Below are 69,594 nucleotides of genomic sequence, written 5' to 3'. Positions count from 1 at the left end.
TACCTTGATTAGCTTGTCACCCATTTTTATCTGCTCTGACAATAACATCCTCCTCAGTAAGTCAGCTCCATGTATTTTCTCTGTTTTCTCGTGTCATGACATGTTGGACTTTGCCCAGTTTTCCCTGTGTGTGTGTGTGTGTGTGCGTGTGGGGGTGTGTGTGTGTGTGTGTGTATGTGTGTCTGTGTGTGTGTGTGGTTTCCAAACTTTCTTACACACTCCCTTTCTTGCACCACATTTAGTCCTGGGTTGGCTCATCGCTGAAATGAATAGCAGTTTTACTGGAATTTATTTATTTTTAAATAACTGCATTTGCAAGAGAACATTTAGACATATTTTATTACCAAAATGAAATTTTTGCAGGTCATCTTCCAGGCACATCTTGTTCCTCCTTCCAATCTGGTTAACTGTTAAAATTAGGAGTTTATTTGAAGACTGAAAACACATTTTTTTTGTGTAAGTCATTTTAATTGTACTATAAATTGTTCCTAACCTGCTTTGTGTACTTACAAAAGTTGTTTTTGAATTGTGTCATGCTACAAACACATTGTCGTGTAATAAATCAACACAACATAGGTCATAGCTGCAACGTGGAAGAAAGGAAGAAAGGAGAAACGTGGTTTTGACAAATGTGTAAACATGATTTTAAAAAAGTCTGGCTTGTGAACACATTCAGCCTCCGCTACTTTGATACCAAATGGAAAATCCAGGACAACATCTCAACGTAACGTTTGACCTAAACCTACAGGTGAAGAAAAGCAGGGAAAAGGCCTGTGGTAATTCTGGAGGAGCTGCAAATATCCACAGCTCAGGTGGGAGAACCTTTGATAGGACAGTGGTCAAATTTAACCTTCAGGAAAAGTGGTAAGAAGAGAGTCATTGTAGAAAAACAGCTGCTGAATCTGTCTTTTGATTGTGAACTTTAGGCTTTGGTTGATAAGTTTTAGTTTTCTTTTAATTTTGCACTAATTTCATAAAGCACTGTAGGTAAATAACAAGGAACTTGATGAAACTTTACTTTCCTAAAAATTTTCCTCCAAAGTAAAAATCTACTGACTAACTGAGAAAAACTAAATAAATTCTAATTCTCTGTGCCGATAAAAATGACTTAAGCCTCAATCCAGTGAACATGCAAGATCCCACTTATTTTGCTGCTGTAACTCCTGAATTTTTCCAGTTAGACCTATTCTATTCTATTCTATTCTATTCTATTCTATTCTATTCTATTCTATTCTTCCAGTCTTCCCCCATGCCATGTCCCACCTACTGCAAACCAGATTTTCTCCGTTTGTATTACAGCATGTTGGGTGGATAGAATGTAACTCTGCCAGATGGTGGGACTCTCTCAGCAGCAGCAGCAGACTCAGATCCACACAGGGGCCACTGTGACATCGAGCACCGGTGTATCTGTGCAGTTTTGGCGACGCCTCTAAACAGATCACTGGGTGGCGGATCACGACAAACCAGAACGCTGCTCATTCAAAATGATAGAAAACTTGTGTTTCATTTACGTTGAGCCAAGACGACATTGTGTATTTGAAAATGAAGTAATGTAATTACTTTGTGGCATCAAAAAGTTTAAATATTTAGAAGCATGTGAATCACTCATCGGGCATTATGTCATGTTGTAATGATGCTCAGAGTGTTTGAGAACCAAAGGAAGCTGCTGCTCGCTTTTTGAAAGTGAAATAGTTTCCAATTCTAAGATTTCAGCCACTGGCAGTTTACCCAGCAGGACCTCGTTTATCATATTGTTTCATAATTCACTGCATGTCTTTCCCAATCAATGCATGGTCTCCACTGAGCCGTGTTTCTGTGCTGTGTTGTCCATGCTTCTGCTGAAATGATAACGATTTCAAAAAGATATGTTGACCACAAGCATGATGACCAATTGAATTTTTAACAGTTCAATCAGATTATTAACCAAATGAGAACATTAATTCAAAAGGCAGCCAGAACTGGGACTCTTGGGGAGCTGCAATGATCCACGACTCAGGTGGGACAATGTGTTGACAGGATTTTTAGTTGTATACTTGAAAACTAACACTGTATAACAATATGAACACACTCAGACATAGGTGTGGCTGCATCATGCAGTGGGCTACTTTCTTCATCAGAGACATGGCAGTTTAGAGGTTAAATAAAAATGTGGACCAACATTTTTAGAATCATTTCCCTGCCACTTCACAATTGTTCACAGCTTTGTTCTGGTTTATCCAGTAAAATCCCAATGAGTGAACATTGTCCTCTGGGTGTTCCTGGTACGCAGGAGCTCTGCAGCAGAGTTTGTGCGCTCTCCAGTATTCAGAGCCAAAGGAAACACGGCTGTTGACGGCTCTCTGCAACACAAAGTTGGACATTTCTGCCACAGACAAAGTGTGTCACATTTGTTTGTCCTCCTGTCTCTCTGTGGGTCATCCTCTAACCTTTGACCCTGTGGGACGGAGCCTTGCTGTTGAGGAGCAAGGCTAAAGCCTCGTAGTGCACACAGACACGTTTTGGTGAAGGGGAGGGCAGGAGGTTTCGGAGGTGGGCAGGAAATGGTGTGTGCCCCCTCGCCGAGGCCGCATCCTGTCCTTGGGTAAAGCTGCTCTATGGTGCGCAGAGATCTGAGTTCACCGTGTGGATCTGTCGCAGAGCGGCACGCACGCCAAATGTTTTTGATGATAAAGACGAATTCCTCCTTATTTTGACTCTCGGATAAGCCAGATGTTGATGTGTTTTACATGCTGATCGCCTGTTACAGCGGCGGCGGCTAAAGTCAGCATATCTCTCTGCCCTCACAGCACATGTCATTGATCAAGTCTGCATTGCAACATGTGGCATTCCTCAGTAAATTCAACTCCCCACTGATTTGATTAATGGCCTGCAAACAGATACACCCATTCTTCTTCAGACACCCACCTCCTCCCCCCTCCAACGTCCAGTCTCTCCTCTCCTGTTGCTTACCTCCTCCTATTATCCTTACATCACCCTTTTATTCCCAACCTAATGCCATTTATTTTCCCCATACGTGTTGCTTAATTTTCTACTTGGAGGCAGATGAGGCTTAGGTAAATTTGAGACTTTTTAATATCTTTTGAAAGGACAAAGGGCTGGGGGAGAGTCTTCTGAGATTGCTCCAGCGGAGAATGTTGGCGCTGAGGCTTTGGGCAGTTGTGTAAGAGCTCTGCAGCTTGTAAGAGGGTTGGAAACTTTAGCCCAGTGACTTAACCCTCTTGGCTTCAACCTGATCCTCCAGTGAATCAGCTCTGCAAAGCCTGACGTTCTGATTTCAGCAACACACTCTCGCTCTCTCCCACTCAGCATGGGCCACTGTAAACCCCGGCAACCTTAATAGAAAATCAACAGACACTCATCCAATCATGCCCTGTAAATACCGTAAGACAGATGCTTTGAACCAAATACTTTAGGAAAGGACCTGTTTTTGCTGTGCTGGCAGAATAATTTCTGTCCTAAGCAATGCCTTAATGCAGAGCAGTGCAAACACATTCACTCATCTTCAGTTTTATGACTATTTCTTCCACTGAAGCCGTAGACGTCGGTGTATTTTATTTGGATATGAGGAATGTTCATTTGATTGTTTACAAATAAACTAATGGACTGACAACCACCGACAGTCGAACAGATGGACAAATACGATCTTACAAGTGCTCTATGGATTCACATTCAGCTGAACCAATTTCATATTTATGCAATATGTCTCCCACATAAAATCCTACGGCTGCGCAGGAGTTTATAGTTTGTAACAGAACCAAATGTGAGACAGTTCAGGTTATGAATATTCTTGGAGAGCGCTGCACGGGCATTTGCATCAGCAGGGAGAGAAAACCATTGGACTCGGTTCACAAATATGTTGGGGGAAGAAAAGAGACATCTGTTGATAAAAGAGTTAAGATCTAAAATATTTCATCTTGTCGGGTTTAAAAGTCTGTAAATCTAACAAAATCCATTGAGTCATGCCAGAGAGGGGATGAAAATTTCACATCACAAATACTACTACATTAATGTGTATCAAACAAAGACGGAAACAGAGTTCACCTTTAAAATCTGACTCACATAAGAGAGGATTTTCAGAGGATAAATTGGACACAAGTTAAATGAAGTAACTTAGAACTTTACAAATAACATCACATCATCAACAACAGCACAACAAATACACTGGAGTTTAATTTCACCATTTGATCCCAGCAAAGCCCTGCTCTACAAAGTGATGCATATTTTTGATTCAAAACCATAAGATCTTTTGTTTCTTAGTTCTCAAAGTAATACACTCTGAGTGTGAGATAAGAGAAAACACAAATCGCAACTCCTCATGGCTCTGGGACAAGCTATGATGCAGTTAACTTAACCTGTCCAATGAGTTGTTTAAAAAAACATAAAGAACAGTTAAGTCACACAAAATGACAAACACAAGTCAAATATTCTCTTTACAATTATCTTTTTCAAGAATAAAACAGAATTAAGTGAAACTAATAAGACATTTGGCTCTTTAATGCATCATTGGGCTGAAGTTAAAGATGTTGCTCGCCTGAGACAAGCATGTATGAAGTTTGTCCTTTCGTTATTGTCAAAAAATAATAATTTTCCATTATCTTTTTTTTTTTTTTTTTCTTTTAGCCAGGAAGCACATTGAGATTGAAAATGTCTTTTATAAAAAACCCTGGCCAGGAAAGCTGCGTAAAAACCATTTTAGACACAAGGACTTACACGTTAAAAGCAGTAGGCGCAAAATCCTAAACACATTTACAGTACGACGTTCTTTTATCCAAGTTCTTTAAAAGTGTTCAGCAAGACCAGCTCCTAGAGACTCAAAGCATTTTGCAGGTAAATCTAGGCAGATGGAGCCACATATTTCTTGTCAGGGGGAAAATCTAAGTGAAAAGACAGCAGAAAGAGAAGCCATCGCTCTGCAAGGCGGTGGTATTATATGTCTGTCGCTAATGGTTCAGGAATGCCAAATTAGTCAGGGGACACACGCGTGAGGCTGTGAACATCAAAAATACTTTAAGGGGGCCAATATGATACCAAGCATCATTTAAAAGGAAAGATGACAGCTCCAGTGATCTCATCGCCTCGCAGCTAAAGAGTCAGACTGCCTCCTACACACCACAAACCAAAAAAATGTCCCCTTAGCAAGATGTCCATTTAATTTCAAAAGCATATAGGGGAATCAAGTGTAGAGTTTGTGGAGGCAGAATGAAGAAATCGCGAGGAGAAATTGAAATTACACACGTCTTTTAAATTCTGCGCATCTTTCTCCAAAGTGCTCGCCCACCGCTCGTGTCACGGTCGGCCCTTCAAGTGGGGCTCAGGTCCTCTTTGATTCGCTGCGACTGCGTAGGTGTGCAGCTGTTAAAATGACTCTCACATTCACATGAGCTCAGAGAGAGAGAGAGAGAGAGAGAGAGAGAGAGAGAGAGAGAGAGAGAGAAAAGGTAGACAAATGAAAAATCCCCCCTGATCAAAGTAAGCTTCTGTATTCAGGGGTTGTGTTTGCATCCGCACAGCCTTTAGGGTGCTGTTTACATTGAGCAAGCCAAGTCATGCAATCTGATCTTAAGGTTTGAACGGCGTCCTCAGACACACTGGCGCACGCATGCACCTTTCTGCACCAAGACCAATCGGGAGTAAATTCTGTTTCTGTGTTTAGATTCCTGTCATATGCTGCACCCCGGACCCTTAGCTTCAGACGGACCCATTCCCCTACGACCCCGCGTCAGCGTCTTTCTACACACTCTGCCCGCCAACCCTGCTTGCACTGTGTGTGTCCCCCAGTGTTTCCCGACCGACGGGCAGGTGTGTGCAGGTGTTCTACCCATCACTCAACATCATATAAACCTCTCCCCGCTCCCCGTAGCACACACCAACCCATACAACTGTGTGCAGCTCTATCATCCCATTCACAAACTGTCATGCATGTCCTAATGAACTCTTGTGTCAATACAAAGTCATCTGAAACACTATTACATTATTAAAAAGAAGGGACACACAGAAAACCAGCTGAGTTTGTTAGAAATCATTTTATTTACAAAAACCATAGATCATGTGCCGCATGTCACCACTTTGCAAATACACAAGTTTGCAAAATACATCTATTGAAAGTCATCTTCAATCAAATGTTTAAAAAAAAAGAAAAAAAAAAAAAAAAAAAGCCGCACATCCAAATAGTTTTAAAAACAGTTTTTGGTCAGGCTCAAGTGAGCTTTTATATCCTGGTGTGGTTGTGCAGCGAGGAGGGGGCAAATGTTGTCTTGCTTGTGTCACCTGTCGTTGAGGTTGCAGTTAGCGCGTCTCTCAGCGCCCTGCCTCCACGGTGCACCATGCACAGACAGCTGTCTCAACACCCACACATAATGCATGTATAGCATGGTGAGGAATGACATCCTCGCGTACGCACAAACACACCCCAAGGCAGCTGCAACATGGCCGCGGTCCCGGACCGGCCGGCACCAGCGAAGTTTCCTGGGAATTAACTACGCCTTCAGCTGCCACAGAGTTCCAAAAGCACGCAGCAAACAATAGTGTGGTTTCATATTTGGCAATCATGAAGTTAAGGCACTTATTAAAAAAAAAAAAAAAAAAAAAAAAAACAGGAATCGATGTGGGCGCTGGCTCCTAGCACGACCCAAAAGGGAGCTCCAGCTGTGTCTTCTTCAAGGCGGTCTACGATGAGGGACAACACCCAGAGGAGTTGTGTTTATGCAGCAGGGACATGCGGCTGAAGGTCCGGGAGCAGGAGCCGCACTGGTACTTCTTCACCTCAGAGTGGGTCTGCAGGTGGGCGCGCAGGTTGGAGCGGTCGGCGAAGGCCCGGCTGCAGTGTTGACAAGCGAAGGGGCGCTCACCTGGAACAGAGGAACAGAGAACACGGTCAGCACCAGAGCAACGCAATGCACTCGTTAAAGTCATCGTTTTTAAACGATCCTCCGCAGAAAAGAACACCCCGGCTGAGTTAATGCTGTTGTTTCTCATGCAGACCAACTGGTGGGCTGAGATTAGATTGTGTCCTGCTAAACAACTACATTTGCTCATCGGTCAATAAATATCAATGAGCACAAGGTGCAGCCAATTGCATCAACAAAGTCAAAACAGTGTGAATCAATTGGAGGGGCGGAGGGGGTGACTTAAAATCTTTACCTGTGTGCGTGCGGATGTGTCCTCTGAGCAGCCAGGGCCTGGAGAAGGCTTTGCCGCAAGTGGGGCACACGCAGGGAAGAGTGTGTGAGCGGATGTGCATCTTCAGGGCCCCCAGGCTGGTGTACTCCTTGGAGCAGTGTTTGCAGTGGAAAGCTGGGCGCGGGGATTCCTCTGAGGGAACGGAAGCAGTCTGCAGTAACGGGCCGCTTGGAGGGAGCTGGTGGCTGGACAGCTGATGATGCGAGAGTGCAGAGAGGCTGCCGTAGCTCTTGCTGCAGTGTAGACAGTGGAAGATGTTTTGGATGACCTCCGGGCTGGGGGGATCCGAGGTGCGGCCGCCGTCCTCTTCTTCCTCTCCGCCGAAAGAAGAGGACGGAGAGGGAGGCAGGGACGCCGGGGTGATTGGGGAGAGGGGAGCAGGCAGGGCATCAGAGCTGGTGAAGAAGGGGCTGCTGGGATGGCAAGTGAGCGCAGACGCGTTGTTTTGTGTTGGAAGTTCGGCCAGTGGAAAGCCTTCTGGGACAAAAGCTGAAAACAAAAGAGGAAGTTCAGTCAGGTGGGGTTAAACCGATGATCTAAGCTTGTTATCATTCTCGCTCTCGGGTTGCACTCTACAGAGCATCAACCTTTCTCAGCAACACATTTTCGAGGCGAATAGATCAGCCTTTTCGCCTGCAGGCTACATTCACAACTCTTTCCTGGCTGCAGGAAAGTGGATTTTATTGTAATATTTCCTTTGAAAACTTACCTCTTTGACTTTCCAGCTGGCTTTCTCTGTAGTAAGGCTTCTTGTTGGAGAAATACTTCTTGACGAGAAAAGATCGGGGCATTTTGACCTCGGGTTTTGTCCTCAGCCGGAACAAATAAGACTATCTCTCCACAACCAAACGCCGACTGTGTCCCCCCCGTGCTCCGGGCTTGATGGCTATTTCCAGACGGACGGAGTTGAAAACTCACAGACAACCTGCGATGTTGCGTGTATCTCTCCGTTAAAGTTTGCCTCCTCTTATAAAGGGGGAGAAAACCGCGGGGTGGGAACGTCCCCGCCCAAAGACACGCCCCCTGCACGCCAGGGCGCCACCGTCCCCTCAGATCACAGGTATCCAAGGTGCCCAAAATCTGCGCTGAGAGTTTCGGTGACTGCGCATATCACCACGGCTCTACACCGTAGGCTTTTACTGAAATATGAATTTTTGAATAAGGTAAAGAATAAAATAAAATAAAATAAAATAAAATAAAATAAAATAAAATAAATGACCAGATTGGAATATTGGGTGTTCAGGAGTTAAATATATGAGCTTAAATGTTCTTTTTACTTCATGACACAGTGCGACCTGCTGCAGTACGGGTTCTCATAGGTTCTCAAATTACCAGACAAATCACACATTCAAACGATAGCAAATTCATCCTGCACTGTTTTTTTCTGAAAATGATTAACAATGAATGTCAAAATTAAAGTTATTGATTTAAAAAAAAAATGTATTCATTTGAAACTTATGTATTTTTCTCCCGATACATAAATTTGGTGTCACTCGAAATATAATCTACTCATATAATAAATACAAAACAAGATGCAAAAAGTACAGTCAAGGAAAACAAGTTAGCGGTAATTTGAAAATATATGTTTTCCATAAAAGTATTCATGCAAAGTACGAATTATTTTATACAGTAGCACGATTCACTGTGGTCACATGATGGAAAACCTTAAATACCTCATTAGCCACGAATTAATTCAAATTAGCTCGCAATGTTCAGTGAGAGCTACAAGAAATTACTTATATCCTATTTCTAAAACTAAATTAAGCATGCACTCCAGACAAGCCACTTCCATCACAGCGCAAACTGTTGATTTAAAAGAAGAAGAAAAAAAGTTTCTTGCGTTATATAGTCAATAATTTGTTGATCTCTTAGAGAGTCTCTGTGGGTTCTTAGCAAGTGAAGGGAGCAAGTCTAAGTACTGTCTCCGGACCAGGACGGAGTGAAAAAAGGAAATAAAGACACCATTAAAACAAGAGTTGATATCTGTTTAGTTTACAGTTGAGTTTATTTGGGTTAAAAATCAGGTGGGGCGTCCCCGTGCCGGCTGAGATGTCCACATTTATTTCTCATATTTCCAGAAAAAAAAAATGTTTTAATAGGCTGAAAACCGCATACATGTCTCCAACGGTCCCGCAGAGACAATCGAGCCTCTATCACTCTACACGAACACAGAGATGAGGAAAAAGGCATTTTGCTCATTAAAAAAAAAAGGAGAGACAAACGACCTGTCCTCTTTAGCCACAAAAAGCTCAGTTCATCCTGATCTGTTCTCCTCTCCGCTCTCAGTAGGAGATCGTTCAGTGTGAATAGGAGAGGCACTGTTCTCCTGCTTCCTCGCTGCGGGAATCGAGCTCCAAAAAAATAAAAATAAATAAGCGAGCAGACAGGAACCAAATGATGATGTAAAGTTGGAGCTATTTGAGCGCCTGCCTCGGGGTGGTGTGAAATTCTGGGAGGAAATGAGCAGTAAATTCAATCTGCACGGTCCGTTAAAAAAATAAGTTTTAATTGGGCCAGAACTGAATATTTCCCCTCCTTTTAGTTGTTTTTAAACTTACGTTTCATTTTAAATTGTTGCATATTTCGCTTGCGTTGAGATTGTTGGTGCGCAAAGTGTTTGAAAACGCGCACCGGGTGCCAGTCATCAGACAGGAATGTCTCAGCCTTTAACTGGAGCTATTTAGCATCGCAAAGGGAGTCAGATGCCGGCTGATGGGGCGGGTTGGTGCACCTGTCCAAAAGGCCCTTTTGTCACCGAATGCCCAAAAGTTCACACGTCGTTACGGCGCTTGTTGAGCCTGACGCCACGTAGGCGGGTCAGCAGGGCAGGGCTGCAGTCAAAACAAAACGGCGAAAAGCCGAGAGACACGTGAAAGCAATCTTCCTTCACGCTGATGATTCTTTGAGCTTGAAGCGACACTTGATACCAGTTCTTCTGCCCGTATCACTTTGGGCGTTTCTCGGCTCCATCGCTGTGCGAGTGAAAGCAGGTGATTAAACTGTGGTGACGATTCAATTCGTGGAGCGGGGGGAGGCAGGGCAATTTGTATGTAGGGAAGACTGGGGACAATTTGTGTTAGAGTGACCCTACGACATGGACAGTTTTCTGCAGGGAACAGATGTTCCACTCATCTGTGGCTGCAGGCATGAGCCAGACACAGAAGCTTTCACAGATTGCGCGGTTCTTCTCTGAAATCACCAAATCACCGCAGCAGAAAGGAATGCAGTTTTCAAGAAGGAGAAAAGTTGGCCTCATGATTTCCCCCTTTTCAATATAATAAGTCGCAATAATTTGCAAAGATGCAAAATATTCTGCTGATAAATTAGTTCCTTACTTTCCTGCGCAGGTTGCATAAAAATTGATTTAGACAGATTTGGAATCCTGGCCTTAAAACTAACAATAAACATCTCTCTAGGCGTGCTGTGAAATATGGTGGTGGCAGCATTATGTTGTAGGATTTTTGTTCTGGTAAGAGTTAAATGACCCAGAAAACGTATAGGTCTACATCCATATGGGAATTAGTGACGAGGCTTGAAAATTTTCTGTTCTGCAGTCGCTTTCAGTCTAATTTGATTGAACTTCAGTTGTTTTGCAAAAAAAAAAAAAAGTGACATAAATGTTCTCTAGATGTGCAAGCTTAGCAAAGCCCCACCCCAAAAGTCTTGCAGCTGGACTTGTGTTCAAACCTGGTTCAAACTTTCTTATTTTGCTTGTAAAGAATTTTTAAGTGTATAATTTCCTATTTCTTCGCCTTCAGTGTTACTCAGCATGAAATACATTGAGGTTTTTGGTTATAAGGTGACAAGCAGTTGGTGTGAATACTTTTGCAAGATGCTGAATTTGCTGTTTTTAATCAATAGTTCAAACTCAAGCACAACAACAACAAAACATAGTTCCCACATGCAGATGCTACATCAAACTTTAGGTGAAACAGAAAAAAAAAATAATACAAACTAAAATCTCAAGGATTTTCTTTCACAACAAAGTCAGCCCTGGTTTTTGATCATTCCAGTTCTAAATTTTCTGCTCTAACTGCTTTTCAGAGCCTAACGGTTCCGACTTCATCATGTATTTGAATAGAAGCAACACCCAAGCATCTATTGTCACTGTATGCATGCATCAAGTGCACGTTTACATTTCAAAACCCCCTCCCATCTACTATCTCAGATCAATCAGGTGCATTGTAACCATTCAGTCAGTTGAAGAGACAGGTAACGACCACTTGATTACATTTACATTGAGTCAATGGAGGTTGTTCAGTGGAGACAGAGGAATCGGCTCTCCTTTGATTGAATCTGTAGTACGCCTCTTAAAGTCCATCAGATTTATTCTGAAAGCCATTGGATAAATCTGTGATGAACGATCAATTGTTCCTGACGTATTCTAAATGCTCCATTCGTTTTCACGGCTGCATCTTTGTTTGCTTGCAACACGCAAATCAGGGCGCATGTTTAAGTGTTGCCCTGCAGTTCAGAGGTCCACAAGGAGGAAGATAAGATTATCCCACAGGAATGCACAGCAGTTCATGTGGACACCAACTCCTACATGTGATCTGTAGAAGTTCACACAAAACATTGTGCGTTTAGCTCTTTGAGCAAGACGTGCTCTGTACGTCTGAGCATGACGTGATGAGAAATTTACAACGTGATCACTGAGAGTCTCGTCTATTATTTCTACTCAGCATGATCTATTTTGACATATTTTCATTGTGTAAGCATAAAGCAGGTCACTTTTAAAAATGAGACCTTATTTCTCAGTGAGATTTACCTACATATATATATTTATACACTTCTATAATACGTCTACTACTATTATCAAGTCTGACTCTTTCATTCAGACTTCAACGGCTTAATAACGGGGCAGATTTATATTCACGTTTTCATTTCTTTGTCCTCACGCCGCTTGTTTGCACAGCGCGCCAATTTACAGACCAAGTGAGGTTTTACACATCCATCGGCAAATGGTAATCATGCCAGTCATTATTAGATTTGTCCACAGTTGTATTGTTGCATGCGAGTAGAGAACAAACACTTCACAAGCCAACAGACTGAATTACAAGCAAACATCTCATCTACATCTCACACACAGGTGGAAACATTGTCTATTTTTACATGAGGTGGTGAAATTAAATGTTAGCTCAAAACCCAGAGAGAAAATGATGGGGAATGGGGTTTGTTAGAGCATGTTCAAGATTTATTTCCCTTTAACTTGACCTACAAATTCTTAGATAACAAAAAGATAGTCAGATTGAGCACCTTGTATTTGGAATTTATCCTGATGTGAACTTGTGTTTTTATATTTCAGTGCTTTCTGAACAGGTAGACATATCCCTTCATGCATTATTCAAAAACCTAAGATATTTTTTCATGTGAAATCATGTGATTTTTTTTCTACAAATGAATATTTCTTTTTCAAAAATGCAGGTAAGGTATGCAAAAATGTAAGGTATGGAGTTTATTCCTCTTTGCCTAATATTGTCATAACGTTTTGTTTCCTTGTCTTTGTAGCCCTCATACAATATGCTTTTTCAATTTGCTCTGTACAAACAAATCTGCATTTCTGTAGAACTTAAAGGATTTTAATTTTTTGTGCTACATCGTGGTTTTGATATTATTGCTGTTGTTGTTGATCATGGGTTATTTATTTATATTTACTCAGTAAATTCAAATTTCAGACGACCTACATACTAAATTGGCGCCACCTGGTGTTAGAGATGTCAACCAGCTCTTGAAAATACTCTAATTTGTCAGGAGATGGCGACAAATAATTATTTGTTCTCAAACTGTTAATGTTTATAATCACATTGTACTTTTTTGTCCTCTACAGAACTACAAAAAGCATGAGAAGTCAGGAACATTTTACTGAACAAAGGTTTTGAAAATTATCAAAAAGATAAACCATTTGAAATAGTTTCATGTAAAATTATCCCATCAAAAATCTTATTTTTTATTGCTTTAAGGAAACTGTGCCTCAACGTTGTTGATGTTAAAACCTAAAAAAAAAAAAAAAAAAGCTCAGAAATAATTTTATTGTAAACAATTTTTATTCTTATTTGCTCAATAATGAACATAACTGGTTTAATTAAACAATGCAGCCTGAACTTTCTCATTAAAAGGAAAGGATACAACCATCTAGCTTTGGGGATAAATCTTTTTCCCCACTTAATTGGTCTGGAAAATGTTGGAGACCATTATCTTCCAAAGCACTTGTTCTATTTTGTGCAATATTTCAGAAGCTGTGTAGGTCTTTACAAATCTGAGGCTCTGCATTCTTTGAAGAGCTAGAGCGTTTTTCCAGGAAACTCTTACAAACAAGTTCTACTTGGTTTGTTTTTTTTCTAATTAAAATGCCATAATTGACATACCACAATTAGTGACAGCTTTTGGTTTTGTTATACACTTGCAACTACTGAGAATATTGCATTATAATTTTAATACCTGCTTAAAGGTTGTTATTTTCAAGAAGTACTTCTTTATCTGACAAATGGGCCTCACCACAGAGCATTTTCAAAGTTAGGTCCTTTATAAAACAACTTTCAAAATGTAGCCTTTAGGAAACCATCAGTATTTAGAGGAACTACTACAAACTTAATGCTTTGATGAAAATGATTGGGCTTATTAAAATAGATAAGTTTTATGTGTGGCAATGCGATTTCAATTTATCTGCACCGTCTTAAAACCAGGATTGAATTTGAATGTATTTAATTGAACGAAAGTGTAATGCTCGGAACGGAGGACCCGGAATTTCAGTCAGACACAAATGAAAATGCAAGTGTTTGAGAATCAGGGTACGGGACAGGCAACCACCAACAATGGGACGGGAACCTCTGAGGACAGAGAAGCAGGATAGATGACATGAGCCTGACGGCACTGCAGCACAGCAGCATGCAGGTGAACCAGATGAGTTGGATTGGAGAGATGAGAACTGAGGAGGAAAACAAAGCAGGCAGACGGGCCAGAATCATAACAGAAAGAGTTAATTTCAGGTGCGACAAACCTCAGTCCTCTGAAAATGGGTTCTCCAACGCTTACATGTGTCTGTGTTCAAAAGCACCTGAAAAAATGGTGGCATTACCTCGTAAATACAGCGCAGGTTCTACTGAGTCCTGCTGCCATCAGTTTAGGTGTATAGAAGTAGACATGCATCAAAAGGTTGATTTATTTCACTATTTCAGTATCCAAATTGCATCTGTTTCTGTTTTAAAGTGCCTTGAAAAAACAGTTCTTATGAACTGGCCCAATATAAACTAGTGAAATGAATTTATCTCAACTCATTTGAAAGGTTCTCTGCAAGGGCGACCTTTAGAAAACCTCCCGCAAGTTTGTCCTAAAGTTTGAAAGAAACTTTAACATGTAAATTTTCGCAATTAAAATCTATTGGAGAGAAACGTTCATTTTTCAAAGCAATTGTAATTTAATTTAATTGAAACAACATCCATTTCATTTTTGTAAAACAATAAATTTCTAAAGTAAAATGTTACCACGACACCTAATTTGCTCCATAAACATGATCTGGAAGATTTACAGTTCCTTGTTACCTCCACCACGATATGTTTCCACCCATGTTTCCTCATTTTTTTCTTACTAAGACTACTCTGTAAAGATTTATTCATTAAAATGTGATCGGCGGTTTCTTTTTGACGAAAGTTGTGAATCAAAGACGTTAAAAAAAATTTTTTTGAAAAGAGTGGAGATGCCGGGGATTGAACCCGGGGCCTCATACATGCAAAGCATGCGCTCTACCACTGAGCTACATCCCCAACTGGAATCTCAAGCGACCAGGAAGTCGTTTTAAACATAACCCTCAGTCGAGTTGTCTACTGAAAAGTACTTTATGTACTAAAGCTTATTTGCGACCTACTTCCAGTCCTTATTTTGCCATTTCAATTTCCACATTTTCACCAAGTTTCCCCTCCGTGTTCCGAATCATATACATTTTTATTTAAGCATATTTTTACATATTCGTTGAAGTGGCGTTTTTTTATGTGACAACTAACTGACGCGAGTACATGTAATGAAAAATAAAGATGTTTGCTCTAATTTAAGTTATTTTTTTAACCTTTCAGATGCTTTGTGCTATTTTTAACCTTGCTTTTAGGCGGCGGACACATCTGCGTCTATCTGACCAAGGAGCTCCTGATGATCCCACACTGAGTGAAAAGCAAATAATTAACTGACGGTGCTGAAGGACAGCCAGACAAGGTTGCCGTCTATATTTTCTTAAATGAATGGCGCCTGAAATTCATTTCTTGTCATCCGTGACAGCATAATCCTTTGGAGAATTTAAAATAGCTCTCCTGGTTACGTTTCGTAATACCCTACAGGGGGGAGCGTTGCCCCCCTTCCGTCTGGTGAGCACAGACTGTTCTCACCCATGTTTATCGGTGTGTATGCAGTCTTTGCCAAGGACACTGTCTCCAGACCCTGCTTGCTCTGGCCTTGTAGGGCTAGATCCACTGGATGCAGATTCTGCAGGAGAGCTGTCTTTGTAGACCAGGGACCTCCCAGGAAAAAGAAGATCTGTCAATTCTGCTGCCTCCTATCGTGTTAATTTGGATTAAAGAGTTCAATCAGGCCATGGTGCCGAGTAAGCAATATCAACATAGTGCTGTTGACGAGAGGTTATCTGGGGACTGTGTGAAGAGTTTCAAGTACAGACAGGCTGCATGCAATATGAGACAAGCAGAGGAGTTAGTCATCTAAGGCCACAGACCGACTAACGCTAATGGACGGTGTCAGAAGAAATGATTTGGAGTTTGGCAGGTTTCTAAAGGTGGAGCTTAAATGTTTTTGCTTAAATTATTTTAAAATAGTCTTTTCTGTCTCCGAGGATGTTTATTCAGGCCACTGACTGCCATACAGCCAAACAATGTTGATGTTTTTTAAGTTATTAAATCAAATGAGCACCCAGTCAGAGGAGGGGAATATGTTATGACAAGGTATGGTGGCCCAGGGTCAATGAAGCAAAAGTTACACCAAAAGGAAGTCATGCTAAATCTATGGAGTTCCAAATGTGCCAGAAATATGTGTCTGTGTAATCATAATGAAACCCCCTTTCATCCTTCTCTCTCAAAGTTTTATTATATTAGCATAATTTCAGTGTAAGCATAACCTAGTGTGGCTTTTCCTCGTGTGTTGTGGCTTTTGCATTTTTTGACCTTTCTGAGCCACTATAACAACTAGCAGTAATGCACATCACAAACTTGGCTAGTATAGAAAAGCAGCAAAAGGAAAGCAGGTGTAAGAAGTCCAGTTTTCAGTGTGGCACAATTCAATCTCTACGTGGGACACAGTATGTGGAAGAAGGTGCAGTGGCAAGAAATCAAACAGAGCACATCACTCTGAATACACCACTACCAAAGTGAAACATTGTGGCATCAGCGTCATGCTTTGAGGTGGCTTTTTGTCAGCAATCTGAAAGTTAGAGATGAACAGAGCTGGAGAAAAACATTCTTTAAAATGTTGCAAAAGTCTTGAACCTAGTATATAGCTTTACCTTTTAAAAGGGCAAACAACCCCAAACATATAGGCAGAGTTGTAATAGAAAGCTGCTGTCTTGCAAGTCAGAATTTGAGCTATTTTACAAAGCAGAAAGGGGAAAAACATCAATATTAAGATAAGCAAAGCAATTAGAGACCAAAAAACTTGCAGCTGTAATAGCAACAAAAGGCATTTATACAAAATGCCTGAATACAAATGAATACACATTGTTGCTGTTTTTATTCTTTTATAATAGGACCCTTGTATCACAGTTAGGGACTACATTTTGTATGTTCATTATTGTAAAAAAGAATATATCCTAATGTGCTGAAGATGAAGAGGTTTTTACATGTCTCTTAAAATTAGTGCCAGTTGTTTGGTGGTAACACTGCTTATCACTGGGGGCTGCTGTCTTATCGTCAGCCAGACGGTAGGAGGCCTAAGACAAGAGAGACACTAATAATAAAGCCTGCACTACATTCACAATGGAGGTAAATATTGTGACGTTAAGCATCTAAACTAAAGAATTAAAATGAGCTAAGTAAAATCAGAGGATGTGAAGGATCACACATTTTTTTTCTTTCTGATTTGTCAAAATGTCTTTTACCACCATCTGATAAATAAATTAAAGCTGTTTAAATGAGAGAGAGAGATAAGGGCGACAAAGTTGTTGCTTTTGACCTGGTTTCCTGACGAGCATAGAAAACTGCAGGACTCTTAGGGAACTTAGCTGAAAGCACCCAGATGAATTAAGGAAAAGGAAAAAAAAAAAAACAATAATCACTACTGCCTTTTGGATATTTAATTAGTAAGCTTGAGTTGCAATTATTTGTGCACTATAATCATTTCTAGCGCATAATAGCAAACACAAACATCTTGACACGTACCCGTTTCATGTTTTGCATGTTTTCTACTGAAAACCTTACAAAAACACTGTAAGGGCATGACAAAACAAGCGCTACCGGGACTGTGACTTGTCCCGATTAGCTTGAGAGCGCAAACATTAGACACAGATGCACATACTGTTCTCTGCGAATGTTTGTGTTCAGCGTGTCACTTGAGTTTGGATGTCGTTATCACTGTAGTGTGTTCAGTGTGTTTCTGTCTCTCGGTGTGCCTGCGTGCTTCAGTTACCCCGCACCTGGTAACTGTATCGGCCTCGCCACCCAGTCTTAGGAAAGCTTTGTGAACTGCTTTTATTTAAAACCTGACATCTGCATGAGAAATCTGTGACACACTCAGCAGGAATCTGGAGACAGGTGTGGTGTTTTTTGTTCATAGTTTCCAGCTGAGTTTCTGTTATTGTTGCTTCCTTACAGTGCAGCACCAAAACACGGACTGCTTTGCAACCAAGGAAGTCAGACTTTGTTTACAAGTTTTGTTGAAGATCTTCTTAGGCATGCCTTTTTATTCTTTTTTTATACTATTCTTTGTACTTGACATGATTTTGCACATTACACTGTATGTTATCAAAAAAACTGAGAACTCTGTAAAGGTGTGCAGTCAAAAAAAAAAAAGTAAGCCCTTCACAAATCCTCCGTCTAGTTAATCATTAATGATTTCAGCTTTTAATACACAATTTCATGTCTGTCGCTGAATGTCAGTGGTTATTAACAGGAAGGTGCCAAAGATCCCAACTTCAAGCAGGTTTCCTGTTATGTTTTCTGCTATGCAAAGACACAATACAGGATCAGGCTTTGAAGTCCAGGAGCCTTTTAAGCCTGAATGATTCATGGGATAGCATGACGTGGCTTAAGCAAAACAGTTGTAGGAGTGAAGATGTGAGCTTAAACAGCAGCAGTGGATCTAGAAGAGGCGAAGGACTTTTTAAAAATGAAGGTTTTTCTAAGGAGCAAAGAATAAACAATTGGGAATTAAATAGAAATAGAAATATCCTTAGGGCTTAAAACTTCACGGTACGTGTTATATCAAATCTGATCAGTTATATAGAGGTTTTACTGTATTTTATAGTAGAAAAGTCCATGATAATTTATGAACTTCTGTTTATTCAGTTTTGTCATGCGGGGTATGTATTATTAGATTCCACTGTTTAGTAATGTTCTGTCCAGTGATTGTTTTTTCTATCCCAGTCCACCTTCATTTTACCATCAACTCTCTCATGAGAAGGGTTCTGCCTGCATCTTGCTTATGTTTTTGTCCCGTTCCACAAAAGCACATGGAAGGACCAAATGCAATACATACTGTACATTTACCAAAACAAGATGTATTATAAAAAAAATATCTCTAAGCTGTCCCATATAGGCTGGACCTCTAACTTTGATTCCAGTTAAGCTTTTTGACATGTCAGTGGTTAATTATAGTTTCTGTTGGCCTGACTTTTTACTACTAAACATTATCCAACTAGCCGTCCTTTTTTTTATATACTTATATCCAAGAGAGAGCAAATTCCCTTCTGCTATACAGGAATGTAGCGGTACACCATGGAACTTAAAGGTAACTTATAGTGACTAAACTTAATTGCTGTTTTTAGGTGGTGAAACCAGAACACTTGAGAGAATCCATGCATGCAGAAGGAGAACCTGAGTGCATTCCCAGCACTCTGCAATTTACACCAATATGTGGAAGTTAATATATTTCAAGAGAAGCAAAGCTGTTTGAAGATCGATCAGGTGTGCAAGTCTTTATGGAGTTAAATTTTTAAAACATAAAGCTACACCACTGTGGGCAACAGCAGTGTGTATAAATGTGTACCATTACGTGAGCCTACACACCTTAGCATAAAGTTAAAAAAAAGAAGAAAAAAAGAAGGAAATTGGAGACTGCAGGAAGGACAAAACACCACCAGGGGTTTAAACCAAAAATCCAGAAATATCATTGGACGCCCAGATGCTGCATTCATAAAAAGCCAGTGGGAGTGGGTGGTATACAGTGTGATGAAAGGCACATTTGGACCCTCCCCATTAAGGTACAATGAACTGAGTGATGCTGTGGGGAGGGAGAGATGACTATTTACATAAATAAAATTCCAGCAGCATCACTGAAAAAAAGGAGAACCTTGGTGCTGTCTGCACTGTGGCTGTTTACTCATTTGAATATTTGAGGCTTATTTCTTGCAGTTAATGATCAGCTTGATCAGTGTGGTGTCAGATGAGAACATGCAAATAGGATTAGGTAATCCAGTGTTAGCTATGAATTTGCAAAAAATTAAAGAAATAAATACGAATAGCATGAATATAGAGTGAAGTGTTTTTTATATATATACATACAATGACTACTATGATTACTTCAGGGGAATTAGTTTGACTAAAATATCACTTTAATAACTTTACTTTGCACATCTTCATCTGCTCCCTGAGCAGGCCCTGGATCAGTTTACCCTCCCCCAGCCCCGCTTCACAACAACAGAGCTGCTGGAAAGCAGAAGCTGATCAGGGATCAGTCTCCATTTCCATCTGGGTTCAGGCTGACAGCTCCCTCCTGCCCAGCCCCCACCTATCCCTGTTGCTTAGAGGACTCGGCTGCTATAGGGTGTAATATTCTGATTGGCTGCCTCGCCGTCTGGGAGGCGTGCGAAAGGCGTGGCCGACACATTGTGATCTCACAATCAGCTGTTTTGTACGTTTCTACATTCTGATCCGAGGATCAGCTGGAAGGCAGCAATAAACAGGAAAATCTGCAGCGAAGGAAACAAAAAAAAGAGGGGAGGAGGAAGTAGCTGCAGATGTTATGATCTGAAAACATCAGTGTAATTTTTTTTTACACGAAGCCCTTCTTCTAAGAAGAAAGCCTTTTATTTTTGTATATTAGTGCTCCAACTACCTCACGTAAAGGCTATATCTAAAGCTGTGCTTTAAGAGTTGTCGTTTCTACTGTGTTTTGACACCTCGTTTACAACTTGAACTCAAAGGCAGGTATGTATGTTTTCATTTTTGTTTATTTTCAGTTTAGTCTTTTGTGTCTTGCCTGTAGATCTCAGATAACAAATTTGCCGGCCAGCCTCTTGTTATCCTGGTTTTGGGGGCATTTATTAAGCCCATTTCCTGGTTGTTGAATAATGTGACATTCAGTTATAACGTATTTGTCTTTGTGACCCATACTGTAGGCTATTTCTGTCCGCAGTGTATTCTATCTGTGATGATCTATTATTAGGACATGAATAAATGCGAAGGCAGTATGGAGGTGCAGAATAAGATGCGTAAGAAGGCCGATTTGCCACCATATGTTACTATGAAAAAAAATGACTCCTGCCTGTCTGAATATATATGCTCAGCCAGCAGCCGTTGTTTTGCAAACTGCACCAAAATCCTGATGTGGGTCGATGGCGGATGTTGACGTCTTTTCAGCCTCTTTTTTTTTTTTTTTTTTTCTGTCAAGGAACACCTTCAGGGTTCATTTATTTTGCATTAAATCCTAAGTTATTCAGTGTAAACGCCGGTCTTTTGTGCTACCGGAGCCTGATCCAGTTGATGTCTTGCGAGCAGTGCACTGAGGCACAGCTGTCATTGCTGTGACCCTTCAGCTGTAGAGCTTATACGGATAATTCATGTTTAACCTGAATACCACCAGCTCACACCGAGGGAGTCGCGCTATCTTCCTGCTTCACGCAACGAAGCTGAAGCTGTTTTATTTACCTTATAAACATCGCGGGTGTCTTTGTCATTTTCCGTGTAAATATTAGTGCTGCTGGCAGCGTAATCTTTACATAAGCGCGGTTCTCACGGGATCCATCGACAGGCAGGAAACGACTTTTCCGTTTCAAAATACGGACTAGACAAGGACAGCAGAATATGTTTCATCATACATGATCTTGCATTTCGATATCTTTGCTGTTAAAACCTTTTTTTTTCGCCTTTGGTCGCAAAATGGGCTGGAGCTTCAGCGTCAGCGTCCGTGACGCAACGTGACGTCAGAGGGTTCTTGTTTTCATTCTCCAGATCTCCGCCCATCGCGCTCTTTTCTCTCCTCCCTCTTAGAGGAAGTCTCAATTGAAGATATTTATACATTTAATACATAAGATATCTATATTGTAAATTTTGTGTAACTATACTGCTTGTGTAACTATACTGCTTTTATCACTAGCTTTTGTTTCTCCCTATAGACCCGAGGGCAAAGCCAGGGCCCTGAGCTACAGCTAGTTTTGTTGCCCTTCTCACACAAATTTCTGTTATATGCATTTTGCAATACATTGGAAGTTGGGTATGGGCGATGGTCATAATTGCCATTAGACACGCATCAAAATCAAGATTGTCTGCCACTGATTTTAAAGCAATCCTTACATTTGTTTTTGTTTTGTTTTGTTTGTTTTTTTTTGTTTGTTTGTTTTTTTCGGGGGGGGGGGGGTGTTCTCTAATGATCCTTATAAAAACACAGTCTCATTTTTAGAGATATATTCATATATCATATATCAATAACTAATGAGATACCAGTAAGTTCACATTTAGAAACTCCTAAAAGACTGAAAAAGGATGCACTGCCAAAACAGGGTAAATAATTAAAAAAAAGTTTTATCAGGGCATCATGTACAACATGCAGATTGTGTTTTAACCTCAGGCAAAGCAGACCAGAGTCTTCTCACTTTGAAAGGTTGTGTAGTGTGTGTGCGTGTGTTTTTTTTGTTTTTTTTTTGTAGAAATTAGACAAAGCTATATAAGAGTATGCTTTGTAACAAGTGGCAGCCATGCATATATGTGTATCTATTGACAGCGAACTTTATTATTTAATTATTTGGGACACAGACAATATTACTAAGAATATGTATCCAAAAGAAGCTATAATTGAATTATATCTCTTGATTACAATACATTAGTAAGGAATGCCAAAACTGAGTTAACTTACATGCTGTCAAATAACCCCAAATCTAAAAATTATATAAAGTGTGTCAGTGCTCTGCATGGGGACCAGGTGTGGTATTTGTTTCACCTACAGTCACTCGGTTTAAGTACATAAAATATGCCCTTTGAACTTGCAAAGGTTGACAGGGCAAACTGTTTAAACATTGCTCTGTATTACATCATCATGTTCACATGCAGGTGAGGCACTTGTCCTTTCCCTCAGCTGTTGCTGCATTTCTGGTTTTATTTGCATGCATGGATACAGTCACTGTGCACGAGTCTCTTTTGTGTTACCTTCTTTCACCCTTCTTTTCTCTGGCTTGTCCATCTGTTCTGAAACTGCTGACTGGTTGTCTAGATCTATTGGGGGAGAGAGGTTTAGTCATTGTCATTCTGCTCTTTGCTTAATGAATCATTTCTATGTTCATAAATCACTTTTCTTACATGTTTTCTTCACAGATATGTTAATGTACTTGATGGCAACAAGTACATTAACATTTCCATTTTAAATCAAACCTAATAAAGTTGATAGTTGCATACGAATAGAATCATCAGATAACCCTAGTAGGGAATCAAGTCCAGTAAATCATCCTGGGGCATTTTGTTATGAAAAGCTTATTTTTTAAATTGACTGTGTTAACTGATATAGTGTAAGTGTGTTTATTATTGGGGCTGCACAGTGGCACAGTTGGTAGCACTATTGCTTTGCAGCAAGAAGTTCATGAGTTCAAATGGGTCTGAGTCTTTCTGTTTGGAGTTTCCATGGTCTCCCTGTGGATGTGTAGGTTCTCTGTTTTTCGTAAATGTTAAATCGGTCTTCCTAGGTGTGTGCATGTGCGTGTGTGTGTGCGTGTGCGTGTGCGTGTGTGTGTGTGTGTGTGTGTGTGTGCATAGCTGTTTGTCCTGTGATGGACTGGCGACATGTCCAGTGTGTACCTGACCTCTCACTTGTTGACTGCTGTATATAGGCACTATCCCCTGTGAGACCAGTGTTAGATGATGGACGGATGTTTATTCTGTTGTGGAGGCAAAGGGGAAGATTTGAATTTCCCAGGACATTTAAAAAATGCTTTTAATCTATATTTAGCTATAACTTTCACAGTTACAATGATGATGCACTTTACTGATGCACTTTCAAATACATGTTTTATTTTAAAACACACAGGGCTTTCTGCCTGTGTGTCAACCTTTAGTGATTCTGAATGTAAGATTAGCTTCCACCTCATGAACTTAATGAACATTAAGCACCTTTTTTGTTTTTGCTACAACCATATTTTGAAAATTCACTGGATTTTATCAAACTAACAATATTTTTTAATTTGTCTCTCTCCTTCTCCCCAGGCCTTTGTTCCAAACCAAGTGAAACCTTACATTTGCACTACAAAAGTCCCTCCTGCCTTGATTTGTCAACTTCAAGATCAAGCACAGGGCTTTAAGTGGAAACAAGAACATCAGGCAGACAAACAGCATTACACAACAACTACAAAAAAGAAAAGGCAGCTACTGCATAAATTTTCTTTGTGGGAGAGCATATAGCACATCACAGGCATCAAAACTTGACGACACAAGCAGAAATGTTTCAGCGTCTTAGCAACCTGTTGTTCGGCGATGTGGAAGAGGTGGCAGCTGATCTGAAGGGACCCAATCCCTGTGTGACTGAGGCAGACGAAGAGGGATGGATGCTCGTCAACCTGGCCGGTGAGTCCAAGAGTTCAGGGATGGAGTGGTGGGGGAAATCTGTTTTTTTTTTTTTAACATCACATTAGAAAATACACCGGTCAGGCATAAAATTATGACCACTAAAAGTGAAGTGAATAACACAGATTGTCATCTTATAGAAGTGTGTGTTAATGGATGTAGGGATTTTAGTTTGACAAGGAGAAGTTTGTAATAGACAGCTACGGCAGAGAATCTCCTGCACCTAATTGGTGTCCCCCAGTCTGCAGATCAGTCATAAAGGTTAAAGGAAGAAGTACTGTAGTGGTGAACCAGAACATGGGGAGCTAAGACTCAAATCAGACAGACTGTAGCTTCAGTCGCATCTCAAATTGGTATTTAGGGAGCTGCATAGGTGCAGACCAGTTAGGGTGAAAACAATATTTCCTGACAGTGGGGTTGTCTTTCAGCAAGATAATACTCCCATCCAGAAAGCAGAAATAGGCCAGGAATCGTTTGAAGAGAATTCCCCCTGATCTACATCCAATGGTGAATCCGTGGGATGTACTGGACATTAAAGTCCAGTCTCTGGAGGCCCCACCTCACAGCTTATGAACCTGCTAACATCCAGTGCCAGATGCCACAGGAACCTTTCAGGGATCCAACTCACGACTGGGGCGGTGGTCACAATGTTATGTCTGATGGTGCAATTAATTTGTGTGTTATGAAGTAAGAAATATTCACTTCTTCCTTGCCATTACATAATGCGGTTAAAATCTGAAAGGTAAATGGGGACGATGGAGTACGGTGTAGAATCAGTCTGGGCATGGCGTACCTCTACATGGCTGCCATGACACCAGCGCTGTCTCTGCAGATGAAAGCACAGGAACATTCAGCTTCGTCCACTTTTTTGTTCATGGTGGGATCTTGACAGACACAGCGACTGCAAAAAGAAAGCTTGATTTGGTACCTTTAATCGAGCCAAGTATATATCGGCACTCCAAAAGTCGTGCTGATCATTTTGTCCCTTTGCCATTTTATGCCTTTGCAGTTTTGGTCAATTTCTCCCTGACGTTTGGGGGTGAAAAATTAACCGTTAGAAACATGACGTGTCATACCAGTCATGCATCAGTGCATGCCAACTTAGGCAAAGCATCACATGTGCTTCAAAGTAATTTTCTATCTTCTGCTCTTAGATTACAGTAAGAAGATGCAATTATGTGTCTGTGATAAATAGTTTGTAAATAATCATGAGGTCACTCAGTTATTTTGATTTGATCTGGGGTGCAAATATGACATATTTCATTAGACAGTTCACTCAAACTGAGTATTAGGACAACAATCCATGGAAATCAGGAGTAATGTTTTCATCACACTATTTTAATTGACTAATAAATAACAAAAATGGACTGGTACTGAGTTTTAAATGATGCTCAGACGAGGTATTAGCATAATATCTTTTTCCATACTTAAGATGCGTAACATGGGAGGAAAATAAATTTTGATGTAATTATTTGTGGGAAACAATCAGTTTGTTTAAAGATATGAAATGGCAACATGTGGGTACAAAATGGAGAAGGGGCTACCTGACCCAGAGTTCATCAAAAGTACCTCTCAGCAGAATCAAAACATTATGTCACTGACATCATTACAACCTCAGAGGGTCAACACAACTAACAATGTGACTCCTTTATGTTTTGTGTTTCCTTACCCCTTCTTTTTTCCCCCTCTTCTAAATTTTGTTTAAACACCCTTATATATCTCACATCGGTATGTGTGCGCGTGCGTATGTGGTCCCTCTAAAATTATCCTCCACATCCCGCACGGCCTTTTGGAAAAAAAAAAACCTTTTTTTTTTGTTGCCACATTTGCAAAAAAAAAAACACATCTTTGCAAAATCATCCTCCTGCCTTCATTGGCCTTCCCGTTCCCGATCTCATCTGTTCCATGTCCTTAAAAGACTCTGACTGCATGATGCAGGTAGAGGATGATGTGGGAACCCCACTGACTGCACAAGCATCACCCGACAGTAAACTAGCAGATCACCAAAACACGCAAACAAGGACTGAATGCCCAGCCTCCATGCCCCGTCCACCTCATAAGCGTCGCAGGCCACATAAAGGTCAGACACGGGGTCCAGCAGCACCTTCGGAGCCCCTGTCTTGTCCCAATGCTAGTCCACCACACTTAGGTGCCACCACACCCGTGAGCCTCCCGAGACGGGCCAGACTGTCCACGCCCTCCTCCACCCCGTCAATGTCTCCAGGCTCTGGGAGTGAGTGCGGGGGCAGTGGGGGTGCCAGTAGGTCAGGATCAGAGAGAGGCTGCATGGATGAGAGCTGGTTTGTCACCCCTCCCCCCTGTTTCACTGCAGAGGGAGCCACGGCAGAGACCAGCCCCATGGAGGACCTGCTCATAGAGCACCCCAGCATGTCTGTGTATGTCTCCCCCAACAACCTGTCCATGCTCTCCAGCAGCAACCTGTCTGTGGTGGGGGAGGAGAGCATTGTCAGCCTGGCAAGCAGTGCGAGGTGAGAAATTTTTATTCACACTATATCTCATCTTCACCTTCTTTTGTAACTAATAAGAGTCATGCTGTTTTTTTTTTTGTTTGTTTGTTTGTTTTTTTTTCTCCTATTTGCAGCAGAGTGACTGAACCAGCAGCTCCCCCAGCCACCCGCAGCACTATGCCCACCAGGGTGAGCCGTGGAGCGGCTGCCCAGGCCGGGGCTTTGGCCAAGGTCACCCAAGTGGCCAGGGTCCAGCGTTACAAGGCTCGCATGGAGCGCCGCCATCTGAGCCGCAGCCACATCCAACGCCAAAACCGTGTGAGGGAGCAGGTCCCTCGTCACGCTTCGCACGCCAGAAACACCTTCCTTCACCAGCCCAGCAAGCGCAACTTCTGTCACTGAGGTTACCATCAAAAACGGGGGGCTTCGTTTATGTCTGGGGGTATTCGTTGTGCAGAACCCACCATAGTCAACATGTGTCCACCCACAGCATTTTTAGCTTCCATTTCCATACATTACATCAGGATGAGTCACAGTCTGACTCATCTTGGTCATTTTTCATCCAATCTGCAGTTAGAAAGCAGTTGCTAAATGTAGATCTTTGTAGACGTTATGATTGCCCTCTTATTGTCCTCCAGAATAAACAACAAAAAAAAAAAAAAAAAAGTACGTTTTCAAGCTTTATCCAGTTATAATTTCTCAAAATGGCAATAGTTGAGTTTTATTGATTTATATGTCTTTCTAAAGACATATGAGTTTTATTTTTCTTCATTAAAAAACCATAATACTGTGTAACCATCATAGAAAATAAAATAAGACTGAAACAGCTCTGTCTTTCATACTCTGACTGGAGGAACACTCTTCATAGCAGATCTATTAAAAAAAAACATGATCATGATTTTTAATTTGGTTAGTTTTGCTTACAAAAGGTCGAAGAAAATACCGTCTGGCGAGAAGGAGAAAAAAATCGACACAAGTTGGTTTCTCTGCAAAGTTGCTTTACTAAAAACAAGTGTGTTGCCAGAGGAAGTAATTGATTCTCTTCTCTGCCTTGTGAAGAAGGCCGCAGCATGTAGGAGACGGTGAGAGTATGTGCAAAGCAGACTGAAGAGTAAAATGAATCCCTCAGTATATGGTTTTTAAAAAATGTGGTGTAACCCTCAGAGCAGCCAGTGAAAATTCAGAGATTTGGGGCTCAGATTTGGGTTACAAGGTTATAGCAAGACATGGTAGGTGAAAAGCGGTATCGAAGGCAACTCTTTATTTTGTTTTCATAACATGGATTTCATCTTATATTATCTGAAGTCTCTTTTGCAAATTTCCACCAAGAGAGAAAATAAAACTGTTCCTGCAGTCAGACGGAAAGATTTGGCTTTTAAAGTTAACATATTAATTCTCCTTGGAGATATGTCTTTTGCCCAGCCATGTTTAACAACAATATGTGCTGTGAACTTAAATTAACTATGTAATTATAGTTTTTTTTGTTTTTTTTTTACAATAACCTACTGAAAGAGGTCTACAGTGCCTTGCAAAAAGGCTTAAAGCCTTTGATTTTTTTTTCACAATTTGTCACATTACCACTACAAGCTTATGTGAAAGACCAACAACAAGTGGAGAATCATTTTGAAGAAGAAGAAAACTTGTACAAGTAGAAAACCTGAAATGTGTGGCTTGCACTTGCTCCTTCTGAGCCAATGATAGAACCACCTTTTGTAGCAGTTACAGCTGCAAGTCATTTCTACCAGTTTTGGACATGTAAATAACATACATTTCTGCCCATTTGTCTTTGCAAAATATCTCATGCAGAGTAAGCCTGGATGCAGAGGGTCTATGAACATCTGTTTTCAAGCTTTGTTACATTTTCTCTGTTGGTCTGAGCTTTAACTGGGCCATTCCAACACATGAAAGGGCTTCACTCTAAACCATTCCCTGGTAGCTGTGTATTTAGGGTTGTTGTTCTGCTGGAAGGTGAATCCCTGCCTCTATTTCAAGTCTATTGCAGAATCTTAAAGGTTAGGATTGTCCTATTTAGGACCTCTGTCCGGTTTCCTTGTTCTGCTAAAGAAAAGCAACTCCACAGCATGATGTTGCCACCTCCATGTTTCACGGTGGGAATGCTGTGTTCTTGTTCATTTCCTGCCACCCACAAGATTTTGTATGTAAGCCAAAATATTTACACTTTAGTCTCATCTGACCAGCACACTTTTTCCACACATTTGCAGTGTTTTTTAGCAACCTAGACAAACTAGACAAACAAGATCTGTTATGGTTTTCTCTTAACAATTCAACATTGTAACCATTTTTCCATAAAGATTAGTCTTCACAAGCATACCCTAATTTGGTTGGTCCCATAAAAATTCCAATTGAACATATTGAAGTTTGTGGTGGTCATGTGACAAAATGTGAAAAAGTTCAAGGTGTATGAATAATCCTGCAAGGCACTGTATTATAGGAGAAAAAGAAACAACACCTTTCTTAATGCCGGACAGCAAAAACCTTGCATCGGTTCATCAACCACTCCATAAATGTCCAGCCCTTTTTGTTGCTTGCACATCCAGCTCTAACATCGTCCACTTTTACGATCTCGCTTACTGATATGTATTCAACAATATTAAACAATGGTGCTGAAGTGTATACTAATGTTTGTAAATTATTTTAAGACATGGATGTACGTTTGCACTGTCAGATATTGTGTGGGTAAAAGTTTTAGCAGTTTGCTGTGTGCTTGTTTGTTTTTTTTGTTTTTTTCTGTTTTTACTTTTGTGAAACTTTTTTTTTTGTTTCTGATCCTGGTGTGTGAGAAGGTGTACTGGCACGCTAAATGCTAGAACCTTTCCTATATGGGGGAAAATACTAATTATAAAAAAAAAAAAGTGTTGGTCATTTATTTTTCTTGTAAATATTAGAAAACAACTTACAACTCTCCGTTGTAGATGTCAATTCCTCTGAACGTAGCGTCCGGTGGGGACTGAGGTTCGATGAGGCTGCAAATGGTCTCAGAATAACACCCAAAACATCACTAAGCTCAGCTAATGTGCCATAGGCAAACCCTGGCCTCTAGAGGGCAGTGTCGCACAGCACCTGCTGCATGAATGGTGACGTCACACAGCAACGATTTCGTAGTGTGGATACATCTCTGCAGGAGTTCAAGTTCAACAGAAAGATTGACTGTGGATTCATTTCTGATTGTTGTTTTGATGTTTTGCTTGAATGAGTGACATTATATGATTTTTTTTTTCCTGATGTATCTTTTTTGTTTTCTCTTGTGGCCGTGATTCTATGAATGAAAAAGTCTTTGCACTCAAAATATAAAAAAAATGAATACTACATTGTTTTTTTGTTTGCTTTGAAGATAAATATTATGTAATCATTTATATCCTCAATAATGCAGAGCATATGAGGTGTTGAGCTCATCACACACACACACACACACCTACACACACAACATATAGTGCTGTCTTTAATGACATCCACAGTATTCTAGCACTATTCTGTGCCTGAGAGGTAGATAATGTTCATCTGTTGCAAATAAAAAAGTGAAAGATCACAAGTGTGAGTAAGTGTGCAAAACCACCACAGATGACTCTGCAGCTGGAAAATGTTTTCTGTTTTGAATCCTTTTCTCTCTCTCCCCCCCCTCCTCACTCAAAAATGAAACATGTTTTCTGTATGTTGTGTCTGATTATCGTTAAGGTGTTATGCTTTGCGTGAAAGTTCTCAGAAATTGGTTGTGGATGGATGTGAGGGATGTGGACAAAAAGAGGCAAAAGACAAATAGTCTTATATATAAAAAGAAATGTACTGCATTAAAGAAAAAAAAAACATGGACATGCTCGTATTTTCCCACATAGCTATTAGAAGTTGTTTAACAATATGGGTGTTTCAAACAAAAGGCATTGAATGTCTGGGAGGTGATTTCCTGTATTATGTTGTGCCCTGAAAATAATGGCAGCTTAAAAATACTTGGGAGGATTTGTCCATATTACACCTGAGTTGGTACAATCGCTCCCTCATTCATTAAAAAGAAAAGATAAACCTATAAACATTTGAAATTTGGTGTATCTGATATTTATGGTGATTGTGCCTTTTCACTGTTTCTGCATGGTTTTTGTGATGTATTGATTCCCCATCCTTGGACAAGTCATCCTCTGACAGACGAGATCTATGCAAAAAAAAAAAAAAAAAACGAATCAACGGATGGGGATTTTTCAGCATTCATTCAGACACTCTCCAATAAAAATATATATACATATATTTAAAAAAAAAAAGAAACTGAACAACAGTAACAACAAGAATAAATACTCAGGTTAAGACCTGAATTCTGTGTCATTATTTTAAGTCTGACTCTGACATTGATTAACCTATGAATGTAATTAAACATCACCAAATGCAGGAAGTGATACATTAGTTGTTCTAAGAATGAATAAACAATTTGACATAAAAAAAAAAATATATATATATATATTGTTAAAGAAAACAGGTATCTTCATTTATATGTTTTAACTTATTAGATAAAATTCAAACTTTATTTTACGCACCCTAACGATCAAGGGCTGGTTCAGCTTATATTGTTGGAGACAACAAGGTGAAGAAACGGTTCAGGAATGAATCCACATTATGTGAACAGACGGGTGTGGCGATCAAGTGTAAATATTGTCTGTAGATCTGGGCGTTGTGTTCTTGTGTGTAACACTGACTTAAAATAGTGTGCACAAGAAACTCAATACAGCAATCATGAAAACACACACAATTATGCTAAAAATAAACACCCAAAAGGAACGGCACAAGTCTCCATGATTTCTTTTTGGCAGTAACGGTGATATGTTTTGTCAGTCTCAGGTTTAATGTCATAATGTGGCCAGGGGCAGTTGCATTAACAGCACCATAGTGGAGTTCCTCCTTCTGCTTCCCTGCACAAAGCTAATAAAGCAAAGTAAAAGTAAAATAAAACATGAAGGGAGATGGAGGGAGAGGCGCTCTGTCACAAGTGTGCTTTTAAAATGTAAAATGTTTCGAGAAAAACCAAGAGCTAGATAAAGAAATTTTTGAAATTTGAATAAAAAGTAATTTAAATGGGAGTGCAAATGAGTATATAATAATATAATAATACTGCCATAATGTATGGAGAAAAGTGATGATATTATGCAGACATAGTATCTTCACATAAGCTTTCAGAAATGTCTGTACCTTACATAAAAACAGACTTGCATGTCTTTTTTTTTTTTGTATTTAAATGATTTAAGCCCTGCGTTGAGACCTTGAATGACATCTGTGTCTCCCAATTAAGATTAAAACTGAAATATAAGCTTGTATTTTGGAGATTATTTATGTGTACGTCGGGTTCCAGAGGAGTCAGAGCCTCACCGGTCATGAACTTCACAGCAAGTCACTTTGTCAGTGTGTCACAGCACCCTAGGTTGGGATGTTGTCCTGGGCAAAAAGCCCCTTTGCCCATGTCAAAAACCAACTATTAATATAGCTGCTACCTGTTTTTTTTTTTTCTCTCATTTTGTTTTCCCCTTGGGGAACAAATAATAAAAAGAGAGAGAAAAAGTAACAGTAGACCGACATCTGAGACTTTTTCATTCTTTTCTCAGGTGAGGGAGAAGAAGACAATAAATAAAGGGAGGGTTTAAGGCTGAGCAGGTTTATGCACCTGCTATGACGTGTTTATCCACTCCAGCCAGTTAACCCATACTCCGAGGCAGCAAGTCCAGGAATCGCGAAAAGAGAGTTCCCCCTCTTGTTATTGCAATGATGTAGATAGGCGAAAAGGCGGGGGATTTATGTTTTTCAGAAACAGATTTCAGTGAACCTTCAAGGCCTAGAGCTCTTTTCCACTGAAGTAAGTCTGACGTTGGTATAAAGAAGACGACCGGAGCCCTTTGGCTATTTTTTCGCCTGGCAATTATTAAAGGTATCCAATTTTACCTTTTAGTTACACTCGAATGTATATTTAAAACTGGGTGTTCAAATTCCGATAATTATCCTCTAACAAGTCCTACCGGTTGTCCGACATCAATAGGAAGTGAACTTCAGCGTCGAGCTGCGGCTGCTGTCTGTCTGCGGGGAGGGATTCGGTCGCTGGGATGACTCCGTCCTTCCTCCTCACCGGCTTCGCATAAAAACCTAAAAAATAATAATAAAGAAAAACACCGCCAAGGAATGGCTGTATTGAACAACATGTATTTTACGACAAGGGTAAGTATTATTGCCTCACACCGATCCTCTTAGAAGCAGTGAAAGATGAGTTAGCTTGTAGCAGCGCGGTAAATAAACAGCGCACGAATTTAACCTCGGGAGTTTTAACAGGTAATGATGCTGCTGTTTCTATTAATAACAAACTCGTTTTTTACTTGTCTCTTCCAGGAAACATAATGTCCTATGTGCAAACATTAGCTTTAGGCGTTAATGTGTTTTATTAAATCCTTTATGACGCAAGCTCATCGTAGTTGTATCAAGGAAGCTGCTTATCTAAAACTAGTCAGTCAATCTGCATGTTTGTTTTTTATCTTCAGGTGGAAGGAAAATCACCATCTTTGGAGCCACACACGGGTGCTTTGGCCTAATGAAACGTTTCCCAATTATACCCGGCTGCAGTGATCTTAGATGTGCCACAATCACACTTAAAACTTCAAATCCCTGCAGGATTGGGATATCATGAGAATTTAAAGAAGCTGCAGGTTCCGGATTTGCAGTCCCTCAAAAGAGGAAATCCATAAATTTCTCATTACCTTTTTCTTTTATTTTTATTTTTTTTACAAATATGTATTTCTTGGCCTAATTCAAGAATTTAGAAAAAAGAGTCAGCACAAGATCCACTGCAAGTCATGCACAACCCTGCTCCAGAAGCTGTGGCAGCCTATCCTGGTGGAAGTGGGGTGGACAAGGATGCCAACCAGGAGACAACCTTGGGGAGCGCCTACTCTCCAGTGGACTACATGAGCATCACCAGCTTCCCCCGGCTGCCGGAGGATGATGTGACGTCTGGAGAAAACACCCTGAAATCCCGCAAAGATGATGACAACGTCCTGAGCGAGCAAGACACAGGTAGGACACAAGTCAGGAATCATTATGCAAAATACTTCCTAGCTGAGCTTATCTTGCTTGTTCATTTAAATCTGTGGTTGGTACCACTGTAATAAATCACTCACACAGGTTCAGTTAGTTCTAGTTTCACTATATGTAGTCGTAATTTAGAAGTGAAATCTAACACCAGTTTTTTTTTTTTTTTTGTGAAACACTGCGTCCTCTTCTTTTCTCACTTATCACTGCTTTTCATTTACGCTTTACTCATCCCCAGACCCAGATCTGTTTCTGAAGTCGGCTCGCCTGCAGCGTCTCCCGTCCTCAGCCTCAGACTTGGCCGGCCAGGATGTCGCCTCGCTGCGGGAGACCACCGTCGACCCTTTCACAGAGGACTGCGCCTGTCAGCGGGACGGGCTGACGGTCATAATCACGGCCTGTCTCACCTTCGCTACCGGGGTCACTGTTGCCCTCATCATGCAGATCTACTTTGGCGATCCACAGGTACTGGCCTATTGGTGCTTCCTGCTCATTTAATGCCAACAGCGTTGCATCACTTCTGTTTCTCTCAAGTTAATAATTAAGAGATTACAGCGTGTATCTGCTCGTCTACACCCGTATAAGCCATTTCATAATAAAGGCGTGATGAATATGCTTCCTTCCGTTGTCTTTTTATGTTTTCAGGTCTTTAACCAGGGAGCGGTGGTGACAGATGTAGCTCAGTGTACGTCTCTGGGGTTTGAGGTTTTGGGGAAGCAGGGGTCCAGTGTGGATGCTGCCATCGCTGCTGCTCTCTGTTTGGGAATTGTACACCCTCACACCTCTGGCATTGGAGGGTGAGTTACTTAAACTTTAACAGTAAAAAAAAAAACAACAAAAAAAACCAGCAACATGAAGATTAAGGAACAACACAGAAAGACCACAAACAAAGTTTAGGCGAGGTTTAAAGAACATTCAGGCTATAAAGCATTATAACAAGCTTTTCATATCTAACTGAGTGACTTGCAGTCCATCATCTGAGTATAGGAAGAGACTGCAAACGTACCATCCAGCCTAAACTGACTGTCAGGGAAGGAGAGCATTAATCAGAGAAGCGGCCAAGGGGCCAATGATAAAGCTGAGCTAAGCTGCGGAGATTTACAGCTCAGGTGAGAGAATCTGTCGATTGGACAGTTGTTAGTTAAGCACTCCACAGATCTGGCCTTCATCATTGAAGAATGGCAAAAATAAAGCGACTGTTGAAAGAACAACATAAGAAGCCTTGTTTGTACTACTTCGCCACAAGGCATGCAGTGGACATAGCATGTATGAGGCCAAAATTGTATGTTTAGAAACAATAATTATACAACCTTCGCACTACTTTTTATTGGTCCATCACATGTTTTATATTTGCCTCTTTCTTGCTTGAACCTCTGCGTTGTGCTCTTTTGATGTGTAGCGGTGGCGTTATGTTGGTGCACAACATTCGTAAGAATGAGACCAGAGTGATTGACTTCAGAGAGACGGCACCATCTGCCATTCAGGAGAACATGCTGCTCGCAAACCTCGACCTTAAAGTACGTCTTTCTTCATGTCAGCCTGCTAGAAGTGAGAGATGAAGGTCAGAAGTTGCTTTCTGCTGCCTCTAACGTGTTGTTTAATTTTTTTCAGGCAGGGTTGCTTGTGGGAGTCCCAGGGATGCTCAGTGGGATGCATCAGGCTCACCAGCTCTACGGCAGGTCCTTATACAGTTAAAATTATTTATTAAATCTGTCACAAGCCATTATACTTTGCTTTCTCCATTAATTTCATTTTTTCCGTTGAAATTATTTTTAATAAAAACCAAATATTTAGCTTTTATTCTATGTTTTTTTTTTATGTGTTAAGTTAACTGTAACAATATGTTTTTAAAGCTGTCATGTTCAGACGTAAAAAAAAAAAACAAGTTCTGGCTGTGATTTCGGAGCAAAGTTGTTGCTTTTGCAGAGAAATTGTTGCTTGCTGTGTTATCACGTGCCAGCTGCCTCTGCTGTGAAACAGTGTTTTATACTATCTTGCTTTATCACCTTAAAATGATTAACTGAGGATCGTTAGCATGACCATTAAGTTGTTTGTTGACTTAATATTTTGTTTTGCTAGGATACCGTGGAAAGATGTTGTTTCCATGGCAGCAGATGTAGCCAGAAATGGATTCAACGTTACTCACGATCTGGGTAATTATAGATTATTATCATGCCAGACACCGGGTGCAACTAACTGTCCTTACAGTTGCTCCTTTTTTGCAGACAGAAGCAAGGCACCATGTTTCTCTCAAACAACATAAAGTGAAGGCACACAAACTTTAGCTGTAATCTCATCTCTCTCTCTCTCTCTCTCTCTCTCTCTCTCTCTCTCTCCCTTTCATTTGTTTATTATTTTGCAGCGGAAGCTGTGAATAAAGTGAAGAATAAGAACGTGTCCGATGCATTTCGGGATTTGTTCCTCCCCAACGGTCAGGCTCCACTTTCCGGACAGTTCACCCGACGCCTTGATTTAGCAGACATTTTGGACGCGGTTGCAGAAAAAGGAATATCAGAGTTCTACAGTGGGAAGCTGGCACAGGACATGGTGGCTGCAGTAAGGAAGACTGATTTCTGTCTGAATGTATTAGCAGTCATGAATTTTGCATAGTGTCCATACAAGATGAGTTTTGCTCTGCAGACATCAAAAGTCTAGTTGTACCTTCATTTTATTGTATCATTTTATTGGTTTTATTGAACACTAATGTCAAAATGGGAATTAATGATGATAATATGGTTATTACTGGTTGCACAGGAATATCATAAACAAAAATTATATACAATTTTCTGTATAGCCTGTAGTTTAACACATTTATAATACACAGTTGTGTTGCACCATGCTCTAACGAAAGTTAAAGATTTTGGCGGCATTCAATGATAACTCCACTGATTGTGTAGCTTTGATGAATAAGATGCAGATTAACCTTGTGCACATGATTTGAGGACAACTTTTCTTCATTAACACTCCAGAAAGTTTCATTTTTTGCTCGTCTGACCAGAGCACTGTTTTTTTTTCCACGTTTCCTGTGTCCTCTTCATGCCATATGACAAACTCCAAAAAGAACTTCTTGTTGCTTTATTTCAATAACTTTCTTCTTACCCCATAAACACCAGATTTATGGAGTGCTTAACTCACCGTTGTGTTGTAAACAAATTGTCCCACTTGAACTGCTGATCTCTGCATCCCAGCTCTGTAATCTTATTGCTTCTGACGGCAGTTGGTTGCAGTCGACTTCATTAAGCGGTATCAATGGAAAGGTGGCTGAATACATATTTTTGATGCAAAAAAAGCTGTTGTACAATGATGTATCATTTTCCTTTCTCTTTGTTGATCTCTGGCCCATTGGTCCATCCCATAAAACCCCTGCTGAACAGTGGGATCTGATAGCTGACTTTTCAATAAAATGGCCTACACAGAGCTGAATAAATATCAGCATATAAGAAACAAGCAAACCACTGATCAGTCGATATTGTCACCCAGCTGATTCAGTGACCCTGACATGACCTTTAAAAGTACACTCCCTGGTGTTAAGCTGTGTGTTTGATTAGCGAGGCGCTAACACACTGGAAGAAGACTTTAGCTCGATGATAGATAACATAGTGCAGTCAGTTGCAAACACTGGAAAATCTTGTTCCTCGTCGGCATCTTGAAATGTTTGTCTCTTACCGCAACTTGACAGAAAGAACATGTTTAACTCTAACTGGTGAAATATGTTTGGTAAAAGCAAGCGATATAAGCATATTTAACCTAATTCTAGCTTTGTAATAGGTGAAAGCAAAAGACGGCGTGCTGACGGAGGAAGACTTTGGAAACTACAGCACTGTCATACAACAGCCAGTGGAAATAACCTATCAAGGTAAATGTTCCTTATTACCCATCTGAGCAGTTGGAGAGACACTTTCAACTACAATATTCACTTGACCTGGTACAGACACTTGTTTCTACCGGTCCTCTGTGTTTCCTGGATGATTCTAGAATGAGCTAAATGTCCATTCTTGACTGTGGCAGAAGTATCAATGATGCTCTTTTGGACCTGAAGTGACCTGTTTTTAGTCTAGGAATCCAAATTAAATGCAAACACCGATCTTATTTAGTAACTACATATTTTAGCCCCTTTTATTATTTGATTTGTTCGCGTTTGATATCATGTCTTTAATATTGTGATCTGTTGGTGTTTTTGAAGGACATCATATCATGGCCGCCCCAGCCCCACATGCAGGTGTTGGATTGATCACTGCACTCAATATTCTTGAAGGCTACAACATTACCAACCAAGTCCCTAGAAGTAGCACCTACCACTGGATTGCAGAGGTAAATAATAATAATAATAATAATAATAATAATAATAATAATATATACACACTATATATACACTTTATATGCTGGACTGATTTGTGTTTTCTTCTGTTTTATTTGACAATAACCTCCCCAGGCTGTGAAGATAGCATTGGCCCTTTCTAGTGGGCTGGGAGACCCTATGTTTAACGATTCGGTCTCAGAGATTGTTGATAAGATGCTGAGGTACAAATGAATCCACCTTGTAAGAGGCCAGATTAGTCTCTCTCTCTCTTAGTAAAGCATCAGTACAGAACCTCTTCCCTTTGGTCTTCCAGTAAACCAGAGGCTTCCCAGCTCCGAAAGATGATCAACGACTCCCAAGCTTTCTCTGTCAACCATTACTCTTCATCATTTCCAATGAAGGAGGGTGCAGCAGCCGCACAGGTCATGGTTATGGGCCCAGATGACCACATTGTTTCAGTCGTCAGGTATGTCTTAGTCAGTTTGATAAAAAAAAAACAAAAAAAAAAAAAAATCATTAAAGTTGCAGCACGTTGTATTTTTATTTTCTTCTAGCTCGCTAAATAAACCATTCGGCAGCAGGATAGTGACTGCGTCAGGTATTCTTCTAAATAGCCAGATCCTGGATTTTTCGTGGCCTAATGAAACACTGAGTTCATCACCTAACCCTGTATGTATAACCTTCAGCTTGACCTACTTCTTCATTAAATCATTTGTTGCACCATCTTACAGCTCTTATCTTTACGTTTTCCTTGTTGTTGCAGCATAACCTCATTGAGGCTAGAAAAAGACCCATGTCCTTCCTGATGCCCACAGCGGTGAGGCCAGCCGTGGGATTATGCGGCACATATGTGGCCGTTGGATCCTCCAACGGAGAGAAGGCCCTCAGCGGCATCACACAGGTTAAATATTCACCTTTTAGTCCTGTTACACGTGCAGCTCTCTCGTAAAATGTATGTTTTATTACAGTTTATGTAATTCCTCCACAGGTACTTATGAATGTTCTCTCTTTGCGCAAAAATATGAGTGACAGTTTAGCGTATGGCAGACTCCACCCACAGCTGGAGGACAACATACTCCTGGTGGACGGTGAGTTTTTCCTCTTCTGTCAGGTTGGGCACAAACATAGGGATACTTACTCTTTAGGCCAGTGTGAAGGTATCAAATTGGGATAAGCTACATAAGTTAGAATGTATATTTAGGAATAAGTTGAGTCTTTTCGATCAAGTGTCAGTTCAATTTAACGTGTTCAGAATGAACACGTTAAATTGCCTCTGGCAAACAAAAACACCAAGTGTCTGTGTCTATACCAGCAGTTACCAGAGCTAAGCAAAAATGTTGAAACAATTTTAAATGCTTCCATTAACTTTTTCAGCTGTTTAGACTTTCTGGGATCTTACAGTAACTCATACATTTTTTGTTTTACTGAAGTATAAACATGACATGAGACTGAGACCCATGTATCTATTCTGTAAGCTGGACAATAACCCATATTCTTCTTTCCACCTTACGCACAGAGAGCAGGATGGTATCATAGACAAGAAAATATCAACAAACATCACTGTTATAAAACTGCAACACCTGTATGTAGCTTTTAGCTGCTTTCCATATGCGGGTCTTCCCTGTCCTATCACATGCAAACACACTGGTTTACTATGCATTACTGGGACTGTAAGAGGAACGCAGCTGAGTGGTCAGCTGAGAACAAACATCAGCTTTTTTAGCACTCAGACATTCCAGGTGGATCTGGCTTGAAACAAGGAATTTGTATGTAAAATAGCACCACAGACTGCTATAAAGTATGGTGGGGGATCTGTTATGGTGTGGGCCCGTTTCTCTTCCAAAAGCTGTGGAAACCTTGTTTGACTGCACAATGTGGATTATTTAAAATACCAGGAACTTTCAAATGAAAAGGTAGGATATGTTGCCAGAAAATATAAAATGGGTCATCATATGGTCTTCTGGTGAAATTTTCAGATTATGCTCCCGCACTAAAAGATTAACGTATTTGAAGGCAGGGTTGCCATAAAAGTATCCAACAGTGTAAAGTACCTCATAGAGACATGCAGTACAAACAATCCAAGCAAGTTGTGATTGCTACTCCCTTTGTGTTATATTTGAACCACATAAGAAAAAATATCTTAACCTTCTTGTGTTTTTTTGTTTTTCTTTTACTTTATCTGCTCCAGCTGAGTTTTTAAAGGACGATGTAGAGCTGCTGGAGGCAAAAGGGCACAATGTCGAATGGAGGGACGTTCTTTCGTTGGTGGAGGGAACACGGAGAACCAATGATCTCATCATCGGGGTGAAAGATCCCCGCAGCGCTGATGCCTCCGCCCTCACTATGTCCAACATGCCTTAGTGCATTACTTCTTCCTTACTGCAACAGTAAGAGCAAGTGGTTTTTAATGAGGAAGAAAGGAGGCTGCTTAATAAATAAAACAACAAGCTAATTCGCTCTGCAATCACCTAACTGGGGAAACACATGCAAGTTTCCCAGAACTAACATGGTACAAATCTGACCCTCTTTTAGAATATTAAATTGAAAAGTAGATCCACTTTAATGTTGATTATAGCGCACCTACTTTCTCAACCTCAAGGACCGTCCTAGCACAGTGTACACCCATCCTAGAAATGGCTTAAAAGTCAGCTGCTTGTATTATACACAGTAATGTAAAGGTTATTATTGAATCAAAGTGAAACAGAAGCATGAGCGGTTGGTGAAGTTATTTGTCCGAAGGTGGCGAAATGGGAACTTTTTTTTTTTTTTTAACTACTTAAGTTCCCGTGTTTTGCACTAGAAATGGCTTTCAGGAATTATGAGTGAAATTCCTTTGGAAAAATAATCAGTCTGTTGCAGGCACTCGTTTGAAAAATGAAGCGGTATGCCAGACCAAAAAGTCATCATTTATAACATATTTGAATCACCTTTGCTTACTTTGTGATTGCATTTCACATAAGCACCAAGAGCTTAGTGGAAACGTTTACACCTGTTCCAAATCCTTGCTGCACCTCACCTGAGAAGGAGCGTCTCAGACTAAACTAACAAGCTCCCCTGCTCTTTCTGTGGCATGTAACTGTGATTCAATGTTACTTGGTAAAGCTGCTGGAACTGGAACTGTTGCTTTGACTTTTTGGGACCATGCTACATATTAGAGTGCATCCGGAAAGTATTCAGATAACTTCACTTTCTCTACTCTTTGTTATGTTACATCCTTATTCCAAAATTGTGTCAATTTAATCTCTTTCCTCAAAATCCTACACACACACACCCCATTATGGTAGTGTCACATTTACTGAAGTATTCACAGCATTTGCTTAATACTTTGTGAATTCGCTTTTGGCAACGATTACAGCCTAAAATCAGTATCTGCTTATCTTTAGGCAGTTGAGCTCATTCTTTGCAGTTCTTCTCAAGCTCCATCATGTGGGATGGGAGATGTCTGTGCAGTCATTTTCAGATCTCTGGAGAGATGTTCAGTCTGATTCAAGTCTGGACTCAGACAATTATTTTTTTTTTTGGTTTTCTTTTTTTTTTTTTTTTTAAATGCAAAACTCTCAAAAACGTTTTTCTACATTGTCATAATGGAATATTTGTGTGTAGAATTTTGAGGAAAGAAATACATTTAAAACAATTTGGAATAAGGCTGTAACACAATAAAATGTGGAAAAAGGGAAGTGCTGTGAATACTGCACGGATGTACTATGACACTGATAGGTTGTTACATCCAATTTCAGACTAAATTCTGTTCTTTTCTCTTCTCTTCACCAAGATATTTTTATGAATTTCCACAGGTCTTAGATATCAGTAAGTGTTTGATGAGTGCAATTAAACTAATCCTGTAGAAACTGAATATTTGCATTTTCTTAATTTGAAGGTTATGTGGCTGGATTCTTTCTAAATAATTTAATGTGATTTCTGTTTTTAAGGTAATGTTTATTTGACTGTATACATTATTATCGTTTATATAGTTTTATTAACACATACCAATCAATGCAAATGATTTGTGTACCGGTGCAATTGTATTAGATTGTATTTAAGGTACGAGCAAAATGTTTTTGCATACTTTATCAATGAAATGTAAATGCCAATCTCAATTAGTTAGATCAGTTTTGGTCTTTCATCTTTTTTGGGTGCAGTGCGGTAGGCACACATTTGCACAACTGATGTCTGGGCAAACAGTTTGCAGCTATCCGTCCAAACAATAAAGAATGTTTCACTAGTTCTTTCTTTCTGTTTTTCATTTAAACAGGATTTTAAAATGATGACTGCAGATTTTAACACACTGAGTTGCAACATATGGATGTGATTGTGAAAAACGGGGCAGCAAAAATAATTACATAATAATTTTTGATTTAATAATTTCGATTTTTCAGCATTTCAACCTCTGCTAATCTCATGTTATTTCCCCCCGTCCCATTGTGTGCTCATATTTCATATTTTTGGGGGCAGACTTTCTGAAAAGGGAATTGTCAAGAATTGCCATCAGCATTAATTATGATCCATTTTTATTTTTTGTCTTTAAAAAGCCATCAAAAAGTTTTTGCTCAACCCCATGAAAATTGGATTCACAGTTTATGAATAAACATTTGAAGGGATTGCAACGACAGGGAAGGAAAGGCCTATTTAACACACATACAAGACATCGATATGTAGAAAATAATATTTGAAAACATAAAATATCCAGACAGACACGAGGGTTAAATAAAGCAAATTGTATGTTTGTTTTTTTAACGACGTTGTTCAAGTTTTTACCACAACTGGAGTTTTATTTTGGAAAGCATGATCGGAAGTCGTTCTGTTAACCTGCTAACGAGAATCATGTTTTGTTAGCCTTCCTAGCAAGCAGATTTCAACTGGTTAACCATATTTCCTCACGATTATGTGTGGTAAGGTGTTTCGCTCTTACTAATTGTAAGGTGTGGAAATTTAAAATGAGTGAATTTTTCAGCTAAGCGTAGGCGCTTGAATGCATTCGTGATGAGTTACCTTCTCTGTTTGCTGGCTAGCGGTTGCTAGCTGGAATTAGCTGTAGTTGACGGAGACGCTAGGATGAACAGTTTTGACTTCCAATTTGTATATTTTTAAGCTGCATCACCCCAAACGTAAAGATGTGGGGTGTAGACATCGTCTACTCTTGGTCAAATGTGCACAACCGCAAATTAAGTTGTATATGAGCGTTTGCGTCGGGAATTTCGTTACCTTATATTTGCGTTAAGGCCCATGCTGGGCCCCATCATCATCATTCAGTCAAGCTGGACCTCGTTTAAAGTGCTCCATTTAAACCGTGTTATATTAACTGACTGGGGGTAGAAACCACACTGCACTGTACATCGATAAAAGACGCTTCTAAAATTGAGATATATCTGCTTTGATAGACTGAACATCACCGGTCAAATTGATGTGACCTACAGGTGTGTTTAGTGTGTGCTGCTTTAGTCATAATGTGATTTTATGTTTTTCTTCTTGCTTTCATTATTAAGAACGGTCTATGTACATTAATAAACACACGTCTACTCGTTTTAAATGTGCAAAACTTTCCACTGACTCTTGATTTTCCCTATGTGGCCCTTCTTTGGGAATTGCGATCATTGTAAAAAAAAAAGAAAAAGAAAAGCACAGCTCCCTACTTACTGTAGATATAGTACTATACGCTGTTTGAAACTTTATATGTGACAAACTTATCCAAGTTTAGGGGTAATTTAGTCAAATATTTCCAACCTTTGAGTGTCAACAATGCTCGTTTAAATGCGCAATTATGTTTAAGTTCACACGCACATTCAGTGTAGATTTTGGCCCATAATTTAGTTCAGTATTTGTCATTTTTACCAGTGTCATCCATAGTCCAAAAATGGAGTACATTTTGGCATTCAACATGAAAATTCCTGACACCTGGAATATAACAGGGGTTTCTTAGTGCTTCTCAGTCCTTTGCCACATCAGTACCACACACACTGATATGACCATTACAATACATTTGCGATGTAATGTTAACTGTGTGTGAGGTGGCAGAAGAGGGATTCAACACTTTTTTTTGTCGCTAAAGAGAATAATGTGGAAACTAAAGTAGCAACACCTATCAGTTTTACTACAGAAAAACTGGAGAGATTTATTTACTAATCCAGGAGTGTTGCCTTCCCTTTTTAAGCATTGTGGTTCCTTTAATGCTGCTTGTCTACCTGGGCATGCAACCCAACCAATCGACCTGCTAATATCAACATGTTGTGCTTTTGTTACTCTAAAGAGCAACACAGCAAGTGGGTAATATCCTGTCCAATAAAACTACTACTTAACTTGTGGCTGTTAAATTTTAAGTCTTTGTTTTAAAATCGAAATAATGACGATCAAACTTTATGCATAAACTGTCTTTATCAACATTTTACTTTTGCAACAATTAGAATAATTGTGTTTTAGAGTTTAGGACGAAATATTATGTTATTTATTTTGTTTTACACAAGTAAGTACCTTATTTGTAGTGAAATGCTGGTATTTCTACTCAACGTCAAATCCAGAGAATCTGTTGCCTGTTCATGCCTCCTTTCATATTGTTACTGTGTGGACATTAAATGTAAAATACCTCATAATACTTGGTTTAGATGGACAGACTCCAGTGAATGTTGAAGGGGATGCTGCTTGATTATTGACAGCCCCTTCAATCAGCAATAATTCAGATATAGCTGAGTTCTGATCTACAGAGGGTCTCAGGACAAATAGTTCTGGTGTTATTGTGCACCAGGAAACTGCTTCCCTTTAGAGGCTGTGTGTAAGGCAGAGCAGATCTGTTAACACAATGCATGTGGGTCATCTGAAACGTCACCAGCAAATCTCTTGAGGAACAGAAAGTGAGCAGATCTACGGCTTCAGCCAGCACACTTAAGTCTACCTGTATACATTTGTTTGATATCCAAACAATTGGCGAAGAAAAATACATTTACTAAATAGGGAAAAAAAAAAAAAACACACATCAGGTATTAAAAAGACACATTGGCTTCGGGCACAGAAAAAAACCCTGGTCAATTGATTTCTAGTCTTACTTTTAGATTTTTGGTTGATTGAAAACAGTTAAAGGAAATGTGCAAATTCTGTGAAATCTAGCATAATAATCCAACCATGTCAAGGATCCCCTAGTAGGATGTCAGACAAACAGTGTGATTTTATCCTTTTAGCTTGCTAATTACTTGAAGCAATATAGTCCGTTAACAATATTCATCTTTCCTTTTGTATGCATTTAAGCACAAAAATAAAACATTCCCTTCCATATTGTTATAAGCTTTTAAGTCTGTATTGCTGCTTTGATGTGGCAGCCATGTTCTGACTTTAGAGGACGTTGGTTGTACTGCCAACCTGGAACTGAAATAATATACCCTGTTGAGTACAGCATAAATCAAGTTCAGGTTTAGGATTAAACCACTGCGAATGAGCCAGTGTTAATGCTGTAATCCGTGCCAGAAAAATGCGGGATGCATGCATAACCTTTTACAAGTACGTGCTAATTGTATTCCAACTACTTGAGAAATGTTGAGTCCTGCACAGAAGGTTTTTCATCTGAGCTGTTGAGCAGCTCGATATTGGAAAAAGTGAGTGAGATTGTTGAATATTGCATTGATACTAATTGCAGTGAAGGCACAATTCCACTGCTGTTATTTTTCCTTCTGTCATGAAACTGCTCATCCTTCAAATCTTCATTCTTGGTCAATAAAATCGACATCTTCTCCAAAGGTCCAGGGTAGGAAAAGTCCATCCTGCTGGTCAAATATAATATCGGTATCTGTGGCCACTTAGAAATTGTAGCCTACCGGGTTTGTCATGCATTCAGTCCCTTACTTTGTTATAAATTCTTTGTTTTTAGCCCACCTCCCCTAAATTAGGTCATTTGATGCATTTTTAGTTTTTGTGAAGCACTTTGTTGTTTTTACCTTTCCAAAGTGCAGTTTAAGTGTTTTTACGTATTTTCTTTGCAATTGTGGCTTTGTAAATATCAGTATTGCTTTAACAATTGTTTATGTCAAGTCATTTCTGATTACCATTAACTCATTTTGATTAAAAAAAGAAGCTGAGCAGTGAGCACCTCCAGTTCCTCTGTGTTTTTTTTAATTAGGAAGGAATAATATGTTTGTCTTACTTAAATTTTGTGTACTACAACCTAGTTTAGTTTTTTTGACGTTTTTGTTGCTTTTTTTTTTGTAAGATGTTCTAACCTGAGTCTTTATTACATGTGACTGCAGCTTAAAACGGTTCCGACGCCACTCCTAGTACAGGCGGAGGATGGCTCACCAACAGACCCCGCCTGACGTGTCCCAGAAGGCTGAGCACCTAGAGTCTGATAACGATTCAGACAGAGACTCAGGTGTTGGGGACGATGCAGTCGAAGAAGCTGATAGTTGCCATGAATGCAACACAACTGAAGTAGACGAGGTTCAGAAGGCAGACGGGATGGAAGAGCACGGTGTGAAGGACGAGGACTCCACAGTATTTGTTGCCTTTCAAGGCAACATGAACGATGAGGACTTCGCTCAGAAACTTTACTTGGTTCTCAGCGGGATACCCAACGTGCTTAATATGGGTTAGCTTTCTTTTTCTTTTTTTACATAGTAAATGTATTATTCAAAATCAAATTTCTTGTGTTTATAGTGGCTTATAATGGAAAAATGGCTTTGTTTTCCCACAGTTTTTATTATGTTTCCTTCTAACTAGGTGGTTTTAACTTTCTTAAATTTTAAGGGCTTTAAATTCCTTGATAAGTGTCAAAATATAACATGTACGAGATTTTATATTAAAAGAATTTGCAGTGCGTTGCACAAGATATACAAGCCCTAAAAACGTTGACAAGTCTCACAATTTGTTTCTGTGAGCTCTTGTATGTTCTGGACATTTTTATCTTTCCATCTTGTCTTTCTGTAGCACATATGAGAAAAAAAACTACATTACGATTATATGAAATATATATTCTTGCATCACTTTATATAATTATCATCTTTTAGGCTCTGATATTCTGCAGCCACAGTGTGTAGAGCCTTGGAACAGCGTCCGCGTTACCTTCAACATTCCCCGAGATGCAGCAGAGCGTCTCAGACTGTTGGCCCAGAACAACCAGCAGCAGCTCAGAGACCTGGGTATTCTCTCTGTGCAAATAGAAGGTGACAGAAGCATAATGCATCCATGGATTTCTTTGGAAATTTAATGAACATGAAAATCCATATTTACTGCTTTTCTTTTACATTTTAATGTCCAGGCGAGGGAGCAATCAATGTGGCCGTCGGACCAAACAGAGGACAAGAAGTAAGAGTGAATGGACCAATTGGTGCACCTGGTCAGATGAGAATGGATGGTGGCTTTCCGGGTCAGCCTGGTCCAGGTATGGGTTTGTTTAATTTTTTTCAATTTATAGCAACAGATTATCCAGTGAATGAGAAACTATATATTACAGAAGACATCCGAGTCTGAGCAAGTTATAAAAACAATACAAGTGGGGTTTTTTTCTTTAGTTTTATTCAGCATTAACTTTTTTCTTCTTAGCTATTGTTCTGATTACTTTAGAATATTGATTTTGATTGATTTGCTTACAATTCTTAGCAAAGTCTTCATACCCCTTGAGCTTATTTACATTATGTTACGTTACAGCCACAAACCTCATTGTGCTTTTTTTGGGTTTTATGTCATGAACCTGCAGAAAGTAGTGTATGACTATGACATGGGGGGGGATATGTATGTTTTTACAGTTGGTGGCATAATGATTGTTTTGTTTTTTTGTTGTTTTTTTTCTCCAAGGTGGGGTAAGGATGCCCAATCCGTCGATGGTTCCACGTGGGCCTGGCATGGTGGGTCAGCCTATGTTGCCAGGCAGCAGCGGACAGATGCACGCTCGTGCACAGAGACCACCTTTACAGACAGGTTTAGGTCTTTATTTTCGCTTCATCTAATGATTGATGTTGGAATTGCGAATACATCACAGCACTTGCATAACAGAATTCCTCTGTTGTCACAGATGTGATGGACCCAATGATGATCCAGCAGCAGCAGCTTCAGCATCAACAGGGCGCTGCTCATGCTTCAGCCCCCATGTCTGCTCAGGCTGCTCATCACATGCATTCTCTGCAGGCAGGCAGACCAATCAACCCTGCCGCACTGCAACAGCAGCAGGCCCAGCAGCAGCAAGCTCAGCTCTCCCAGCTCGGACCTCGACCTCCATTCAACCCCGCGGGCCCGATGGGTGTGCCTCCTGGCTGGAATCAGTTGCCCTCTGGCGTACTACAGCCACCAGCAGCCCAAGGAGGCCCTGCCTGGAGAAAACTCCCCCCGCAAAACCAAATGGTTCAACGCCCACCGTCACTGGCTACAGTTCAGACCCCCAACCACCCCCCACCCCCCTATCCGTTTGGTAGCCAGCAGGCCGGGCAGTTATTTAATGCAATGGGACAGGGACAGTTACAGCAGCAACAGCCTGCAGGGATGGGGCAGTTTGCTACGCCGCAGCCTAAAAGCCAACAGGCAGGTCCAGGTGGTGTCGGCGGACCACCCAGACCCCCACTGCCCCTACCGTCAACGTCTGGACCACAGAGCAACATCACGGCCAAGTCACCTGGATCGTCCTCGTCTCCGTTTCAGCAAGGTTCTCCCGGGACGCCTCCTATGATGGCTCAGAGACCTACGACTCCTCAGGGGTTCCCCCAGGGTGTCGGCTCACCAGGCAGAGCGGCTCTCAGCCAGCAGGGCAACATGCAGCAAGGATTCATGGGAATGCCCCAACATGGGCAGCCGGGAGCCCAAGTACACCCTGGTGAGTAATTGTTGGTAACGGCTTCTTTTTCTTTTTGGTTTCCATGCATGTTAAAGGCTGCAATTTTGTCTTTATAGAACAATCGCTTTAAAGTTCTGATTTCTAATGTAATGAATAATTACTGATTGCAGGCATGGCAAAGCGTCCTATGGGCTTTCCAAACATGAACTTTGTTCAAAGTCAGGTGACTGGCGGCACTCCAGGAGCCCCTGTAGCAACTCAGCAGCTGCAGAACCAACAAATGACTCACACAGGTAAAAAAAATAACAATATAAGAGAAACTCAAATGACACTACAGAACGATGACTGTATGATTGGGGGAAATTGATTATATTGGTCTAATGCAGTGGTTCCCAAACTTTTTCTCCTGGGCACCCCCAGCGGTTTCCAAACATTTTCTGGGCCTCCCCTATGGATTATGGATTACAAATAGCTGTCTGGTTGAACAACGTTTGTGAGAGGGGGGGAATTCTTAATTAATTGTAAGAAATTAATAAATTAATTTCTTGCAATCCTTTATATATTTTTTTTCTGTTTCAATTCAGGAGCCCAGCCAGCAGCATCTACTCCAAACTCGATGCAGGGACCACCCCACGTTCAACCCAATATAATGGCTGGTCAGAGTAGTATGCCGGGTCCACCCCCTGGTACCACAGCTGGGGCTAGTATGGGCCAGCAGCAGCCTGGCCTCCAGACCCAAATGATGGGCCTCCAGCATCAGGCCCAGCCTGTGTCCTCCTCCCCCAGCCAGATGGTTCAAGGCCAGGGTGGAGGTCAGACTGTCCTTTCAAGGCCCATTGGTCAAGGGCAGAGAGGAGGGATGACCCCACCCAAGCAAATGATGCCACAGCAAGGCCAGGGGGTGATGCATGGGCAGGGTCAGATGGTTGGAGGCCAAGGGCATCAGGCCATGCTCCTGCAACAGCAGCAGCAGCAGCAACAACAACAAAACTCGATAATGGAGCAGATGGTTGCCAACCAGATGCAAGGAAACAAACAGGCATTTGGAGGGAAGATTCCACCTGGGGTTATGCCCGGCCAGATGATGCGTGGCCCATCGCCCAATGTTCCTGGTAACATGCCTCAGTTCCAGGGCCAGGTTGGCCCACAACAGATGACTCCACAGCAGCAGCAGCAAATGGCTCAGATTCAGCAGCAGCAGCAGCAGTTACAGCAACAGCATCAGCTGCAACAGCTGCAGCAGCAGCAGCAGCAGCAGCACCAACAGATGAACCAACAACAGCCTCAGCAGATCCCAATTGCTGGCAATCCTAATCAAACTATGGGAATGCATGGGCCACAGATGAGACTCCCTGCTGGCCATCATCTCATTCAACACCAGCAACAACAGTTTCAGCAACAAAAACAACAAGCTATGTTGCAGCAGCAGCAGCAACAACAGGCCGCTCAGCAGCATCCACATGTCATTGGAGATCCAAATAGTGGGACAGGGGAGTTAGGTGTGCAGCAGATGGTCCCTGATATGCAAGCTCAGCAGCAGCAAGGCATGATGGGAGGCCCCCAGCATATGCAGATGGGTAATGGTCACTTTCCAGGTCATGGCATGAACTTCAACCCCCAGTTTGCTGGTCAAATGCCAGTAGGAGGACCGTGTGGACAGCCAGGTGGCTTTCCTGTTAGCAAAGATGTTACACTGACCAGCCCACTGCTGGTCAACCTACTGCAGAGTGATATCTCAGCAAGCCAGTTTGGACCAGGGGGGAAACAGGGAGCTGGTGGGGATAATCCAGCTAAACCCAAAAAGAAGAAACCACCCCGAAAGAAGAAGCCCAAAGAGAGTGATGGACAGCAACAAGTAGAGGGACTTGGGTAATAACAATTATTTGTTACAGTTATGTTGAATGCTTAAACTGGTTATTTTGTCAAATGGCTCATTTTTGTTTCTCTTCGCAGTGGCCTTGATGGGACTGTTGGCATGGAAGATGCAGATTTGCCAAATCTAAGTGGGGAGCAGGGTTTGGGTTTGGAAAGCTCTGGCCAAAAACTCCCCGATTTTCCTAATAGGCCTACAGGTACACTTTATGAAAAAAAAAAACAAACAAAAAAACAATTTAAGTTATTCAGTACAAAATTTCAGTAATTAGTCAAACAATTATTGCAGTTGCATACTCTTATAATTTATAAAATTGTATTGTGTTTGTTATTAAGTTATGACTATGACCCTCTTTGTTTTGAATAGGCTTTCAAAGTCAGACTGGAGAACAGAGAGTTCTGCAACAGGTACCGATGCAATACATACAGCAACAACAACATCAACAACAGCAACAGCAGCAGCAGCAGCAGCAGCAGCAACAGCAACAACAACAACAACAACATCAACAACAACAACAACAGCAGCAGCAGCAACATCATCAAATGCAGCAAATGCAACAACAGCATATACAGCAACAGCAAATGCAGCAGCAAATGCAACATCAAATGCAACAGCAGCAAATGCAACAACAACAACAGCAGCAACAGCAACAACAACAACAGTTGCAACAAATGCAGCAGCAACAGCAGATGATACAAATGCAGAATCTTCAGAATGCTCAAGCACAGCAAGGGATGCCAGGGTCACAAACACCAGGACAAAGTCAACCACAGATGCATCAGCTGCAGCAGCAGCAGCAACAACAACAGCAGCAGCAGCAACAGCAATCACAACAGCAACATCTGCAACAGCCCAGCCTACAACAACAGGTACACGTATTGTGTGACTTGATGGTATTGTTTCTTGTCAGCATCAGAAGCTGTATCTCGTTCCTAAAGTTTGTCTCTACATTCTAGCAGCAACAGCAGCAGCAGATGATGATGATGATAAAGATGCAACAGGAATCCAAGAATCGCATGCCCATGCCCCCAGGAGGGCAACTCCCTCCTAGAAGTTTAGGCAATCCAACAGACGTGCAGAGGCACCCCGTTTCGCAGCAGGGAAACATGCCTGTAATGATTAACCTTCAAGGCCATGGTGGTGTCCCACCCTCACCTGACAAAGCCAGGGGGATGCCCCTAATGGTGAACCCACAAGTAAGGCTTAATGTTAATGGATTTAATACAAACATTTGTAATATTTGTAATAATCAAAGGATAACTTTTGATTAACTTTTGATTAAAAATGCAGAAGTAATCAGAATTTTTAAAAATACCTTCTAAAATCTTTTCCAGCTTTCAGGTGCTGCACGAAGAATGTCTCATTCAGATGTAGGGCAAGGACCCCAAAGCAGTGGGTCTGAGGAGGTCTCCACTGGTCCCCACACAAAGCAAGACAGGCCTGCTGGCTCAGAAATTGGAGTTCAACCTGGAAATGGGACACAGCAGATGGTTTCCAGCCAGACTGCCAACCCTCAAATGATGAAGCAAGGTCCTGGTCAAACATCAATGCCTCAACATACTGGGGCCAGTCCTCAGCAGCAGTTAACCACTCAGCCCCAGCAAGGAGGCCACATGCCTGGCCTTCATTTTCCCAGTGTCCCAACATCCTCACAGAGCTCAAGACCCAAAACCCCAAACAGAGCAAGCCCTAGGCCGTACCACCATCCCCTCACGCCGACTAATCGACCCCCAAGCACTGAGCCCTCAGAAATTAACCTTTCGCCTGAGAGACTAAATGCCTCTATTGCAGGATTATTCCCTCCTAAAATTAACATTCCTCTTCCTCCAAGACAGCCAAACCTTAACAGGGGATTTGACCAACAAGGTTTGAACCCAACAACTCTGAAAGCGATAGGCCAGGCTCCCCCTAGCCTAACTCTGCCAGGCAACAATAATAACGGCAATTTAGGAGGAAGTAACTCTAACAATCAACAGTCTGCTGGAGCCGGTGTAGGGGTTTTAGGTGCCAAGCAAGACAAACAGTCTGGGGGTCAGAATAAAAGGGCAAGTCCTAGCAACAGTCGTAGGTCGAGTCCGGCTTCCAGTCGAAAGTCTGCCACTCCAAGTCCAGGAAGGCAGAAGGCGACAAAAAATACCATGAATTGCCCTCCTCACCAGCAGCAGATGGTTAACCCACAAGGACAAACCATGATGCTAAGTCCTTCCTCTGTACCACAGAGTCCAGTATCAATGCCTTCACAAGCTGGCGGGGCCATAGAGACACAGCAGAGCCAGAGCTCCCTCCATGGTATTCATGGCAATCTTGTTGATGGATTTAGGGAAAATCAGGGAATAATGCCACCAGAGCAGCGACCAGTTGCTCAACCTCCAGCCCAGACACAGCAATTCAGAGATTTATCATCGCCAAGAATAAGCCCTCGTATGCCAGCACATCAGGTTCCCAAACCTGATGTTGAAACGCAGGCTAACACAGTTGACAGACCTCCAACACACCTAGCAACTGGACAGGACTTGGAGGTCTCACCTGCTCTTAGAGCAGCTCCAACATCCCTTAACCAGTTACTGGATAACGCAAATATTCCAAACAAGTCACTTCGGCCCTCGCAAACAGGGAATGACAACAACAAGTCTGCTTTGGATCCAGACAGACCTGTATCCAGCAGTTCTCAGAACGCAGATAAGTCAACGTCTGTCGTTACTACAGCCGCTGCTCCTGCTACTGCCGCAAATGAAACTCCAGCTGTACCTAGATCTGCTCTAGTTCCTACCAGTGGTTCTGCCTTGCAATCTACTTCAATTCCAAGCTCGCACCCATCCACTGCTGTAAACTCCAGTAGTACCCTTAGTCTTAAACACAACCCATTACCTAGCTTTGTAAATTCAAATGTAAATCCAGCAGCTACTCTTACCAGCTCAGTCTGCACTAACACTAACGCCAATCCAGGTCTAAGCACCGGTATGCTTACTTCTGGTCAGAACACTTTCGCCTCCTCTGTTACTGCCAGTTCTGCAGTAAACACTGCCAGTTCAGCTGTCAAACCAAGCCCCAGTCCAAAACCTGTGACCAGTGTTCAGTCAGTCATACAGATCCCTGCGTCATCTAGTAACATTTCCCCCAACCAGATAACAGTGTTTGTCACATCAAACCCCATTACGTCTGCCCCCACTTCACAGGTGCCAGCATCAATGGTGTCCACCATGGTGGCCGTCCCTAACAAGAATATAAGACCTCAAGACATCCGGCATCAGAGCTCTGGCCCTCGACCTGCACAATTTATCACCACTACACCTGTATTTATTAACCCAATTTTCCAGGTCCCAGCTTCCTCTGTGGCTCCTAATTCAGGAGTCGTATCACAGTCTGTTACCATGGTGGGGTCCTTACAGGTCTCAGCTGCAAACATCCATCTTTCTCATGCCCCTAGCTCCTCTCAAACAACAGGGGCTACAATGACAAGCGCTCAGTCTAACAGGAGTGGTCTCGGACAGGTCCACATAACCACTAGTATGTCGCCATCAGGGCCAGTTAGTACTCTTGTAGCTCCTCAGCAGTTTAACCAAGGAAGCATCAAACCAGAAACTCCAAGTGAAGCGAGTTCCCCTCTGAAATCTGCTGTCGCGGCGCATCAGCCTTCTCCCCACCCAGGCCCGTCTGCATCAGCTTCCTTTCAGCCACCTCTGGCTTCTCCACCTCCTTGCTCCAGCCCCATGGCTGTTCGAAAGAGTCCTGTGCCTCCGTCCCCTACTTCCCAAATGAAAGTAATACCCACATCAGCCACTGTATCCGTTTCTGGCAAAGGCGACTCCCAACAAACTACTGTAGAAAGGCCTCTGCAGGGTCATACAGGGGGTATCCCACAGCAGGTCTTTCTACATCCTGCTAATCAGACTGAAACACAAGCTCCTCATACTACTGTTGTTAGTTCAAATAATAATCCACCTGTGGTTTCTAATGAAATCCCCAGTCAAGTTACAGTTCCTCCTCAGATTGTTGGACAGGCTCCTGCACCAGTCTCGGTCCCAAATCAGCCACCGCCTGTAAATTCTCAAGCTCCCATTGCGACTGCAGTTGGCTCCGGGGTTTCTTCCAGTGCTTTGCTTTCTACAGTCCCTCCCATACAATCTTCTGTAACATCTGTTCTTCCGATTGTTGCTGCAAGCGGACCCGGTGAGGCTTCCCACATCACCTCCTCATCTACTGGTATTCCCAGTGCAGTTCCAGCAAGCCAGACAGATATCCCAGCTGCAGAACCTTCTGTGCCGCCGCCAACAACAGCAGCAGCAGCTGCTGAATCCACCCAGGCCACCCCAGGTACATGCCTAGCAACCCATGAAAAATATTCATCTTGTTAATATACGTATTGTCGCTCCTGTGTTCATTGATTTTTGGATTTTGGCCCTAAATGGGGAAAGTTAGGGCTATTGTCTGAAAATGCATATAAATTTATTGGCAACCATAGCAAAGATTTATAAAAATAAAAAGCATATTGCAGCACCGTTATCTCCCAATATGTGTAAATTCTAATATCTAATCATTTTCATTTAATTTCAGTACATTAATGAAATTGACAGGGGAAAAACTGGGTAGAGATTTTTTTAAATTATTTTACAGTGGGGTAGTTGTTACTACCCCTACTATGAAGATTCATAGCTATTAATGTACTAATAGATAATTAGTACATTATCTATCTTTATGTACTAATTGACATAAAGATGGATAACTGCAGAATTTAAAAAAATCACCTAGCAGTAAATAATTGGGTGATGAATAGAAATTGTCACATATTACTTAAGATTTAATTATGTTTCTAGAAAAGCTGATTAACTCATACAGTTTGAAAAATTATTGAGCTACTTTTATTTTAAAGAAATTGATAAGAAACAGTTGTGCTCTGGGTTGTTTATTTATTTTTTTACATTTTTGATATTTTCAATATGTTTAATTAAAGATGAGATTTTATGCAAATTTATTTGAAAACTATTTAAACATTTTATCACAGGGTTCCAACAAATTGATCTGCTACTATGCACATGATGCTGCTTTACTTTCTCACACACAGCTGCTTCTTGTAGCTTTTTAAACAATTGTGCAGCTAAATGTTTTCCATCACTGTAGATGTTTCTCCTCATGTTTCAGCACCTCTGCAGCCAGAAGCCTCACAGGAGCCTCCCTCGACTGAGAAGACGGGTAACTGATCTTTATTTTTTTATTTTTTCCTTTCAGAAGAAAAAAAACAAACAAGCGTTAACATTTTTGGAAACTTTAGAGTCCTAATAGATCATTTGCTCCTGTGTTTCTCAGGTGAAGACACCTCAGCAGGTTCAGAGCAGGGGTAAGGCTCCAAAATTATCGTTGCTGTCCTCTCTGCTTGTTTTGGGTGGCGGGGCTTCTAAGCTGTCCCCTTTTTTTAACGTTAATTTCACGGAGAGCAAAACCAATCTTGGGAGATTCTTGGGGATTTCTGTCTCCATTGAAACAATTTGGAGGTTTTTTTGGTTGGCCATTGGGGTACGTGATGAGCGAAGGCCTTCGAACTTGGTATGTATGATTAGCATGAGATTATATGATATTTAAAGCATGTCAAATCAAAGGCAGATCATTACCACATGGCTGTATCTCCACATTGGGATTATCATGATGTGGTGAGGTGGTAAAACTGTTTGTTCAGCACAGTTGATAGTTTACCGCTGTTTTTCCACTTCTATCACAGATGGGCAAAGAAAAGAAAGACGCCCATCAACATAGTCCCAAGGTATGTATTTTGACATGGTTGTGCTGCAAAGGCAGAAGCAGTGATCATGTCGACGTAGTCGGTGGATGCTGTTGGGATGAAGATGGACAGTATCTGTGGTAGATGAGGAAAAACAGCAGAGTCCTCGTTGGTATTACAATGTTGAGTAAAGCAGAAATGGTTGCTCGTTAGTAACAGATCCACGTCCTGTGTTTTTTTCCTCTCCTTGTTTGTTGTTTGTCTTTGTGGTTCTCCCAGAGCTGCTGTGGAGAAGCCCAAGGGGCCAAGCAGACGGAGCTCCCGAGCCGAGAAGGAGGCGGAGGAGGAGCCGGCGGTAGACAGCGGCATCAGGAAGAGGTCATCCAGGCCTGGAACCAGTGCTGCAGTTAAAGGTACAATAATCACCGAAGTGACGTTTCAAAGTCGGTATCTTTCACATAAGACATTCTAAAGTTTTCTCTAACCGACGTATTTGGTTTTACAGAAACCGCAGCGAGCCCCACCCAAGCCAAACGAAGGAAGTCTAAATAGGCACAACGGTGGTCGTTTACCTGTGAACTGTACTGTAAATGTTTTTGTTTTCTGCTGTGAATCAGTTGACCTTAGTTTCTCTGGCTCAGTTTAAAACTTAAACTAGAGGAAGATACTATGTACAGATTGTTTTATGAAAAAAAATAAAGCTATTGTTTTGTTGACGCTTATATGTGTGATTGTAGCTAGAATGTGTGTATACAGTTTGTGTGAATGTGCTTTTTTTTTCTATTAAATGCTGGATTAATCATGAAGATTGATAATGAAACTCACCATTTACTGTATGATTAAGTTGTAAAATCAAATTAAATTTTCTACTGCTTTTGTTCTGTGAAATGACATGCTGGTTCTTTTTGTCAATTGTGTTGAATGTGATTTCAGATTTTTTTGTTGCCAGAATTGCTTGTGCTTACAACTGTGTCCTGTCTGCCCATTTGATGGTTTATGTTTGTCCGAGATGGGGTCGCTAAGGTAACGAGTCTCCAGTGACATTCTCCAGCTCATTCCAAGTTGCTCTTTGGCCAGAAGAAGTCCTTTTAGTGAGTTCTGCGTTTTCCTGTAGGATTTGCATAGAAAATCTGGCGATGTGAAAAGAAAGCGATTCTACTCCAAACTTTCCAAGAATATTGGAGCTCCTTATCCTTGTACCCAGGATCACATTCTTAAGTTTGGTGTCTGTGTCTCATAATCATAGGTTGTGGATAGACCTGTAAATTGTAAGGTACGCAATTGGCTTCAAGCCCTTTTCCTTCCATCAATAGTTTCGCTAAAATACTAGAAACAGAAAAAATAAATAAAACTCAAATGGAGGGAGAAAAACAATCTTGGAAAAATATTTCAATCTGAAAAAATCTGTAGCTGAAAAAACTGAATGAATGTATTGGAATATGTGTGTGTATAAAGTAAAATTGAATTTTTTTAAAGTAATTTTTTAATGGACTTACAAATTATTTTATCCGTTTTAACCTTTGTTTTTCTCTAGTTTTGATGAAAATAACTTCCATTAGTTTGACACTAATTTGTGAATGTAAAAAAATCCATAGTGGGGTTCCAGTTTTGGATGCCACGGGAGTAGGTGAGGGCAAACCTGACGAAGAGTTTGGGGGAATTTCAATAATGCCAAGACTGACCCCTACGTGTTTATAACTAAAATTATTGGTGTACTGTAGTAATAAATGCCAGCCTTCATAGATGTTTATACAAGGAGAGAGTTCTCTGATTGAGCATGCGCAGTTGACAAACATTGGGACTCCATTCCAGGCTGTCAGTGAGGGTTCCCTGAACCTCGCATCCTGAACTGTCGTCCTCTCAGTAATAACTTTATCTGCTCTCCAAACAAAAACAACTTGACCATGAGTGGGGATCATGGACGCGGAGACTCTCAGGTAGCTCTCGCTTCATAGTCGAGGTTTTTTCTCGCTAGTTTTAAATCAAGATTTCCAACCACAACTGACATAATATGAGTAATAACCGTCACGTTATGAAATAAATGTGAATTAACTCTGAAAACTGAAGCAACTATTCGCAGAGAGAGCCCTCCAGGTATCCAGGTTGTTTGTGCTCTTTTTATTTTGTGTTTTTATACAGGAACGTATTTCTAGGTTGCAGTTGTAACTTGAACAGCCAACCTACCGGCGTTTTTAAAATTGAAATAATAAAAATATTTTCCTCACAATTTTCAGGTCAACTCTGGATCTAAAGGAAGTGGTAGGTCCTTTTCTGACGATTTTCTTTATTCATCCTGACTAGTTTCTAACCCTAGCCGCTGGTACCTGTCTACTGTTAGTTTTTAAAGGACAGAAATGGCGTCCCAGAGACTAAGTCCCTTCTCCTCCACTCTCTTGCGGCTATTGTTCAAAAAGAGGGTCTAAAATGTGCATTTACCACCCTCGGATTTCAAAACTAAAGGGATATTCTGAAAGAGGCTGATCTCTGGTAAATTTTGCATGCCTTGGTGTGATGATATACGGATGCAGTTGTGATGAATTTTGGAGCCGAAAGTGATGGAATTGGGGTTGAGGACTTAGTCTCTGCGCCATTTTCTTTTCTGTGTGTAGCATCCAGGGCGCCGCTGAGCGAGCCAGCTGTCCGCCGTGATATGGAGGCGAGAGCGGGGCGCTTATCGCATCTCAGCACCGGCTGCTCTCTGCCTCCATCCCTGTCAGAGAGCCGTTTATCTGCACCGCCAAAAGAAAAGTAGACATAGGTTCAGAAACTCTGTTCCAAACTGGAGGAATTTGCCCACAATTACTGAAAGCGTGTGCTATTTTAATCTAATTATAAACCCCTTATGTGACACTTTAAAAGTTGAGAGTTTCTTATCTCTCTGTTAGGTTACATTTGTACTGATCGTGGAGAAAAAAGTGGGAACAGCTTTAACTCCCAACTGGGATTATCAAAAAACATGAAAATTCTTCCCTTTGCATAAAAACCGTTATATATCAATAATAATTTTTTTTTCCTTTTTTTTTTTTTTCAAATTCAACAAAAAGCCGTACTTGTTTTGAGCGATGCTATTAGTGGTGCTTTTTCTTAGTGACTAAAAGTGTTTATGTCTTTGAAATGTTGTCACATTTTATCACATTTATGAATACGGACTTATTATTTATTTGCAATTGTACAAACTTTACAACAATGTAAAGCGGAAAGTGGAAACAGATGATAATTTATAGTTGACTAATTATGTGACATCTGAAGCAATGGCTGCACTTATTTAGGGCTATTAGAGTAAAAGAGACTGAATCCAAATGCACACCACACTCTTCATATTTTAAAAATAATTTTTCCCTCAGACATCACAGCTTTATCTTTGATTTGTGTTCGCCTATAAATTAATCTGCCCATTTGATTTTTTTCTTTGTTTATTAATATACATGATTATTAATAAAGACTCCTAGACTCCCTCTTGCAAATTACAATCAAAAGTTACATTAGGAGTGGAACTAAATGTTGCACAGAGAACTTTGTTGATCGCAGTTAACTTTTAATACTGGATTTAAACCTCCGCTAATCAAATACAATCTATTAAAATGACTTACAACAAAAAAATTGTGCTTGATTATGCTCCTTTAGTGAAAGAAGAGTTAATTTTAGTTTGCCTTACACATCCTTATCAGAGGTGGCAATAAATATCCAGGCTCTGTGTGAATTATGGCGCCCTGGGAAGAGTTTATACTTCCAGAGCTTATCCTTAGTTTTTTTTTTCTTTTTTCACCAAACTAACTTAGAGTTGTAATTTTATGAGTGACTCCAGTTGGATCTTCTCATTGTGTCGCAGACTCTCACAAGCATAAAGACAAGCACAAAGAAAAGGAGCACAAACACAAAGATCACAAGAAAGACAAGGAAAGAGAGAAAATAAAGCACAGCAACAGGTACACTTTTTTTCCCCTCTCTCTTAAGTTAAGAACAGAACATTAATCTGTTTTTCATTTGCCTCATGACTGATTTCTATGTATCTTGCTTTACAATGTTATGTAAGGACTATGCTCACAAATATTACAGGCATTACTGTTAAGAAAACTCTGAAACATTAAATCAGTGAAGTTGATGTAAGCCAGCCACATTAATGACATCTGCAGAGCATGTGTCGTGGTTTGTTCTCAGAGAAATAGTGACGGCCTGCGGTATAACAGCAAAGACGACGAATATAACTTTGTGTTAAAGAAGTTTATGTCACTGGCGTGCTCTGTCTGACCTCTTGGATTGGAACTCTGTGACCTCTGTGGCTTTCAGCGAACATAAGGAGTACGCCGAGAAAAAACACAAAGACAAAGAGAAGCCGAGGCACAGTGACGGCAGTGCAGACAGGCACAGAGAAAAACACAAAGACAAGGACAAAGAGAAGAGGAAAGAGGATAAGGTTTGTTGATTCCATCTTAGAGTCTGTCACTAAGTGAGCTGGGTGACTTTTGTGCTTACCAGGTGCTTATGATCTAAGCATTTTACAGGTCTGGACAAGTATGGAAAAGCAAAACAGAGCAGGGGCTGCATTCAACCACCTGTTTGTTATTCTATCCATTATTTACTGAACCATCTATGTTTTCTCTCTTGCTTTTCTACTTTAAGAATTGGCTTGAAAAGTGTGTTCAGACTGTTGTTTTAGTTTTACCTAATGATTTTTTTCTGTTCTTAAAACTATTGCTTATTTAATTATTTCAGCGTAATCTAAAAATAATTCATTAATTTAAAAGGGAAATTTGGTTTTCAGCTATCTCTGGTGAACATCCCCAAATCTCAGCGCTAACATCTCAACATCGAGTCTGCAGGCACAGTATTCCACCGCAGAATGTCGTGGATTACACTGTCTCTGCCCCGTCTCATACCTCCTGGGGCAGAGTATAGTTTGGAGTCAGGGATGTGACCCTTCAGCCACGTCTTAGCGAAACACGTAATGCTTCATACCCGATGCTCTGGTTGGGTCCATCTTATTTGCAAGAGATTATGTTGCCCTTTTTAAGACTTAGGACAAAGAATGTTTAAACTTCCTCCACTTTGCTCCTGCTCCATATGTCTTTATCTCATCAAAAGATACCGTTTTTAGCCCTTCTGTTACTGTTATACTTATGGCCAAAATACCAGAGTAAAAAAGAGCTTTATTTACTGTTTAGCTGCTGCAACAAGCAGCCACGGTGTGCAGCGCTATTCCAGAATTCCTTGAATTTTCCAGAGATTAGAAAACACAACTTGACATAATTTAGCCTGACCAGCTGCTTATTAACTTTGACTAAAGAAGTTTTTTAATTTTTCATTACAGAGTTTATCATCCCATCCTGACAAGCCTAAAAAGGAGAAGGAAAATGGATATGTGAGGTTCGCAGTATTGCTTTATCATTATACATATAATATACAAATGATCAAGTGCAATTAGACAGCAGCTTGATCTACCATCGTATCTCTAAATGTATGTGTTTGATTGCTTCACTTAAATGATATTCAATGTGCGATTCAGAGAGAGAAGTCCTGCTGCCATTAAGGGCGAGCCGGAAGACGACAATGGCTTCTACCCGTCTCCCAAACACAACAGGGCCACCAAACGTGAGAAGGATGATGATGAGGAGTACGTATCATTCAGATCTATTGAAATTTCTGCAATTAGCTGCTATTAAAAATGTATTTTATGCTATTATGTAATTGGACCTTTATTAAAGCAGGAGTTGTTTACAGGTTTGAATACAAGCCTAAGAAAGTCAAGGTAGAACACGACAAGAAGGCCAAGAAGAGGAAACATGAGTATGAAGATGATGAGGAGGAGGAGGTATACCAGCTTAACGTGCGTTGTTGAGTTGCGTTGGCGAAATCTCATGTTAAATCGTGTAAATTGCGTCTTTTAGGATACCAAGCACAAAAAGAAGACGAAAGACAAGAAAGCAACAGAGGGAAAGAAAGCCAAAAAGGAGGAAGAGGAGAAATGGAAGTGGTAAGATAAAGTTCAGCTCAAATTGTTCTTTTCCTCAGGAAATGACAATCAAAGTACTGATAGGCTACCGGGTGGCTGACCTTTCTCTTCCCTGATTGTGTTTTTTAGGTGGGAGGAGGAGAGGTACACTGACGGCTCTAAATGGCGCTTTCTTGAACATAAGGGTCCAGTCTTCGCTCCACCCTATGAGCCTTTGCCCAACAAAGTCAAATTCTACTATGATGGTGAGTATCACCTTGAAAATCAGGCTGCAAGTCACAGAGATTTAACTCTTCAAGATTGTAATGTGTTTTTTAGGTAAGCCAATGAAGCTTAGTGCTCCCGCTGAGGAAGTGGCCACCTTCTTTGCCAAGATGTTAGATCACGAGTACACCACTAAAGACATCTTTCGGAAGAACTTCTATAAAGACTGGAGGAAGGTGGGGAGAATCCCTATGCAATATGTATGAGTTCAGATAAGGAAGCACAGAATACCTCATTGATTTCCCTTGTGTTTTAGGAAATGACATCAGAGGAAAAGTCAATAATCACAGATCTGAACAAGTGTGACTTCAGAGAAATGAGTGAGTACTTCAAAGCCCAATCAGAGGCTCGCAAACAGATGTCCAAGGAGGAGAAACAGGTTGGTGCTCATTTATGTGGATGCTATCAGACTTTAGAACACGGCAGAACGAGTTAGTGCGTTTTCGAAACCGTTTTTTTTTTTTTTTTTTTTTTTCAGAAAATCAAAGAGGAAAATGAGCGGATCCTTCAGGAGTACGGGTTCTGCATCATGGACAATCACAAGGAGAGGATTGGAAACTTTCGCATCGAGCCGCCGGGTTTGTTCCGAGGACGAGGCGACCATCCAAAGATGGGGATGCTGAAACGGCGCATTAGACCCGAAGACATCATCATCAACTGTAGCAAGTAAGGATTCAAATGACTTTTTTAAAAATATATCTATATACACAAATCATGCAAATTCAGCGATTTATGCATGAATGCATGTCCTGAGGATATGGCCCTCCTCCTGCCAGTATGTTATGACTCTTGTGTCCTGGTTCAACAACAGTTTCTTCGATCCTAATATTGCTGAAACCAGAGAGCCAACCTGGCGAGCCAAAGAAAAGGCAGAGGCACTTACATGTGTCAAAAAAGTCATTAAAAGTCAGGCGTTGTTAGCCCGTTGAAGCTATCTTTTCTTTCTTTTTTTTCAGTAATATTTAGACATTATCTTTATTTAGACATCTATTTTGTTTTTCTCTTTTAACCATACATTTACATTATGTTAACATTTTAAAAGGAGTCCACCACTTGTAGGCTGAGGTAAGGTTTCTATTTTTAATGACATTAGGAAGATTGTCTTCAATTAAAGTCACTTTTATGAGAATAGGACCATCTTTTGCTTAATTAACTCCACTCTGCAAAGCATTTTCAAATTGTTTAAATTGAAGATAGAGTCATCTCTTCTGTGTTTGATTTTCATCTGTATTTTGTCTGTATGGCAGTCATATTTTATTTATTTTTAAGCCGAGGAGGTCAGTGAAAATAGTACCTAGTTCTGCAGTATACCACAAGGTGGCCCCATCGAACCAACCCGAATCCAGTTACGTGAAATCACATCATGGGAATCTTGCAGGGTCAGATGAGATTGAGTCAGTTTGGAGGAGTTCCTCTTTAGGATTATAACTCACATTTGTTTATCATCCTCAACTTTGTGTTCACACTCTTCATTCTTTATCTTTCTTCTTCTTACCGTCTTGTTGCGGCAGCTTTTTATAGACTTTCGTTCAGTTTATTGTCATGAAACTTTGGCTTGGTGTTTCTTTTTATAATTCATTTGCAGCAACGAGTTGCCATCAGAAAGACGGCGAAATTAATATTATTCGATGGCAAGAATATTATTATTATTATTCAAGTGGCAACAGTATGAGAGCACACACTCAGATACACCACTGGCAGTGTGTCAAAGGTATTCTTCCTGTAAAAGAAAGCCAACAGTTGCGCAACTCAGGGAGGACGTGTTGATCTTCACATGCTGGATATAACCTCTGCACTGCAATAGCTTACATACAGTGTTTATTATGAAAAGTACCTCATTCTTTCTGTATCAGATGAGACTTTGTTTTTACTGATGGGCTGTAAAATAGTAGTTTTGGTGAAATTAGTCCACCATACACCAACATTCATATTAAACTAGCTGTTTGCTCCCACAGGGACTCCAAACAACCCAAACCTCCACCAGGGACAAAGTGGAAGGAGGTTCGCCATGACAACAAGGTTACGTGGTTAGTATCCTGGACCGAGAACATCCAGGGCTCCATCAAGTACATCATGTTGAACCCGAGCTCCAGAATCAAGGTGTCTGTTTTTTCTCAAACCTTCCATGCATTCATTAGCCTTTTAAAAAAAAAACAACAAATTTTTACCTCAGTTAAAGAAAAATATTTGTGTGTGTGTTTGTTTGTGCAGGGGGAGAAGGACTGGCAGAAGTATGAGACCGCCAGGCGTTTAAAGAAGTGCGTGGATCGGATTCGTACTCAGTACAGAGACGACTGGAAGTCAAAAGAGATGAGGATCCGGCAGAGGGCCGTTGCACTGTATTTTATTGACAAGGTGAGTAAACCTCCGTAATTGCTCTCTTAAATTAAGTTGAAACAATAAACTTCAGACGTTGCGTTTCCCCCTGCGTAGCTGGCTCTGAGGGCAGGGAACGAGAAGGAGGAAGGCGAGACGGCAGACACGGTCGGCTGCTGCTCGCTGAGGGTGGAGCACATCAAGCTGTATCCCAAGTTGGACGAGCAGGAGTATGTGGTGGAGTTTGACTTTTTGGGAAAAGACTCCATCCGCTACTACAATAAGATCCCGGTGGAGAAGCGGGTGAGCTGCAGAATTACAACAAACAACAACACACCATAGAATCACAGTAGAGCAAAACAGACCTTCAGCGTGATACTGCTGCTGTGCTTGAATGTTGGTACAGTGGTCTAAAGTTCAGATGTCATTTTCCCCTTTTCATTAGAAATGTTATGGTGCCACAGTGAGTGCAGTTAAAGAACGAGGGTTGCGACTTTTTTTTTTGCGACAGTTTTTCTCACCCTCTGTTTATGTCTCTTCAGGTCTTTAAAAACCTTCAGTTGTTTCTGGAGAACAAGCAGCCAGAGGACGACCTCTTTGACAGATTGAATGTAAGAAAAGCGCCAAAAATCTGCCTTCAGGATGTGATCGGACTACTTTTAGGTCTGCGGTACTTTTCCTCGCCTACACACCATCTGTCTTTATTCTGCATTTCATCTAGACTTCCATCCTCAACAAGCACTTACAGGAGCTGATGGATGGACTGACAGCCAAAGTTTTCCGTACCTACAATGCCTCCATCACCCTGCAGCAGCAGCTCAAGGAACTTACCTGCCGTGAGCAGCTTCACTTCCATTCACTCCAACCATCTGTGTTTCTTTGAAATGTTCTTCTTTATCCGTTTCTGTTGTTGTTTGTTGGGTTCACAGCTGAGGACAGCATCCCAGCTAAGATCCTGTCATACAACCGAGCTAACAGAGCCGTAGCCATCCTGTGTAACCACCAGAGAGCTCCGCCCAAAACATTTGAGAAGTCCATGCAGAATCTTCAGACCAAGGTAACCATCCCGTAGTAAATGTTATTTTAGGAAGCAAAAAAAAAGAAAAAAAAAAGGATGCATCATCTACACTAATTTCCTCATCCACCGTGTGTTTGTGATGCAGATTGACGAGAAACAAAAGCAGCTGTCTGCAGCCAGGAAGCAGCTGAAGGCCGCCAAGGCCGATCACAAGGCCTCACATGATGAAAAGAGTAGAAAGTGAGAACGCCTGAGAGCTGTTAGCTGTCAGCTGTCAGTAAAGTGTTTTCCTAACACTCTCTGTCCATTTTGGGGTAGAAAGGAAATACGTTTTTTTAACCTCCGCAGCTGAACGTGCGCATGATGCGTGTTTTTATTTCTTCATCAAAAGCTCTGGCTTATTTCAAGCGCCCTTGTTTCTGTATTCAGGACTGTTGAGGTGAAGCGCAAAGCCGTGCAGAGGATAGAGGAGCAGCTCATGAAACTCCAGGTGCAAGCCACGGACAGAGAGGAGAACAAGCAGATTGCTCTGGGCACCTCCAAGCTCAACTACCTGGATCCACGGATCTCTGTTGCCTGGTATTTACGCACTTTCCTTCTTCCGACCCTGGGAATTCTATGGGGGAAAAGCTGGAACGTTGGGGTAGAAAACCGACTGATGCACACGCCAGCCATTTGTTTGTGTGTGGCTGGCCGTGTGGGCCTCACATCTACCTCGGTGACAAAAAAAAGGCAGGAAACGGCCTTGCATTGTAGGAAAAGAAGCAGCAGAGGTAAAAAAGCTAGTGGCTGCAGAATGAAAATGAGAGGAAGAAAAAGCGTGTGAGCGCCAGGAACAATGGGGTTTGTTTCTGAAAGCTAGGGAGCGTCCCCAAACAGCTCTCCTTCCTCCATGTGGGAAGTCCATGAGGAACTGTCTGTGGCAGAATGCCTCAGAGAAAGGGGGGGGCAGTGGCCCGCCCTCCCTAAACGATGCTCCACTGCTATTTATGGAGAAACTTGTCCTCAGGCACAATGGACGAAGGAATGCTCCCTGCTTTAGTGTAAGGGATGGGGTGTCCCAGTAATGGGGTGGTGCCTGGAAACATGGCATACAGTGTAGGACCTGTGACAATACAGGGAAAAAGGTTAGTTGGTTGAACAGTCTGTGTTTCTACAGGACCCTGCCAGTTCACTTCATCCCGCTAAATTACTGTATTGCTGATTTGTGGAATTTGATAATAGTTTTAATAATGATAAAATTAAAATATATATGTTATGCAAGTAATATTTCACCATGAAGTTCTTTTCTGAACTTCATGGTTCAGAAAAGAACCATGCTAGACCAATACAAAGTGGAAGTGATACACGTGCCTTGGTCTGGTTGGGTTTGGCTTTTATAGAGTTCTGTTGTGTTGTTGATACTCGGCTCTGTTTCCATGGTGTTCTTTTGCGTTTTGTTTTAGTTCTGGTTATTGGCTTTGTATCAGTTAAGTCTTCTTGGATTAATTCATACATATTTACCATAATTCAATTTCACTCACAGGTGCCATTTATGCAGTTGATTAGACTCACCCGGTCCTGTTTCCACTAATCACCTCCCCCACATTTATCAGCTTGCCAGTTTCTCTCACTTCTAATTCCAATTACCTGCCTGTCACCATTATATTCTCATATATGTATTTTTAGTACCTGTACATGTTCTCCTCTTTTAAATAAATCATCTTCAATATGATACTGCCATCTTTCTGCACATGGGTCCAACTCAGCTTTTGGCAACCTCTTTTTCTTTTCTTTTTTTTTTTACAATTAAAAAACTTTAAACTGTGGAAGACACTATCTAAAGACCATGAGAGACCTTTAAAGGCAACCATTGTTTCCTCAGAAATAAGAATACATCTGTTTATCCCATTCCTTCGTCGGTACCATTAACATGATAATGTTACTTCCTCTGCATCAAAACTGACCGAAAAGTTTGAAAGTTCTTAGAGAGAGATCATATCTTTTATTCAGCTAAAACAACTCCAGAAATTTCTACAAATTATTACAAAACCGGCAGCCGTGTTGAAATACAACAACTTTAGTCCAATCTTGCTTCAGTGAAGAAGAGTTAGAATTAGAAGCACAAACTGCTGCTCGTGCTTTTGTCCTTAATTGGTTCGTCTTCCCTTCTGTCCAGGTGCAAGAAGTGGAGCATTCCAATTGAGAAGATCTACAACAAGACCCAGAGGGAAAAGTTTGCCTGGGCGATCGACATGGCCGAAAAGGATTATGAATTTTAACTGCACTTAGTATTTCTATTTGAACATTTCTACTCAAGCCTTTGATTGTACAGATGGTTTGTCGCCGATGTCAAACGATTCCACTGTGCGACGGCTGTGGGACGAAGCCAGGACGGCACCCAAGCTGTGATCACAGACAGGTTTAATAATCATGCTGTAAATATCGACCGGTTGTGTACAGGCGAAAATCAACTCTTGAAAGATCTCACCATGTTGCCCCATACGGCATCTCTCCTTAGAAACATTATGATATTGTGTATGTAGCTGCAGCTCTTTGACCGTATTCCAGCAACCATGATCACGTTAAGTATTATGTTGTGTCAGATTAAATGTTCTGAGATGCTAAGCCATCAGATCTATGGAATAATAATTCTGATAGAATAATAAATTATTATGTTTTTCAATAACATAAGAGATTATGATGATTTTGACGAATGTTTAGGTGGTGTTCTTTAAATTAAGCTGGACAAAGCGGCGTTGGCGAGGAACTAAACTCTAGCACTATGCTAACACACATTAGCACACAGAATGTCAAGTTTTATCCATGCTGTTTATTTCAGGGATGTACATATTGTCATTTTTTTTTTTTTTTGTTTTGAAGCGTGTGCTGTATGCATCCTCAACAAAAAGCCCTTATTGCGCTATTGCAAATCTTTAGTGAGTGTGTGTTTCCTCAGTCTTACAGTGAACAAGGCCTAACGGTGATTTCGGTTACTTAAAATGCCTGAAGCATCATGTTTTTGTGCGGCAGAGCTCAAAGAGACTGTTCCCTCCGACAGACGGGTGTGGATTTTTGCCAAAAATGATCACATCATCTATCCTTGTAGGTGTGCTGTTTTTGTAACGCTATAATAGAGCAAGACATGTCTTTGAGAAATCTTCTAATGTGAATGAATAACTTTTGTCATGAATATTTCTTGTTATTTGATCATTTATCACACAATCCCACGCTGATTTGAAAGTTTGTTGTTTAGAGCTTTGTAGTTTTCAGAATAAAACATCAACCTTGTTCTGTTTGTCTTCTATCCTAATATTTTACACAGTAAAATTAAAAACTAGCTGTTTAGAGTTCATCAGATAGAGTCAGGCAAATAATACTCAATATTAATATCACTTTCTTCCATATGAATGTATCTCTCTATTGTCTTTTGTTTTCAATGAAACAGCTGAATGAAAACAATAAACAGTGTAACCGTAACTAAAGGTTTTAGGAGAAAGAGACTGAAATAGGCGCTTCTACTGAGAAAAAGTTACCTGAAGTTTACAGTGAAACTTCAAAAGAGCTTCCGGAAGTAAGGTTAATACTTTCAAAATAAAAGATTTACATTCGTAGTCTGTTTCAAACTAAATTTTTGAGGAAAATCAAAGCTTACAATGGTTGACAGAAGTCTATACACCTCAGTTATGATAGACTGCTTTTTTTTTTTTTTTTTTTTTAAACAAGATTGTAAAGATAAAAAAGCATGTAGTCTTTGTCCA

General features: G+C 40.8%; 5 protein-coding genes and 1 non-coding gene across 15 annotated transcripts; 4 read left to right on the top strand and 2 right to left on the bottom strand.

Moving 5' to 3' along the window:
- Window positions 1-6,004: 6,004 nt before the first annotated feature.
- snai1b (snail family zinc finger 1b) lies at window positions 6,005-8,753 on the bottom strand. Its single transcript, XM_014988032.2, has 3 exons — window positions 7,889-8,753; window positions 7,141-7,668; window positions 6,005-6,848 (listed from the first exon to the last, which is right to left on the bottom strand). The coding sequence occupies exons 1-3, from the start codon at window positions 7,968-7,970 to the stop codon at window positions 6,667-6,669; spliced, it is 792 nt and encodes a 263-aa protein (XP_014843518.2). The 5' UTR covers window positions 7,971-8,753; the 3' UTR covers window positions 6,005-6,666.
- A 6,114-nt stretch (window positions 8,754-14,867) lies between these two features.
- Window positions 14,868-14,939, bottom strand: trnaa-ugc (transfer RNA alanine (anticodon UGC)). The gene has a single exon. It is a non-coding gene; the product is annotated as a tRNA-Ala (tRNA).
- Window positions 14,940-20,209: 5,270 nt separating this feature from the next.
- tp53inp2b (tumor protein p53 inducible nuclear protein 2b) lies at window positions 20,210-30,936 on the top strand. 4 transcript variants are annotated; one of them, XM_014988030.2, is made up of 5 exons: window positions 20,212-20,531; window positions 23,793-24,149; window positions 26,068-26,382; window positions 26,482-26,638; window positions 26,752-30,936. In XM_014988030.2, exons 2-5 carry the CDS (start codon window positions 24,026-24,028, stop codon window positions 27,017-27,019), a joined length of 864 nt encoding a protein of 287 aa, XP_014843516.1. In that variant the 5' UTR covers window positions 20,212-20,531; window positions 23,793-24,025; the 3' UTR covers window positions 27,020-30,936. The 4 variants fall into 4 exon arrangements, with proteins under 4 accessions (XP_087863428.1, XP_014843515.1, XP_014843516.1 ...); XM_088007302.1 differs by having other exon boundaries at window positions 20,210-20,527; window positions 26,068-26,638; XM_014988029.2 differs by having other exon boundaries at window positions 20,211-20,531; window positions 26,068-26,638.
- Window positions 30,937-32,250: 1,314 nt separating this feature from the next.
- Window positions 32,251-42,204, top strand: ggt7 (gamma-glutamyltransferase 7). Of its 2 annotated transcripts, XM_014988028.2 has the most exons (18): window positions 32,251-32,534; window positions 32,643-32,818; window positions 33,136-33,300; window positions 33,408-33,667; window positions 33,921-34,147; window positions 34,328-34,479; window positions 35,082-35,199; window positions 35,294-35,361; window positions 35,762-35,835; window positions 36,045-36,238; window positions 37,451-37,538; window positions 37,866-37,993; window positions 38,115-38,203; window positions 38,296-38,448; window positions 38,537-38,651; window positions 38,746-38,883; window positions 38,971-39,070; window positions 40,171-42,204. In XM_014988028.2, exons 4-18 carry the CDS (start codon window positions 33,448-33,450, stop codon window positions 40,341-40,343), a joined length of 2,037 nt encoding a protein of 678 aa, XP_014843514.2. In that variant the 5' UTR covers window positions 32,251-32,534; window positions 32,643-32,818; window positions 33,136-33,300; window positions 33,408-33,447; the 3' UTR covers window positions 40,344-42,204. The 2 variants fall into 2 exon arrangements, with proteins under 2 accessions (XP_014843514.2, XP_087863427.1); XM_088007301.1 differs by having other exon boundaries at window positions 33,136-33,667.
- A 563-nt stretch (window positions 42,205-42,767) lies between these two features.
- ncoa6 (nuclear receptor coactivator 6) lies at window positions 42,768-57,194 on the top strand. Of its 6 annotated transcripts, none has more exons than XM_088007300.1 (17): window positions 42,768-42,871; window positions 46,208-46,545; window positions 46,964-47,119; window positions 47,215-47,337; window positions 47,751-47,873; window positions 47,968-48,759; window positions 48,891-49,013; window positions 49,305-50,589; window positions 50,674-50,792; window positions 50,960-51,462; window positions 51,553-51,789; window positions 51,928-54,907; window positions 55,733-55,783; window positions 55,898-55,928; window positions 56,307-56,348; window positions 56,586-56,719; window positions 56,812-57,194. In XM_088007300.1, exons 2-17 carry the CDS (start codon window positions 46,248-46,250, stop codon window positions 56,856-56,858), a joined length of 7,044 nt encoding a protein of 2,347 aa, XP_087863426.1. In that variant the 5' UTR covers window positions 42,768-42,871; window positions 46,208-46,247; the 3' UTR covers window positions 56,859-57,194. The 6 variants fall into 6 exon arrangements, with proteins under 6 accessions (XP_087863426.1, XP_014843510.2, XP_014843509.2 ...); XM_014988024.2 differs by having other exon boundaries at window positions 51,550-51,789; XM_014988023.2 differs by having other exon boundaries at window positions 47,751-47,879.
- A 144-nt stretch (window positions 57,195-57,338) lies between these two features.
- Window positions 57,339-69,124, top strand: top1b (DNA topoisomerase Ib). Its single transcript, XM_014988027.2, has 21 exons — window positions 57,339-58,243; window positions 58,541-58,565; window positions 60,136-60,232; window positions 60,594-60,720; window positions 61,615-61,670; window positions 61,810-61,917; window positions 62,025-62,115; window positions 62,192-62,277; window positions 62,386-62,501; window positions 62,575-62,696; window positions 62,777-62,899; window positions 62,999-63,186; window positions 64,476-64,620; window positions 64,732-64,875; window positions 64,954-65,139; window positions 65,379-65,447; window positions 65,558-65,672; window positions 65,766-65,893; window positions 66,000-66,094; window positions 66,284-66,433; window positions 68,013-69,124. Exons 1-21 carry the CDS (start codon window positions 58,211-58,213, stop codon window positions 68,113-68,115), a joined length of 2,307 nt encoding a protein of 768 aa, XP_014843513.1. The 5' UTR covers window positions 57,339-58,210; the 3' UTR covers window positions 68,116-69,124.
- The last annotated feature ends 470 nt before the right edge of the window (window positions 69,125-69,594 follow it).

This window comes from Poecilia mexicana, unplaced genomic scaffold (genome assembly GCF_051168715.1).
Source record: "Poecilia mexicana isolate PSO_F unplaced genomic scaffold, ASM5116871v1 scaffold_7, whole genome shotgun sequence".
Classification (NCBI taxonomy): domain Eukaryota; kingdom Metazoa; phylum Chordata; class Actinopteri; order Cyprinodontiformes; family Poeciliidae; genus Poecilia; species Poecilia mexicana.
This window is presented reverse-complemented; position numbering and strand designations above follow the sequence as displayed.

Coding starts and splice junctions, on each gene's coding strand:
- ggt7 (XM_014988028.2), top strand. CDS start 33,448: ATGCACAACCCTGCTCCAGAAGCTGTGGCAGCCTATCCTGGTGGAAGT. Junction 35,362..35,761: donor GCTCACCAGCTCTACGGCAG/GTCCTTATACAG, acceptor TTGTTTTGCTAG/GATACCGTGGAAAGATGTTG. Junction 38,204..38,295: donor ATTGTTGATAAGATGCTGAG/GTACAAATGAAT, acceptor TTGGTCTTCCAG/TAAACCAGAGGCTTCCCAGC.
- top1b (XM_014988027.2), top strand. CDS start 58,211: ATGAGTGGGGATCATGGACGCGGAGACTCTCAG. Junction 64,621..64,731: donor ACCCGAGCTCCAGAATCAAG/GTGTCTGTTTTT, acceptor TTGTTTGTGCAG/GGGGAGAAGGACTGGCAGAA. Junction 66,095..66,283: donor CATGATGAAAAGAGTAGAAA/GTGAGAACGCCT, acceptor TTCTGTATTCAG/GACTGTTGAGGTGAAGCGCA.
- snai1b (XM_014988032.2), bottom strand. CDS start 7,970: ATGCCCCGATCTTTTCTCGTCAAGAAGTATTTCTCCAACAAGAAGCCT. Junction 7,669..7,888: donor CCAGCTGGAAAGTCAAAGAG/GTAAGTTTTCAA, acceptor TTTTGTTTTCAG/CTTTTGTCCCAGAAGGCTTT. Junction 6,849..7,140: donor ACACATCCGCACGCACACAG/GTAAAGATTTTA, acceptor CCTCTGTTCCAG/GTGAGCGCCCCTTCGCTTGT.
- tp53inp2b (XM_088007302.1), top strand. CDS start 24,026: ATGTTTCAGCGTCTTAGCAACCTGTTGTTCGGCGATGTGGAAGAGGTG. Junction 24,150..26,067: donor GATGCTCGTCAACCTGGCCG/GTGAGTCCAAGA, acceptor TGTCCTTAAAAG/ACTCTGACTGCATGATGCAG. Junction 26,639..26,751: donor AGCCTGGCAAGCAGTGCGAG/GTGAGAAATTTT, acceptor TCCTATTTGCAG/CAGAGTGACTGAACCAGCAG.
- ncoa6 (XM_014988022.2), top strand. CDS start 46,248: ATGGCTCACCAACAGACCCCGCCTGACGTGTCCCAGAAGGCTGAGCAC. Junction 51,463..51,549: donor AGCCCAGCCTACAACAACAG/GTACACGTATTG, acceptor TCTACATTCTAG/CAGCAACAGCAGCAGCAGAT. Junction 55,784..55,897: donor TCCCTCGACTGAGAAGACGG/GTAACTGATCTT, acceptor TGTGTTTCTCAG/GTGAAGACACCTCAGCAGGT.